Below are 72,089 nucleotides of genomic sequence, written 5' to 3'. Positions count from 1 at the left end.
CGATCCATGGAGGAATCGCGGAGCGGACGCCGGATGCTGCTATCACGGGGACGCGTTGAAATGAATGCCGACGGGAAGGAGGCGTTCACGGCTTGGATCCGGGCGTTGAGACGTGGTGCGGGATCGCCGGATCACGGAATGGAATCTTGGGCTGCTTCACAGGCTGGGATCATGGCGGATTGCGGAGGAGGGGGTCGATGATCGTTGGAGCTCGGACGCGGCGTCGGAGGCTGGGAGATCGCTCGGGATCATTTGGAGGCTGCCGCGGGATCGACGGGGCTTGACGCTGATCACGGGATGCTAGAGACGCGGGCGTTGTGATGCGGACGAAGCAGGGACTCGGGAAGGCTGATCCGGCTGGAAGCTGGGATTTGGGACGATGGCCGCTGGGATTCCGGAGGAGCTTGGATCACGGTAGAGGAGCTGGCCAAGGAATGCTTGCAGACGCGGATGAGGCGGACGGGATTCCGGGAGGACATGAATCCGTGGCTGCAGAGGCGGAGGAGGAGCGATCGTGGGATGAACTGGATCACGGGAACGTTGGAGGCCGCCGCGGGATTGACTGGGATGTGCTTGATTGCGTTGATGGCATGGAGGATTCGGATGAAGAGCGGACTCGTGAATCTGGACAGCTGGCTGCATCGCGGGCTGAGCTCCATCACGTGAAGATGCTGGCTTGACTTGAGCTCGGGTTGCCGGATATTGGCTCAAACCCAATGTTAATTGATTTCTTGGATTAGTTGCACTCAAACATAAATACAATGTTAATTAGTTAATTTTATTATTAATGATTAGTTATAATACTAATTAAGATGGTATTACGATTGCACTTTTGTGCTCTCATCACACCCCCTAACTAGCTTATTGCTAGTCTCTAGCAATTTAGTGCGAAATGATAAAATAAGAGTGCAAAAGTGTTATTTATTATATAAATATACTAAGATAAATACTCACTTTCGTAGAGCATTACGATTGCACTTAGCACGTGCAACAAGCCTTTAAACCCCTAAGTTATCCTAGTGGACGAGTGTTGTCTCGTGAGGGTTTGCAGTGAAGTTACCCACAAACTTCATTAGTCAGGGATTTTCAAATTTTAACTCGAAATTTGAAACAAGTATTACTGTATGCAACTAGAATTGCAAGGACAATAGAGATTTGTTGTTATCATATTTAAACAGACTTTAACTCAAGTTTCATTACACCCCATCTATCTGCTAACAAGTCAAGAATGTAGTGAGGTGCAAGATAGTATCATATAAATGAGTGGCTTTTACTTACTTCCAATATGATCACTCCAATTTTCAAGACTTTCTAGAGTTAAATGGTAATGAACACCCCGGATTTATTTATTCTCTTTTTTTTTTCAGACTAAATGCTAAGAAGAATGACTTGTGCAATATCTAGCCTTATTAAGCTTTCTAGCAACCCATATAGCGAGTGTTAGGCCAATGACTCCCGATCCAGATGGCTCAGGGCACTAGGTGTAGAGACACCCTAACAGGCTTAATAACTCAAATTAACTAGGCTTCAAGGCCAAATTAGTCATTCAGAGTTTAATCTCAATCATCCTCACCTTTTTACGCGAACACTCGCTGCTTGCCAGGCAAGAGGCCCGGTTACTCAGTGAGAAGACTTAAAATAAACTCATTATTTTTATTTTATCTTTGTTCTTTTTTTTTTTTTTAGGATGTTCATCACACATATAACTTTAAATTATCCCGAAGATTAAAAGTATTCATATTAGTTGCAAGTATACATACCCCACTATTCATGTGCTTACGTGTTGGTGCTAAATCATCTTGTATCATGTTAGCAGAAGATAGGTGGGACGAAAACTCAAGCTAGAACTGCTATCATATTCCTTAACTCAAAGCTATTGTCAAAGCAATTCCTAGTTTGTACAGCCAAAAAGATTAGAGTTTGAGTTAAAAATTTGAACTCCCTTTTTTTTTAAAATTATTATTTTTATTTATTTATTTATTTATTTTTTTTTTGGCACAAAGAATCAAAAATATTCTCACCCCCATACCTAAATCTAACATTGTCCTCAATGTTAAAGAAAATTTAAAGCAGTAATAGGATAGAGGAGAAGTTACCTGATATGGATGGGTAAAGTGACAATAGGGACAAACCTGCTTTTTTTTTTTTTTTTTTGAGCACAAAGAATCAAAAATATTTACATGTTGGGTTGCCTCCCAAGAGCGCTAAGTTTTATGTCTTCAGCCAGACAAAATGTGGATTCAATTTTTTTTCAACCATTATCTAAGAATGGTTTTGGAAGAGTCCGAGGAAGAACAGTTGGCTGATGACGATCTATGCTCATGAGGGGAACAGAATTAGGGAGCGCATGCTCGACCCCTTCCTCGGAATGGGCAAGGTAAGCTTCTAAAGGGTCCTTATTATAAGTTTGTAAGAAAGTCTCCTGAACCAGACTTTCAATCATGTCAACTTCATTGATTTCTTTGTCGTCTGGTGGTTGTTTACTTATATTAAAGACATTAAGTTCGACTTTCATATTGCCAAAAGATAACTTCAGCATCCCATCCCGACAATTGATCACAGCATTTGCTGTGGCTAAGAAGGGTCTACCTAAAATTATAGGTGTGTGATTGTCTGGATGTATTACAGGTTCGGTCTCAAGGATAACGAAGTCCACAGGATAGTAAAACTCATTTACTTTCACTATTACATCCTTTACAATCCCCTTGGGGTACTTCACTGTCCTATCTGCTAAGGAAAGGGTAATATTTGTAGGCTTTAATTTTTCCAAACCTAACTTTTGGTACACATAGTAGGGAAGTAGGTTTACACTGGCTCCTAAATCTAATAGGGCTCTCTGAATGATCGTCTCTCCTATTTTTATTTCAATAGTGGGGCAACCAGGGTCTTTGAATTTCGGGGCAATCTGTTGTTGAATGAGAGATGAGGCTTGTGCAGCCATAACAGCTTGCCTGGGAATACTGGTTTTTCTTTTGACCGTGGTGAGGTCTTTTAAGAATTTTGTATAGGAGGGGATTTGTCTGATGGCATCTAGGAAGGGTAAATTTATTTGGACATTTTTAAAGACTTCCATGATTTCATCAAAGTTAGATTGTTTCTTGGAGTCCTGAAGTCTACTGGGAAAGGGAACCTTAGGTTTGTATGTTTCTATGGGTTCTTCCCTTTTGTCTGATTTATCCTGTTCTTGACCCCTCTTCTGAATAGGATTTTTATCGGATTCAGTTTTATTTTCTTTTTCATTTTCAGGAAGTTGGACTTTATTGTCCACTTGCTTGCCAGACCTTAAAGTGGTAATTGCTTGGACTTCATAGGTCGGATTTCCATTAGAATTGATTTGATACTGACCTATCTGACCTTGATTTTGTTGTCTACTAGGGTTAGGCACTGGTTGACTAGGTAGTTCACCTTTCTTCCTATCCCCTAGAGAGTTAGCTATTTGGCTCAGACTAACCTCAAGTTTTGCAATTGCTTGCGCATGGAATTGGTTAGTCTGGGCTTGGGCTGTATTGGTCTGTTGTTGTTGCTTGATAAAATCTTGTTGTTGTTTCATCATATTAGCCATCATGGTTTCTAATGGTGAAGATTGCTGTGGGATAGGAGCATTATAGGGAGGTATAGATGGAACCAAAGATTGGTTCATTTGTGGTGGCCCTATCCTGGAAAAGTTGTTCTGAAAACCTGGTGGACCACCTTGATGCTGAATAGGTTCATTTTGCTTGTATGAGAAATTTGGGTGGAACCTATTATCAGGGTGGTAAACTGGGCTGAACGAGTTGGGAGTGGGCTTCTTAAAGGCACTATATGAATTTAGAGCATTTGCTTGCTCGGCCTTTATGTTAGGCAGACTAGGGCAGCACTCTACTAGATGCTCAGGACTGTTACACAAAACACACAAACTATATGACTCGTGATCCACTTTCATGACGGGATTTGACTCTTTGTATGAACTCGAACTAGTGGAAACAGTGAAAGCATCAAACTTTTTACTCAAGTTGTTCATTCCAGCCACCAGATTGGACATGACATTTTTGAGTTCTGGGTCTGCTTTCATTTTATCATTACCTGGTTTTCTAGACCCAAACTCATCTCTAATTACTTCCTCACCATAGCTACTCCAATTTTGGGCATTTTCAGCTAAGTCAACAAGAAATTCATAGGCTTGATCCGGGGTTTGGTTCATGAACCTACCCTTGTGCATGGACTCAATCATGTTTCTATGTGCTGGAGGTAGTCCTTTATAAAAGAAGTGGACCAGATCAGCCTTATCAAGCCCATGGTGTGGGCATTTGACCAACAAGTCATGGAATCTTTCCCAAAGTTGGGAAAATTCCTCCTCAGATTTGCCTCTAAAAGTTCTTATGGCATCCTTAAATTTTTCAGTCTTTACCATAGGATAGAACTTAGCCATGAACTTCTTAGATAGTTGTTCCCATGATGTGATGGAATTTGAAGCAAGGGAATACAGCCATGCAGCAGCACGATCCTCTAAAGTCATGGGAAACAACCTTAATTTAATACCCTCTTCATCTAAGTTTTGGTTTCTAAACGTTTGACAGATTGTCAAAAATTTGTTCAGATGAATGTAGGGTTGTTCACTCTCGAACCCATGAAACTTGGGTAACATGTTTATTGTTGCAGCCCGAATCTCGAATTGGGCTGCATTATTGATTGGTAATACTATGCAAGTAGGGGGACTAGCAGATGCGGGTGCGAATAATTCATTCAGGGTTCTAATATGTTCACCCATTGTAGAGATCGACGGTTGGTTTACAGTTCGCAGGTTATGATAAAAAGTTCTGTCAATCTCAGGATCAAATAGGGTTAACTTATCCCTTAATGACCTTCTACCATGCATACATTTTCCACAACTTAATTAGACTCAATTTTTTTTTAAACGAAATCCTAAAAGATAAGAAGAAGGGCTAGACCAAGATGACCACAATCAACACCACACAACAATTTGACCCTATTAGTCTTAGAGCTAAGTGAGATTTAGTAGGTTCTTAAATCTAGTTGCACAGAGACTTATCAGGTTAAAAAAAGTTCCTGAAATTCTCTCTAGATTAGACAGCTCCTAATCTCCCTTTCAGATTAAGCTTGAGCTTACCAGTTAAGCGATCCAGTAACCAGTGACCAGGAAAGTCCCGGGGTGTGCAGTGGTGCCAGAAGGGATACACCGATACCACAATACCTGTAACAGTTCTCACTGTTGTAAAACTTTCCTAGACATCACCAATTACTAAATCCTCACTGGAGTGGCTTTCAGCCGCTTCTTTCCAAGAGCCTAATTGAGCTCGAAAACCCTAAGGCCAACGTCTAATTTGATTTTAATTTAATTTGGCTTAGGATAAGTATGCAAGGTGGTGATTTTTGGGCTAAGGACAGGTAATGACTTCCCGACCTTATCTTTTTAGTGGGTTTTGCCCTTAATTACTTTATGCAAATGCTTAATACTAAATGCAGCAAATAATCAATATATTTTTTAAAGTTTATGCAATGTCATTAGGTTGTATTGATTAAATGAGCAATCAATAAAATTTTTTTTTTATTTTTTTATATAATTTTTTATTTTTATTTATTATTTTTTTTATTATTTTTTTTATATATAGCAATAACTTGAATGTAAACTAAACACAATTCTTATGCGTCAGCCAATCTCCGAATGCCCGTTGAATAAGCTCTGGAGATTACTCCGTGAAGAGTCCCAATAGAGGTATGATCACCTCGGAAAATTTCGCCTTATCAATTACTAGCAAAAATAATATAGATTTTTTTAAAATTTTTTTTCTTTTTTTAATTTTAATTTTTTTTGAAATTTTTTTATGTATTTTTTTTTAAAATTTAAATTTAAATTTCAATTTTCGAATTTCAGAATTCAAATTTTGAATTTAAATTTTTGAATTTTTGAATTTTGAAATATTTTTTATATTTTATTTTTTTTTGAAATTTTTTTTCGAATTTCAAATTTCAGAATTTAATAACTATGAAATTATTAACTGAAAATAATCAAAATAATAAAAATAAAAACTTACTACCGGAGTGCGTTCATTCCGGGCATCCAAAATTCAATTTGATCTTCGTGATCGTTCTTGCTTCTCGATTTGCCTCCCCGGCAACGGCGCCAAAATTTTGTTCGTCCGATTTCTGTCTAACTAAAATATGCTAAACAGATCATTGTTAGAACCGACGAACAAAGTTTAATTTTAATTCTACTCTTACCTTTTCTACTCGAAGAATAGTGGTTGTAAGAGGTCGATCCACAGGGAGGCGATTGGAGTTGCTTAAAAATAAAAACGTTCACTCGGATTCAAAATCGAGTTTTTGAATGATCAAAGGAAAACATTACGTCGGGGATGTTTGAATTCTCTAGTCTACCGGAGAATATTTTTTAATTGAAATTAACTAAAAGACAGGTATTTAAATTCGAAAAGCATTTATATATTTAACTAATCAAAGAAAAGCTTTCGCATGAATTAAAATGGATGGAAACAAGAAGATTGAAGTGAACACAAATTGCATAAAAGAAGAATTAAAAGTTGCATAAAAAAAGTAGAAATTAACTTGAACCTAGAACAAGGATTGCATGAAAATAAATGTACTGATTGCATAAAAAGGATAATTACAAAAGAAATAAAATAAAGTTTGGAAGCCTAGTGCTTCCTCCTTCTACAAAATAAAACATAAAAACCAAGAAAGAAAAATAAGAAAACTCTCCTTTCTTCCTTCCCTAATTTTTTTATTCTTTCTTTTCAACCCGAAACAGAGCCATGCTCTGTTTCTTTTTTGTTTTCTTTTTCTCACAAACAGGGCATTTCTTTCTCTCTTCTTCCCCGAACCGAACCTCCCTCCTCCCCTGTTTCTTTCTTGGACCAGCCGGCCACCACCCGCCTCCCTTGTTCCGCCGGCCACCCTCCTATTTATAGGCGAGGATGCTTGGGATTCCGGAAGGGCGGACTTGGAGGCACGATCCATGGAGGAATCGCGGAGCGGACGCCGGATGCTGCTATCACGGGGACGCGTTGAAATGAATGCCGACGAGAAGGAGGCGTTCACGGCTTGGATCCGGGCGCTGAGACGTGGTGCGGGATCGCCGGATCACGGAATGGAATCTTGGGCTGCTTCACAGGCTGGGATCATGGCGGATTGCGGAGGAGGGGGTCGATGATCGTTGGAGCTCGGACGCGGCGTCGGAGGCTGGGAGATCGCTCGGGATCATTTGGAGGCTGCCGCGGGATCGACGGGGCTTGACGCTGATCACGGGATGCTAGAGACGCGGGCGTTGTGATGCGGACGAAGCAGGGACTCGGGAAGGCTGATCCGGCTGGAAGCTGGGATTTGGGACGATGGCCGCTGGGATTCCGGAGGAGCTTGGATCACGGTAGAGGAGCTGGCCAAGGAATGCTTGCAGACGCGGATGAGGCGGACGGGATTCCGGGAGGACATGGATCCGTGGCTGCAGAGGCGGAGGAGGAGCGATCGTGGGATGAACTGGATCACGGGAACGTTGGAGGCCGCCGCGGGATTGACTGGGATGTGCTTGATTGCGTTGATGGCATGGAGGATTCGGATGAAGAGCGGACTCGTGAATCTGGACAGCTGGCTGCATCGCGGGCTGAGCTCCATCACGTGAAGATGCTGGCTTGACTTGAGCTCGGGTTGCCGGATATTGGCTCAAACCCAATGTTAATTGATTTCTTGGATTAGTTGCACTCAAACATAAATACAATGTTAATTAGTTAATTTTATTATTAATGATTAGTTATAATACTAATTAAGATGGTATTACGATTGCACTTTTGTGCTCTCATCACACATCATCCCTCTCCTTCAGCCAAAACCATGTCCTCAAGGTTTGCTTTTGGGTATTCTTGCTTCAGCTAGTTGTACTCTTTTCAAGTAGCGTTTTCCTTAGGTAACGAATGCCACTGCACAAGAATCTCTTCGACGATCTTCCTTCCTCGTTTAACCCAAGGGTAACCCTTGACGGCTGTCGGTTCCATCACAGGATTTCCGTCTTCTCAAATGGGGGGAGGACCTTGATAGGGTACTTACCCTTCGCCTAGCTTTCATTTTAGAAGCAACACGTAAAACATCGGGTACACCCTTGCATATGCCGGTAATGCCAGTCAATAAGCCCTATGCACTCAATGATTTGATAAGGCCCAAAATATTTTTGGACGAGCTTTTGGTGAGCTCGCCGGAAGATAGTCTGCTGCTGATAAGGTGAAAGCTTTAAAAACACCCAGTCCCCTTCAGCGAACATCACTTCCCTCCTCTTCCTGTCTGCCTGCTGCTTCATGCTAGCTTGTGCTCTCTCCAAGTTACATTTTAGCTCCCTTATCAATTGGTCACATTGGTTAATGCTCTATCAACTTTATCTATCGCTGAAACTTCCTCCATGTATCGGGTGACTGTAGGCAGTGTTAGAAGTATGCCCTAGAAGCCAATTTGGCTGACACATTATTTAGTTCTAGGACATAAATTTGTACTTAACCTAATTATGAATTTATTAAGTTGGACATTCTTTTCATTCATATTCTTATGTGTCCATGAATCGTCCAAGAAATTAATAAGATGATGACGCATATTCTCAAGAGTTAAGAATTTGAGGCATGTGTCATTGGTGATTAATTCTTGAATTGCTCATGATCGATGGATCATCACGAGGACGGTGATCGATCCGCTGAGATTAGTGCACAGATCACTTTCTTTGATGGACAAGTCTTGAGTCCATAGTGTGGGGACACTGAAATGATTGTGCAAGTGCTTGTTAGAGAACAAGGGTATTGAGCGTGACCAAAGCAAGAAGTCACTTGGATGTCTATCCATTCGTCAGTGACTTACTTGATGCTGCAGTTGTATGACTAGTACTTAGACCTGCGATGCCTTAACTAGTCACGGTGAGGTTGCTGTAGTTTGACGAGCACATAAACATGAGCCCTAAGGGTTCTTGTAGTGCAGATTGGCTGCAGTAGGTTCGTTGTCGGATTAAGGTTACATCTAGATGGGATCTATCGATCTTGATAGATTAGGAGTGATCCTATGTGATTTATAAGATTAAGTTCGAAAGACCTTGGTCAGGGCAGTTCTGAAAAAAGAGTTTTCCAATCTCGAACTTGAGTCAAATAAATATGACATAAGACAGACGATGGGGTTTGACGAGTTATCCATAACCTCCGTCATGTCGGGATCTACGATAGAGGTACTGTATCAAATGCTAACTGCACCTAGAGGTTCATCCCTTCCATTCTGCTGGGTTGTCACTATATGCCGCTAGGTGTCACTAGTGGATTATGAGACTCAAAGGCATTCACTTGGTGATCAGTGAACCCTAAGAGTAGAGTTGAAATCGTTTCAACCCATTGAAAGGAGTTTCGATGATATTATGATGGAGATCATAATATATCTCACTATCAGTCAGAATAGAACCTACGGTGTCACACATATTAGAGGTTTTGATCGTTCCGACGGTTGGATTGCGGTTTAGATTCACAATTAAAATTGATTGTCAATTTGATTGACAATTGGTTTAACCCGCTAAAAGTTAGTAAGTTAAAGAAGAATTTGCAATTGGATTGCAATTTAATTGATTTAATTGGACCTAATTAAATTAGGCTTAACCTTATTGGATAAGGATGGGAAGGCCTAATTAATTAGAACTCCTTATTAGATAAGGAACTTGATTCATGAAGTCCAATTCAAGTCCTAATTGGATTAAGATTCATATAAATCAATTTGGAGGAAACATTGGGTTCTAATTAGATTAGAATTCAATTGGCCAAGTGGGACCATGTAATTCCTAATTAGATTAGAAAATAAATGCATGAAAAACCAGAAAGGGATCTTCCTTCATGCCGTGTGGAACAAAGAAGGAAGGAAGGAGGGGCGTCTGCCCCTCCTCCTTCTCACACGCATGAAGAAAGGAGGGGCGTCCGCCCCTCCTTTCCTAGTTTGATCCCATGCCACATGGAGGGCTAGATGCTCCTCCTCCTCTTTCACGCGGATTGCTACATGGCACGAGCACATCTCTTGGATTCTCTCCAATCACTTTTAAGTAAGGGTTGTGATAGAATTAAGTAAGGGGTGTTGCTGATTTTGGAGGGATGAATCAAGGATTGATTGATTGATGAAATTATTCCTTGTTTGTGTAGGCATAAGATGCCTATTTAAAGGGACCAGGCGTGATGCATAAGCGAATTGGAGCCTTCAATCAGCCGCCACCCTCTCCCTCCTTCCTTTTGGTGTGAGCAAGAGAGAAAGAAGAAGAGCCGTCGTCTTCTTCTTCCTCCCCTTCGACATTCGTCGTCTTCCTTCTTCTTCCTCTCAAAGTAATTAAGGAGTTGATTAAAGAGAGAGGAATTCAACCATCAAAGGTGATCTCTGCAAGGGAGCTAACACCCCGGTGAGATCTTGGAGCGATCTGTACCTCGTGTGGATACCTGTAGAGGCCGGACGCTTGTGCGGCTTCAAAAGAACCAGAAATCCTACGATCATCAGATAGCGGTGAAGTTCTACCTGCTCAAAGGTAAAGATTAGATCTTTATAAATTCTATACAATTAGAAATTGTAGTAGATCTGAAATTAATCATGTCTTTTAATTTTAATCTTCCCTTTAGATTTCATAAAACTGAGTTAGAGAACTCTAGAAAATTTTTGAAATCTACGTTCCCTAGAACGTTCATGAGATGAACGCCCCCGCACGTGTCTTTCCGCTGTGATCGTCGCAACGCGTGTGGGGGTAACCCAACAGGCAGAGCTCGTCCATATAGTGTTTGGAAGGGAATCATCCCTGCAGTGGCGTGATAGGTAGTGTTGTACCAGTACTCCATCCAAGCCAAGTTGTGCTTCCATGTCTTCGAAAACTGGTTGCACAAACACTGGAGATACTGTTCGACACTTTGATTGACAATTTCAGTCTGGTCGTCGGATTGAGGATGGTAAACTGAACTCATGTTCAGTGATATCCCCTGAAGCTTGAAGAATTTGTGCCAGAAGTTGCTCATAAATATAGGGTCTCTATAACTGATGATCAACCTTGGTATCCCATGTAATTGTACAACTTGGTTGGCGAAGAGCTCAGCCACTTCCCTTGCAGTATATGGGTGGGATAGCACTAGAAAATTGCGTACTTAGTGAGCCGATCGACGATGACCAATATCACATTCTTTCCTCTGGACCAAGGCAAACCCTCGATGAAATCCATAGAAATATCCTCCCACACCTGAACGGGTATCGGCAAGGGTTGTAGGAGTCCGGCCAGAGATTGAGCCTCGTACTTGTGCTGTTGGCAGATTACACACTCCGCTACAAATCTTTGTATGTCTTTCTTCATCAAGTCTCAGTGGAAGGCTTGGAAAACCCGTTTGTAGGTTCTTAGTGCTCCCGAATATCCACCGATTTTTGTGTTGTGGAATTCTTCCATCAGCCTTGCTTTTAACGACGAATTGGGAGGAATCAGAACCCGACCCTTGTAGTATAGAATCCCTCCTTTGAGTTGATAATTCTTCATGCGGTCAGGCTCGGCTCTAAGCTATTGAATCTTGTGTTGCTGGTAAGGTTCTTCATGGTTGGCAACCTGTATCTCCTCCTAGATGTCGAAGATGGGGCAACTGAGGGCATGAAGTGCAGCCCCTTCGAGTAGGCATGATAAAGCATCTGCAGCAGAGTTGTCCTTCCCGAGTTTGTAGGTGATTTTATAGTCATACCCCAGCAGTTTGGCTACCCATTTCTGCTGCTCTGGCGTGCTCACGCGCTGCTCCAAAAAATACTGTAGGCTCTTTTGGTCGGTGCGTATTTGAAACTTTCTTTTCAGCAAGTATGGCCGCCACATCCGCACTGCCTCCATGATCGCCAACATTTCCTTAGCATAAGTAAACCACCCCTTCTTTGTTATACCCAACGCCTTACTCATGTAAGCGATTGGCTTCCCTTCTTAAGTCAGCACATCGCCTAGCCCTTTGTCTGAAGCATCGGTTTTGATCACAAAGGTTTCTGAAAAATTGGGGTTGGCGAGCACTGGGATGGTCGTCATCGCTTGCTTAAGGAGGTGGAATGCTTGATCAGCCTATGCATTCCATTGAAACTGCACTTTTTTTAACAATGTCGTCAAGGGGGCGGCTATGACTCCGTAGTTCTTAACAAATTTTCGGTAGTATCCTTAATTCTGTCACAGTTGTGTGTCACGGTCATTCCTTCATTGCTTGTATCTTGGTGGCATCGATCTGCACTCTAGCAGTGAAGACGATGTGGCCAAGATACTCAACTTATTGTTGTCCAAACAAGCATTTAGAGGGTTGCAAATGGAAGCGATGGTCAGACATAATCTTTAGTGCAGTGTTGAGGTGAGTCATGTGAAGCTCCAAAGTGGTACTGTACACCAGGATATCATCAAAAAAGGCCAGGATGAACTTACGCAAGTACCTTCTGAAAATGGAGTTCATAGCAGCCTGAAAAGTCGATGGGGCATTACACAATCCAAAGGGCATCACCGGGTACTCAAAGTGCTCGTTGTGTGTGCAAAAAACCGTCTTGTGGACATCCTCGGGGTGGACTCTAATATGGTGGTATCCTGCTCTGAGATCTAACTTGGTGATAGCATTAAGAGCTCTATAGTCTGTGCAGAACCTTCATATGTCGTCTTTTTTCTTTACTAATAGGACTAGAGAGGAGAAAGGACTCTAACTCTCTCGGATATTCCCAGCTTCCAACATCTCAGCTACCTGCTGCTCGATCTCATTCTTCTGGTAAGAAGCATATCGATACGACCGGACGTTAATCGCTGAAGTTCCGTCTTGTAGAGGAATTCGATGGACAAACGCTCATTTCAACGGTAGTCCTTGTGGTTTCTCAAAGAGTGAGGAGTACCTCTTTAGCAATCTTTGGAGGTCTATAGGCAGCTCTCTCTTCTTTGCCTCAGATGGATGTTCTTCTGTGCCTCTAACCATGATCGCAAAGAGTTGAGTATTCCCTTTGATCTCCTTCTATCTTTTCTGAGAATATAAGGCTCGGGCAGGTCTGGCTGGTTGCTTGGAAAGCCCACACTCTTGGTCGTTCCATTAGAACTTCATTATCAGGTGTTTTCAGTTGCAGAGCACGGGGACGAGTTGCTCTAGCCTTGTATACATAGGACGACATCCAACCCTACAAGCGGCAACATATAGAACTAGGAACTTCTTCCCTTATAGCTCCACCTCCACCGACCGGAATATTTCTTGGCATTGAAGGACCTCTCTGCTTGCCACTCGGAGTCCAAACTTGACTGTGGCATCAATGGAAAGTTGGAGTAATTTGGCGACACGATTACTAACAAAGTTGTAGGTTGAGCCACTGTTAATAAGGACCGTAAATGGTTGTCCTTGGATATGTGCCACCATTCGCATCGTTCGCAGCCCATCCCATCCGAAAGAGTATGTAGAGAGATCACCGGTAGTGCCTCGTTTTCGATTTTGTCTTTGTTGTAATGCTCGATTTCGCCACCGTTAGACCCTTTGGCCTCCTCCAAGCGATCGACTTCGATTAAATAAACCTGAGGGGTCTTGCACCGCTGCCTTGGAGTGAACTTCTCATTACATTTGAAGCAAAGGCCACATTCCCACCGCTGTTGCATCTCCTCCTAGGTGATACGTCGGATCGGGGTCGGTGCAGGTAGTCGTGGTGTGGTAGTAAGCAAGCTCTAGATTCTCAGGACGCCAGCAACTCGTGGTGCAACACTGTGGAGTGTTTTTCGCTTCTGCTCCAGCCTCTCCTCCGCATACAGACGATTGTAACTGCTTTCCGCAGAGAGTGGGGTCGCCTCATGCACACCTCTTTCACGATCTCCTCCTTGAGTCCTCCGATAAAGGTGCCGATGAGTGCATCCAGTGGCCAACCCCTAACTCGATTGGCCAACTTTTCAAACTCCTATTGATGCTCCCGCATGGTCCCGCATTGCTGAATACGTGATAGCTTCTCGTTGAAGTTCACATACTCATTGGGCCCAAATCGAGCCAGCAGTTCACGCTTAAACACCCTCTAGGTAATTACGGCTCCTTCGTCTTGGTATGTCTGTCGTATCCACTGCCACCAGTGGTTAGCTTCCTTGTCAAGTAGAACGAAGTGGTGGATACCCGCCGGTTGGCTAGAATTTCTTGGCCATCGAAATATTGCTCAGCTCGATCAAGCTAGACGATCGGGTCATCCCTGGTGAACCGTGGGAAGTCCATTCTTAGATAACGTTGGATCACAATACCATCCTCCGTTCGTCCGAGGGCTCCTTCCCGTGGTGACGGAGGTAATGATGCCGTTGGCTCAAGTAGTGGTGGTGACTGAACTGAGATTTGGAGGTGTCAGATAGCCTCTAGGACATCAATAAGGCGCCCATCCATCCGTGTTGCCAAGTCGTACTGCACAGTACTCATCTCAACTTCCAAATGCTCTATCCTATCCTTATTCGACATAATCTCGCTCTAATACCAGATGATAGGTCCCAGTCAGAGGAGGTGGGTGGTCGAAGAAAATAGGTGAGCTTTATTCAAGGTCTCTACTTTGGGTGAGAGAAACCCATATATCACAGAGGATAGATGAATAAAAACCAAACTCTTACTTCACGTCCCCAAACCCAAGACATTCCACAGAATTAAATACTTCTTCCCCTCCCATCGTGAGATCCGGGCCATCACTTATCAACTCCTCACCATCACTCATCAACTCTCACGTCCACGCCCCTTGCTTCGGAATCCTTCTCTTCTCCTCGTTCCACATCCACGAGGGACCCGGGCCATGCACACGGCTTCAGCTCCCATTTCGAACATGCTTCGGAATCCTTCTATTCTTCTTATCCCACATCCACGAGAGACCCAGGCTATGCACACGGTTGCTTCAGCTCCCATTTCAAACATGCTCCGCTTCCTCCATCCATGCAATGGAACCACTAGCAGAGCGAGTCTTCCTCTCGCTCCCAGCTCCATCGTGGTCGACTCTGCTCCTCGCTCCCGATGGTTCCGACATGGTGGTTGCTGTGCATGGGACGTGGTCCAAAGACACCAAGTAGCGTGGATTCGGCTTCTAGACTCATTGGGGTCGGGTGTACCCATTAATATCGTGGCAAGTGATTTTTCAAAAGTGCATACTTTATAATGATTCAATTTCCAAAACATTGACAACATAGCTTATAAGGGTGGGTTAAGGATCAAGAAGCTTCAGCAAAAGCCAAAGCAAAGACACAAGATCACGCAACTCACTGATTTTAAATATGATTAATTAAGAAAATTGATATATCCAAATCCAAATTTGATGAATTTGAAAGATGAAGTTCTTTCTTTTCTATTTTTCACCATACAAATTTATTTTATCATGGCTTGTTTGCATTATGGAATTTCTTTCCTTTATTTGTTTTTGTTGGAAGAAGTCCTATTGCAATTGTGAGCAGCAAGTCCTATGTTCATGTAGGAATTGGAATGTATTTTATGAACTATTCACATTTATCACAAATTTTATTTCTCAATGAGAAATCTAAAAACATTAATTGCGATTCATAATTTAAATTTTAAATTTAGGATTCTCCAAAAGTGCTTTTCTATTTTTAAAGCATGTCATAAATTATTGCTTAAGATGGAGAAAACTTCTAAGTTTTATTCCTTATTAATTTTGTTCAATTGTTCAAGTCAATGAATTCTAGTATACTCTGCATGAGTTGTCAATAGGACATGGCATCTTGTTGTATCAAAGCTGGCAGTCCCATAGGATATGATCCTTACAGTATATGTATATATATATATATATGTATATATATGTATATATATATATGTATATATGTATATATATGTATATATGTATATATATGTATATATATATATATGTATATATATGTATATATATGTACATATATATATATATATATGTACATATATATATATATGTATATATATGTATATATATATATGTATATATATATATATATATATATGTATATATATGTATATATGTATATATATGTATATATATGTATATATATATATATATATGTATATATATGTATGTATATATATGTATATATATGTATGTATATATATGTATATATATGTATGTATATATATGTATTATGTATATATATGTATATATATGTATATATATGTATATATATGTATATATATGTATATATATGTATATATATATATATATATATATGTGTATATATACCGTCTACCATGCAAACATTACACATTTACACTTGCAGAGTCCACAAACATAGAACTCTTATCAGTCCTAACAAGGTCCAAGGTTGTCCTTAGTCCATTCTGTAACTCCAGTGGACCTAGCTCCAACATTAGCAAAAGCTCCAGCAACTGGGTGCACTTTGCATTGTAAATGCTAGTTATTATTATTTTGTAAAAGAACTAGTATTGCCGCTCATCCTTGCTCCACAGCCTCCAGTACTTGCTACACTCTCTTCCTACGTGGCAGTTGGAGCTTGGTGAATGCTATGTACCCCCACGGGCCATCACAGCAAGATCTACTGGCTTGTAAGGAGAAATTATCGGATGGATCAGGTCTATAGACCGGTTGCTTTGATCTTAAATAGTTTAAGCCCCGTTTGGCAGAGCCTTTGGTGGGTCCCATAGACTAGTATCGGTCCATCAAAAGTATTTTTGCATGGAATAGAGATGTTCGGTAAAAAAATCAGAAAACTATTTTAGCTTTCTTGGGAGAAACTTCAAAATGGAGCTTATTCGGAAAATAAATTTTAGCATGCATCGAAAAACTATTTTGATTTATAATTTTTTTTAGACCAAAATATCCATGATAAAATATTATAATTACGGAAAATGTCCTTTTATATCGTAGAAATATATAGAAGTCCCAACAAAGAAAACAAGAAACCCAAAAATTAGTTCCTAAAAATATTATATTTAATAAAGTATTAATAAATAATGATAATAATTATAATATTTTATATCTTTATTATTGTATTATACTATAAATATAATATAATATAATATTATATTATAATTTCAAATTATGTTATATTATTATGCTATAGTATATATATTATATTACTATATTATAATAATATTATATTACATTACAATAATATTATACTATATCATATATTTATGTATTATTATATATTATATTTTATTATGCTCTATTGTATAATACTATGCAATATTTTTTATGGTCATTTTGTTATATTTTTTTTAATTTGTTTACCAAACATATATTAAAATTTTACAGTATTTTAGAAATATGGTTGCCAAACAGCAAACAACTTTTTATAAAATTTTCACTTGTAAAAACTCTACTGCGAAGCCTAAATATAAGGATGGCTAATGTGGAGTGGGTATTAGAATGGTCCATTAGATGTGGTTTGCCCTACCTGGGAAAGCAACCCATGCCATCGTTATCTCAATGAAGCCAAATCATCAACCATCCATCCCCTCAATCAACATCTGTCCCCTAATGACCTCAACCGTTTGATCCATCAATTATAGAACCGCTGCATCGAACTGTTCCATCCAAACCATCTCAGGTTCCAAGAAGTCTCCGGCTTGATTAAATAATTGGGTAGGTAATTGGATGGCTCCCGTGGGAACGGATTCCCATTACGACCGCGGCAGAGAGGGCTATGTTTATATCCGACCCCGAACCGAAACGGTGGTCTCATCCTCCGTTGTGCGACTCTCGTCGCCACGAAAACCATAAATTTGTGGCAAGAAAATCATCGAAGGATATTCGAAGTCGAGCGAGCCCCAGCGTTCGGACGAGTCGAAGAGGAGGGCGGCGATGGCGGCGAGGGATCTCGTCACCGGTGGGGCGGCCTGCGCCGTCCCCGGCACTGCCTCCTCTTCCAATCCCTTCGGCGCCCTCGCCAACACCATTCTTGGGTCGTCGTCCAAGGCCCAGGTACCTTCTTGTGGCTCGAATCTTGAATCGTAGTTCAAGAATTCGTTTGGTCGGTTCTTTTTTTAGATCAAATCGATCAAAACCACCGGATATTCAAAATTTCTTGCATATTTTTCGAGAATTCAACTCGTGGATGGTGTTTGATGTGCAGTTTGTTAGAAGTGTTGGATTTCTTGTGAGAAGTTTTCACTTCACAACTTGTTTACTCTCTATTAAACAAAGTCCAGCTGTTGAGTTGTTTTGATGATTTAACTTCTTTTGGACTTTCACGTGCAAACTAACGGCGGAACTGATAAATTATTCATCTTTTAATCTTTCTCTTCGAAGAATTCTACTCAAAACCTCATCTTTTGTCGAGAAACCATTAATATCCGTGTAGATAGTTGATAATACGGGTCTATCTCTCCACACCTCTTTGATTGACCTGGAGACGTGTTTTTATGCACTGGTTCCACTGAATTTTGTCCACCTTTCAGAGAAATCTACTCTGCTTCTTGTTTTCGACATATTCTAATAAAATTGTCGTTACTTGTGTGAGCATTTATTTTTCCCTTTCCATAGGAGTTTTGTGTTGCTAAGCGAGGAATATTGATAACTGGGGTCATCTGTCATGTATAGCTTTTTAAACGTGTAAAAGTACAAGGCGCATTTATCTTTTGCTTCATTCAGCTGAATCTTGGTGCAAAGTCTCAAAAATTTAATTCTTTGAGGCTCTCTTAGAACTTTTCTGAAGGAATACTGCCCCAGACAAGAAAATCTTTTGGATTTTTATTAGGGTTTGAGAATTAATTATCTTTCTATATTCTTGCTGGAACAACACAACCACATAGGGATCCTTAGCTTATTTTCAAGTACGTGCTCCTTTGGATTTTGCATCCATTTCATAATGTTTTCAGAAACTTGCTCTTGCACATGCTTTCTAAGTGCTCGCTTGCTATTTATATCTTTTTGACATAACTGCTTCCACCCACACCTACACCTTAATCCACTCTGCAATTCAGGTGACTAGGATCTTAGTAGCATCTTAGTTAAGGCTTGCTTGATGGTGAACTTGTATCCTTTTATAATTTTTCATAGCAGGGAGAGCCATAACGGTTATAGCCTATGTGTAAGACATGAAGCCAAGACACCCATAATTTTCTGCCAACACGTGCATTTTCTATAGCTTAAACATCTAGATGGTATTAGATTTATGTGTTTGCATTCAGTATCAACATTAGCATCCCTGATTTTGTTTGTTCTTCGGGATGGTGTTGGAGGAAAGAAGAGATTTTTGAATCTCTATATGGTGGATGATCGTGGTCCTATCAATGCCTATTGCCTACTTGATTAGCTGCTGGGCTTTCAGAATCTTAAAAATGACTCGATTAATCCAAAGTTTGAAAGTCCAAGAGGAGGCTTTCAACTTCACTGGGGATATACCTCTCAGCTCTTTTACAGAAGAGTATAACTTTGGGTCATTTGAGGAAATGTCTGTTTCTTGAGCTGACTTGCATGCATGAGTTTTTTTTTTTTAGCCATTTGGATACACCATATTAGACGGAGTCATGATACAAAGAGGGCAAACAAGAGACCCTCTTTAAATGTTTTGATTTGGTTGACTCATGCCATGTGATGTATGATTGACATTAGGTGAAATTTAATTACTAAATGGTTATAAACTTGTTTAGTTATTTGTTGGAACAAAGTTCCTGTTACTTGATTGTTTAAATTTCGAGCAAATAAAATGTGTTCTTGCCTTTTTAGAGAAGAGATAAGCAGTTGAATGTAGTTAAATAAGCTTAACATGGTAAATGCTCAACCTTCTCGACCTTAGTCTTGTTGGAAATCTTGTATAAATCATTTCCAACTTTAGAATACAGGTGCTGGTCAAGTAAACATAGTCGATAGCAGTTGATGGAGCTTTTGTAACTCGTGCACATCTGTGAATACATGAATGTCCCTATTTAGTGCTTTGATTTTCCCTCCTTGTTTCTCCTTCCCCTGTTCAATCAGTTGATCCATTACCTATTGTTTTTTAACAGGAGTTGAAGGGGCTTCCTGGAACCTCAGTTAATGTCCCTGGTTCATCTTCTGACTTTGGGCCTGAAGCTCCTTTGACAACCATTCCGGGGTCAGAATATGAGGGTCAGCAGCATCAGCAACTGGATGCCCGGGTATAATTTTACCCTTTGAAAGGAAAAATCTTACTCTGTAGAACCTCTCTAACTGTAATTGACCTTCCACAGAATTCTGAGTTTCTACATGGCTTCCGAACTGCTGATCATGGTTTTGAAGATGCTTGGGATGAAATTCATCGACCTCCGGTTCTTTCCCATGCTCAGGGTAGAGAAGGTCAGCCTCACTTTGCTGAGTTTGAGCAAATTTATGACCATAGTGGCAGTTCTGTCCTTCAACCCACTTGGGATGGTATGCTCTCAGATATTTTTTTTTTATTATTTTATTGTTATTAATAATCCTGTAAACCAGCCATATGTCAGCAATTTTAGCTGGTTTTTTGTAATTAGAAGCAAGTTCAATTGGCTAAGAAATGCACAAAATTGCTCCTCAGTATGCTTTAAGGTGCATATGTCATTTTTCTTTCACCTGATGTTTTCATCTGCTATTTCCTTAAATTACATGCTTGTTTGGACAGAAATTTACCTCTTTAAAGCTTGCTTATAAAAAAAGCTACCTTGTGGTAGTTTTAGCAAGTTTCTCTACTATGTTGCTGCATTTTTAATGCACCAACCTCAGGATCTTGTGAGGACAATTTGCTTTTAGCATGATATATATTCTTTTATCTTCATGCTTGGCTTCTTTATTTTCATTATGGTATCTACCTACCAGCCTGCTTTTTCTTATAATTTGCCTGGTTTAGATGCCTTGGTTGTTTCAGTAAAGCATACTTTATCAAAGAAGAGGCATAGTATGGTCATTTGTTTCAGTAGTGGAAGTGCATAATGTAACGCAAAAAAAATGTTACTAGAAATCTAGAATGAAGATAAATTGGTTTAATCATTTTGGATGGAGGCGTTTAATAGAACATAATTTACTGAAGGGATAAAAAAGTCATATTTGATACTTGGAAAGCCTTTGCAATTTAATTAGTTTTGGCTTAGGTCATGATTATCATGCTACTCTTTTTTTTTTCTCTTTTAATAGGGGAAGGCACTTAAACTAGCTGGCAAGAATTTGATAAATATTTCTGAATGCTCATTTTGATTTGGACTTTAACCACTCAAGGATTTGAAATTTCACTAGGCAATGATGTAGGATTGATACGAAGTTCCTTCTTCTAATACCAGAATACGGTTATACTATTTTTTCTAATCCATTCATATGCTCCTAAATCAGTAACAGTCATTTGGAGGTTTAAGGATCTTATTTAGGAGCACATGCAAAATAGCAATTCGGATGTGGTACTTTTCTTTCCTTTATACATTTTAGTTGGAGACATTGATAAGCCAAATAACCTTTTTTATAATTGGAAGATGGTTTGATACAGATGAATTTGCTTTCTTGATTATAGGTTGGTGTATCTTTTCTTATTATTGGCTGGATTAGTTATCTCAGGCAAGGAAGTTTGAAAGAATAGTGCAAGAACCAAGGGCAGTATGTTGGGATAAATGAACAGGAGGGAAAAACTTGCCACCTCAATTAAGAGTAAAATTGTCATCAGTGAAATGTTTGAAGATACTTATGGCGATTTATATTAGTGGTTTCTTCATAGATCCTGGCGACATCTCTTGGTGTTAATTGGAGAGAATTGGAAGTTTATTACTAAGCTGGGTAACTCCTACTTGGAATATAATTGAGTTATAGCTTAATGGCAGCTCATTAGTATTTTCATTGTTCGGGTGGAGAAATTGTTGTATTATTCGCTTATGTTGGTAATCTAGATGAAGTGGCAGAAGACCTCTTATTTAGGGAAGGCTTTCATGTAAACTAAAGAATCTGGGGAAGTTTTAGTTAATGAAAATATCGTGGAGGGTGACTCAAGTTATAATATTGCTTAGCTAATAAAGGGAAACATTTGGTAGGATTAAGAATAATAAAAGTCGGGCATCATCTAGCTGTCAATTTATTTGTAGACTTTCTTGCTAATAAGGGTATTCTAGATCATAAAAACCTTCTGTTAATAATATATTGCCACTTTTTCCTTTGGATTCTTTTGGGTCTCTTTTTGTGACTTGTCATTTTTCCTTTAAATAATTTCCTGTATTATTAAAAAAAAAGGACTATCACTAATCTTTAAAAGGAATATACTTAGAATAAGATGGATACAACAACATCTATATGAGTGCAACTTGATGGAAGATCTCTCGGAAATCCCAGTCATTTCAGTGTCATGGGTGTGGCTGAAGATTCATTTCCTTTTAGCATCATAGCCTCTCACATAACAGATATAAGTGATATGTGGTAATCCTATGCTTCAGAATATCTTTCTTAAGGACATAAGGAGTAGCAATATAGAAAGTACTTATTAATACTCTCATATGATTTGCAGAATATTTTCCTACGTTAACTTGTCGCAAGATTGGATCTTCTCTAAAATGATAATCTAAATGAACATGTGGAGCCTTAATGGCGTTCGATGTGTTGGGCCAAACTTTCCAATGTCAAAAACTGTCCTCTAAATTTAAAGAAAGAAGCAGGTTGTCAAAATCTTGTAGAAACTCGAGGATACAAGATCACGTTATCAATTTTAACCCCTACTTGTGAAAACAACCATGTACTTGAAAAGTTCCAGCTTTGCAATTCTAAAGGAGTAAGGCCATGCGACATTTAGATAAAGCCACATTATTGTTAAAAACACACTATTGCTTCTGATCCACTTTGAACTAGACTATCACCCTAATGACCTTTAAGCTCTTTGGCAAGGATTAAGGTACCTTGCACTATCTATTGTACAATACATATTGTGTTGGAGAACTATATGCATGGTGTAGGGGAGTGTATGCTTGCATCATGAGCCTATGACCTGTGTTGGTGTGTGCTGGATTGGTAGAGATCAACATGGGCTAATAGAAATCAAAATGGGTCTATTTCCTTCGCCATTAGTTGTGGCATGCGACTGACATGGCATGACATGATAGTAAGGTTCACCATACTGGTCAATACCATACTGTATCAGTACCGTACCAACACTCAGCACACTTTGCTGTCTCGGTATTGCATACGGACATTGTAATAGAATGGTATCGGTACAGGGTCCGGCATCGAGATGGTGAACCTTGCATGATGTAGTATGGTATCTTGTCAATTTGTAATTTGCATGGGTTTGGCACCATGATACTTTAATCCTTGATCTCCAGGACCCTTTCTAGAGGAAAGAATTGTTTGAATCAGCTCACTTCATCTCCTTTCTAGAAAGCTGAAATTTCATCACCTTTCCTGAAAGAGACCTACTTTTCCATTGGGGCCATAACAATACAAAAGATTACTTGACATTCAAGGAATCTAACTAGATTGCTCCTTTCTCCAAAGAGACATGCTACTAGGGTCATTAAAGCACAGCAGCTGCCCGCCTAACAATTCAAAGTAAATGGACCTCCCCTTGAAGATGATTTGTCACAATTGCAATAAAAGTTGAAGAAAAAAATATTGAGACCAGGAAAGATTAAATAATATAGTAATATTGGTAATCCTATTCCCCATCTAATGAATTGTGCCTCTAGACTTTGCTAAATTGCTAACTGAGTGCTCAAAATTGCATTCAGATAATTTTCTCATTAACTCATGATACCAAGTGTACTACCAATGATATCAGAAATTTGTTTACCTTGTAGCCCTAGAAAATTCTAGGTTAAAGGCATAATTAGAGGCATTTAAGCAAATTATAACAACATACTTGGCTATGCCATTCTAAGGTGCTGCTAAATGGAAGGATCTTATCAATGTCCATGAATGATAAATCATATATCGAACTGCCGAATTGGAAAAATTGGGTGCAATCTGGAATTTTCTTACCATGTACCCCAAGTGAACTTTCAAGGTGAAGGATATAACAGATATTGTCAAATTATAACAGTCCATTTGTGTTATCATAAAGCTGAGAAACCTATTCAATGCATCATGATAGAAACTTAACATTTTGTATCTAGACTAAATATCACTTGTATGCTAGTGTGTCAACACGAAAGCTGGTAGTTCATGGCAAATAAAAAAAGAGAAACTTCTCTGTAGCCTTGAATAACTGCACTGTTTTCGTTGGAATTTGACCTGTATGTTTCTTTATGTATAGAGCTAGTGTACAACTAATAGATGTTTTAAAACCCTTGTTTTAGGCTGATATCTTCACAATCTATTGCTCTTGTTGGCTAAATTCTTGTGAATAGGAGTCATAGTAGTTGCAGGAAGACAGTGCAAAACAAACATTATTGTCAAGAAAGGACTATAACACCTCCTTAATGTACCCTTTGATGACTTCCCATAGGTTGCGAAGCATGACAGAGAATCTGTTTAGCTTCATCAAGTATTATTTTGTTATCTGAAAAAAATCCCTGGTCATTCTCCTTTGAAGATTTAGGTCGTCAATCTCACGAAGATAGTCTAGTCAAGACCTTGCACTCTAGGCCGCCAAAATCCATATCCTATGCGATATCAAGGTTTTTATTTTGTTCTCAAAGAAAATACTTTTTTTTTATAAACTTGTTAAAGCATGACTAACATTGTCCACTTTCCAATGAATCTTTGCAGAATGTTTCCTAATTTTATGATCTTTTGGCTTATTACAGGAACACGTTTTGATCATAGAGATGGAGTAGCCTTGGTTTTTTATCAGTTGTTGTATCATGTTGGAATTATAGAATGCAATGAACATGTTCTTATTAGAAACCTATAAGATCACATATATGGAAGGGAGATTTTTTTTGTGGAAGTGAGAATGTTGTGTCCTTACATGATCTAGATAAAAATTTGTCTCATGGATATGTTTTCAATTAGGCGAGAGAAGCAAGGTAAAAAATAGTGGAGTATGAGAAATGAGTCGCAAGAGTTTTAGTGAATGATGTGCAAAGTATATTTTTGAAATATTTGACAAGCCGATTTCGAAGAAACTGGGGTTCTTTGGTGAGAGCTTTCATCCAAAGTGATCACCAACAAATGACCCAAGGATTGTTATAGGCTTATAGCACTCCAATTTTGTCAGATGAAAATTGTCAAGCATGATAATCATTATTGGATAAGATGTTAAGTGCCCTACAGAGTGCTATGATCTTAACATCTAGTGAGATTAAATATAGATTCGCGAATGCATATGCTGCAGTCCGGGATTTGTAAAGTAGCACCACAGGACAACATTATGCACCAACTGGAATGTTTCAGTGATCTCCTATTAGATTTAAAGGTTCCTTTAATTGAAATAGCAGAAATTCAATCTGAATGTTGGGAGAGGAAGGGGTGGGGTTAGCTTGATGGTGTAGTTGTATCATCATCTGGGTGGAATGTTAATCCTTTAATTTACATTCCAATTGAGTTTTTCTTAGGTGATATTTGTCAGGCAATATATTTATTAGACTAAATTGTTTTATTGGCATCTGCTTAGTATCCACCGTAGGCTTGAGCTGGTTCAAAGCTTATTGGATTTGAGCCTTCTAAATTTGGACTTCTGGCTGGAGCTCTGGGCTGGGCTTGTGTTGAATAGAAAAAATAATATTTTGTGCTAGGTATGAGCGACCTTTGGATTGATCTGAAAACAGTTTGAAACCCAACACCAACCCACCCAAACTCAACACCACCACCTTTTCCCTTAACCCTCCCACCTTATATGCTTATCACCTGCCACCTGCCACCAGCCACGTGCCACTTTTTTCTTTTCTCTCTAAACAACCCTGCATGCTAATCCATTTCCTTATTCTTCTGTAACCAATGTATCCACTGGATCCTTCTTTCCTCTATTTCTAAACACCCTGCCAAACTGCTCCCCTTCCCTAATAAGCTCATATATGGTTTTTTTAGTTTTGTTCACATCATTTTTTAATTTGACATTGTTAAAAAAGCTTTTGATGTTTATAAAGCAAATTTCAAGGATAACCATAAATGATTTAAAAGTTTTAATCACACTCTTTTTAAATAATTTCTCAATATTTCTGGATTAAATTGTACACGAGAAACAAATTCTTATTTGTTACTAACTACTCATTTTACTATCTTTATTTTTCATCTCTTTTGATGGCTACATGTATTAGAGAGAGTGTGTAACCAATTCAATCAAATTCATTACGAAACTGATTCAAGAGCAGTACGCAAGAGCTTATTGGCTGCATTGTTATACGTCTGTTACTATGTGTTATTTGAACTTTTCTTGATGTATATATTTTTTGTGATTGGATGCACATTCTTCTTTTGACTAGAGATATTTTAATCATTCATGGATGATATTGATATATCCATATACATTTCAAGAGATATGAATTTAAATATGTAAATCTGCTAAAGTATGTCTATTTTTATTTTACACATTTGGTACAGATCGAAATCAGTAATATCCATATGTGCATAAAATACATCCAGAAACAAATTAAATACAAGTAATGCTACTATATTTTAAACAAATATTGGGTGGAAATTGGATATCACCGCACCTATGGTCCTATATCTGTTTCAAACATATATGAATGTGTCAAATATGACAAATATGATAAGTAAATAGATCTATTGAATATATTGTTCTTTATAGGAAGTATTATATATAACTAATCATATAACTTAATTAAATTCTAAATATGTTATTAAGATAAGGAAAAAGCTATTTTGTGAAATGTTGATTTCTATATCCGTATATGTGTTCTAGTATCCAGATATTCATATTTCATATGTTGCTTGAATTATGCATCAATATCCGTATCGTCATGCAGATCTGAAAAAAAAATCCTAATGAATCCCTATATGGACTAGATGTACAGATACATCTCTATATTCCACAATTGTTAGATATTGGGGTTATTATTAGATTATGTCTGATCCAAGGTTGGCGGAACCATCCTGAATTGTCCGGTTTGGGGCGTTCCGAGTTATACCGGTGGCGGACCGGGACGGTTTCAACAAAAAAACCCAGACGCCGTCACCGAAGAAGGAAAAGGAGAAGGAAAGAGAAGAAAAGAGAGCGAGCAACGGAGGGAGGGAGGTTGCCAGAGGGCTTGTACCAGCACCAGTCTCCGCCGGCCCTCTGCCAGTCTCCCTCCCTCTCCCTCTCCCTCCCTCCCCTGCTCTCTCTCTCTCTCTTCTTCTTTCCCACAGTCTTCTGTGTTAGGCCCAACACGGCATGGTGCGGGTTCGTACTGACTTGTTTCGTCGGGCAACTGATATGGTGCCCGGTATCGGCACAGTAGACCCTGGTCTGATTTGTTTAAGCCATAATTTTTCTTCCTATCTTGATACAGAAAATATTGATGTAAAGCTTCTAAACCTATGATCAAACCTTATCGATTACATATTGGAAGAGAAGTGCAAAAGCATATTAGTTCTTTAAACGTCGACACAATTTATATCACTTTTTCTCTTTGCAGGACCACCACAGAGAGTGTTGTCTAGTTTCCTGCATTCCTTTGTGGACAGTGGTCGTGCTGGTGTTCCATTCCGTCCGGCAGCACTACCAGTTCTTGGGTTGTCTGAAGTTGACAAACAATGCATACGTGATCGTAGCTGCATAATGGCTAGGCATATTTTTGCAGATAAAAGCGAAGAGTTCATTAGTGCCCAGGTTGGCCAAAGTCTCCTATTTGTTACACATGATATTTAGTTATAAGTCATTGCTATTGTTTTGTGGGCTGCATTGAAAGTTTTCAGGTTTGTTGGGTTGATCAATCTGGAGTCTGCCCAGATTTAATGCTCAGTCAATATCTACTTCTGTATATTACTTGATGTTCATATTCTTAGCTGAAAGAGGCCTTTGAATGTGATTAGTGGGAACAATGAAAGAAACTTCTTTTTCTCTTACCAAAGAAAACCTTGTTATCCCTCGGTGTGCTAGCTTGAATTGTTTAGATGAAGTCACAGATATCATGTGCCTTTTTTCTTAGATTCATCTATTTCCTTTTGTACACCATTTTGCTATGTTAGTAGCTACAATCATTCGAGTTCTGTGCCTTTTCTTTTTAAATTTTGCTGGTCTTATATATAACTAATGCCTGTCTCAGGTAAATGCATTGCTGCACTCTCTGGATATTGATAGTGATCATCGAATTAGAGGCCCTATGAATGGACCTTTTCGAGAGTTGGAAGAATATTGGAATGAGTCTCAAGGTGCCATGAAATCTGGGATGCCTAATTCTGCAGATAGGTGGGTTACTGAATTTAATCAACCGAGGGAGATTGCTGACCCTGAGGCATGGGCTCATTCTTTTGAACAACTACATGGTGCTAATGGTTGGGCATCTGAATTTGAGCAGGTAAAGAGTCCTGCAGATAATATAATCTGAATCGCATGATTGGATTGTTATGTACTGCCAAAGCCCCTTAAAAGAATAACTTCTCTAATGTTACTGAAAAATGCATGTGCTAGTATATCTGGATTACTTATGATTTATATAACGGTGTTGTGAGATCATTTAATGGCATGGACATAAGTTAACTGGCATATTCCAATCATAAATAGCATGGGATGATGCTCATCTGTTAGTAGATGCATCTATATAGACTTCTGAACAGTTTCAGGAGTCCGTTCTCTATCTTCTTTTGTTTCATGATGGTGATCTATAGAGTCAATTTATTATGCACTTTTATCTCCTATTGATACTGGTCACCCCTTCTGAAAAAAGAAGGGGAAAACAATCATAAGTATGGGTGTTTCTGCTGCTGGAATGAATTAATATTATTTTCCTTTTTTCTTTTTGAAATATTACTTTTCCCTTGAAAATTGTCAAAAAAATGCTGAGAAACTAAATATACCGTTTGTGGTAATCCTTGGTGTAAAGTCTGAGCATAAGAAGATGATACACCAAATTTAATTCAAGAAAAAGGCAATTTGCCTTGCCATGCACCTCGATTCAGTGAAGCTATTTTTATGACATGTACCTGGTTATAAATTCTGAGTTAGGAAGGCAAGTCTTCCTAGTTGAGTTGGTTCTTTTACATTCTCCTCTACCCTGCTAGATCTAGTGGATTTAGTGAGGGTTTGAGGATGGTGTTTTTATGTATATGTCAGACAATATGGATGCTATATTTCATGGATTTATTTGAAAATCAGGTCAAAATTCAACTCGGCGTTGTCATGAATCAACTCTACCTGGATTTGTCTGAATTATATAAATGCTAGATGTAGTACTCTGAGCTTGACTAAATTTAACTTCACTGCCAAATTTCTTTCTGATTATGTTTAAAGATATCTTATTTTTAGCTCATCTGAGTACAGGTGTTTTTTCTTATTAGGGAATCTCCAATCCCTTCTTGCTCCCACTTGTTTTCCCTTTCATGCTTTCATTTGCCCCTATCTCTGGTTTCTAAACTTGCTTCATTTTATTAACTGCCTGGCTCCACAAATTTCAGTGTAACTTTCCTTCTTATCTAGAATCTAGATACAAGAAAAATAAATCCTCCAAATAACAATCTTTTATAAACTCATGGAGTTTGAGATTACACTAAGCACAGTTTCTACCTTTTGTTTGTTTGCTGCCAGCAGCCCATTCTAAGCTGGATCTAAATTCCACCAACTACCAACCCATATAAAATTGCTCTTTTTGGACGATCGTTGGATGTTGGTTGGATGCCATCGAACTTAATCAAATAAATCCTTGTTTAGTGACATCTGTCACTTAAATTTTGAGGGTTGGTGCTTCTGCTGTGACATCCAAAAATTTTTACGAACATAGCTGCTGTTTAATTAGCAGATGATTGAAATTATAACCTGATTTACTGTTGTTTAGATAAGACATAGTCATTGAGTTCTACCCTTTAGAATGATTTATGTACTCTTGCAAATCTTAAAATGTTCTTCCCCCTTGGGCTTAGTAGCTGGCAATCACCTGCTTAATGATAAAGTGACTTAAGGGCTGTTTGGTTTGTCAGGTTTTACGTAAACCAATTCGAGGTAGCCTACAAAAAATGAGTTTTATAAATACCTCTTTGGCTGCTATGCATAATACTTGTTTTAGAAAAACTGATAGATCATCAAACCTGAAGATTGAGTTTTGTGAGAAACAAGTCTCCCTCTGTTCTTCATAAATCCTATTTTACATTAATCCAGGTTCCATAATTATCTATTTTGGTAACACTCACAGGCAACCAACAAGCCCTTGAGTTCATGTTACTCTGCACTTTTATATGTGGCAAATTATTATCCTTGACTGTCAGGAGAAAGCTTTTTACACAAAAAAAATTCAGCATGGATAAGGTCTTCTATTTTTAGTATTATAATTTATCAGATAATTTACAGTTCAATTTTAAATCAGTGCTAATGAGGCCTTGGCAATTTCTTCACTTTCAGGAACAATCACAAATGGCTTCAATTGGTCAGCTAAGTGGCGGAAACATGTCCAATGTAGCAGCTATGGAGCAGAGCCGTATGCTTGCACATACTTTAGCACAAAATACCAACCCAAAATTTCAGGTATAAAAATATCAGTTGTAATTTCTTTGTAGAAAAAAATTGCAGTCATCATTCTTTTGTTTCCAGTCACTCAATCTCAATGAATACTGAGAGCACTGGCCTACTTGACACATTTTTTTATGTAGCTAACGAAACATGGCCATTTTGTGCAAAATTTCAATTTCAATTATATTTAGTAGAAATTTGTTTGAAGAAGGTTAGGCTGTAGTGTTCCTATTGCTTTGTGTATATTGTGGTTTGTGCTTCATGCATCTCCTTGATTTCAGACAATTCAAATATATGGTTGGTGGGAGTTGTCTTGAGGATGCAGTGCAAACCAACAGCTTCATCTCTATGTAACTTATGACTGTTTTGAATTGTGACTAATATTGTGTTTGGGTTTAGTGCTGCTTTACCATAAATAGTGACTTAATTAGTTAATTTCTTAAAATTGTATGTCTCAATGCGGGTCGGAAGGTGGTTGTGTGTGCTTGTGCTTCTGTATCTGTGTTCATGTATGAATGGATGCATATATATGTACATACATGGAAAATATATAATGTGATATGCCCTAGTGTGTCAATCAATATGCTATGATATAGAATTATTGACCAAGACTAGGTTAGTTTATACCACCAATTATACAGAAGGGAGATGAAGCATCAATATGGAATTCATCATAGAATATTGGTCATCTTAACATTTTGACTTTTGCGCTTAATAAGAGTATCCGGTATTCCCAAGAGAAGAAACTTTGAACTTTAAATGTTACTAGCTAGCCTTAATAGGCCACACTGTCCTTAATCTCATTTAATGTTGTTTTCTTTAAATCTCTTGTACTGTAGACATCTGACCAAGGCTTGCTGTCTCGGTACCGGACCTCGTACCGGTGCCACACTAGCACAGTGTTGGTACGGTACAGAGTTTTTTTGGCTTACCGCATGTCGGTACGCCACCTGTACTAGATATCGGTACCGAACTGGTATGGTAAAGTATGCCTTGTACCGTCCGGTTCGGGCCAATACTGCGTACTTTACATCTGACATTATTTTTGTTTCATGTTCCACAAGAATTCAAAGTTTCTCCAGTTTGTTTCAAAGATGAGCCGTGGTGAGCTTATAGTTGATGAGAATCAAATCAAGCCGGCTACTGGATCTATCTCTGCTGATTGGGCTGATGAATACCAAGCACAATATAATGTCAGTCCTAACTCTTGGGCTGATCAGTTTGTACGTGGAGAGGTAAATTATATTCTGTATTCATCATGAAGGTAAATTATATTGTGTATTCATCATGAAGTGTATTATTGTATTCTATATTTGTCATGAAAAATACTATTTTATGCTGTACTAATTGCGAAGTATACTAGAGTATTTAATTTCTTTTTGAATTATTCATAGAAGTATGACAGCAAACTTTGTTGGTTTTTTATGTGCTCTGCTAGTCATGTTCATTATCTAAAACCAAATTTTTGTTTTCATTTGCACCATTTTCCTTTTTTTTTTTCCCCTATTATACTTCATTAAGTTGAAATTGGAAAATTTGTATAGGACCTCATGGTTTGAAATCACCAAAGTCTGCTTGTTAGCTGATGACTTATGTGCCACCAATTTTTGATGTCTTAGCTTTCACAAGGAACAGATAAGTGGGCGGATGAGTTTGCTAAGGAACATCCACAGCACAAAGCTGATGATCCATGGGTAAATGAGTTCTCCAAATTGCATGTCCAAGACTGGGCCGAGGAATTTGGACAGCAGGTCAGTGAAGGTCTTTTTGGGGAAAGTTCTGCAGATAATTGGGCAGATGCATATGATAAGTAAGTCTAATTGCACAGTTTCTTTTAAAATGGTCATGATTATGCTTCAAGTAAATCATTATGCATATGCTATCTTTACTAGCTTCTTTATTAAAATTTCTTTATCCCCTCCGGCCGTGTAAACTATAAACCTTTCAGAATCCTTTTGTCAAGTGATATGCTTAACTTCCTATGAAAGATCATTTATCTGGAAATCTCTTGAACAGTTAAGAGAATGCAAGTTGTTAATCTTCTATTGTAGCATACTTTCCCAATTGACTTGGATAAATTTTTGAAAATTTCTTTCCTTACACTAACCTTTTAGTCTTCTACTAATAGGTACCTCGATGAACAACTACTAGGATCCAAGCAACAGTCCAGTGCATCAAGAGGGGTTTATGTCTTTTCTGATATGAACCCTTATGTTGGTCATCCCAATCCTTTGAAGGAAGGGCAAGAGCTCTTTCGCAAGGGGCTTTTAAGTGAAGCTGTTCTTGCTTTAGAGGCTGAAGTTTTAAAGAATCCTGACAATGCTGAAGGTTGGAGGTTGCTGGGAATAACACATGCAGAAAACGATGACGATCAACAGGTAAATGAACTCCTACCTGTAAAAAGTTATTGTCCTTCTCGCTGTTAGTTTATGATTGCAGAATTCATGATGTGGTGTTATGAGATTCCACAAACATCCCCAAACATGCACTTTGGCATTGGTGATGATAGCAGGTGGATCTCCCAATTGTAGCAAATTTTCATGAAATGAAGTATGATTATTTATCATTTACTGGGTTTTCCAAAACTAGTGAATCAATTCTTTTATTGCGCTATATGGTTAGTTTTGTTTCCGTATCAATTTTTGGGATTTTTTTCCATTCTAACTTCAAACATGTTATCCTGTTATATGGTTTCAAGCAAGGTTTGCTGGAAGGTACCAAGGATCGTACTGGCTGGTGGCTAGTTCTATGTGGTAGGAGTCCATATTGTGCCAATCCGATGTGTACCGAATCAGTGAGAGGGAGAGGGAGTGGGGGAGGAGAAGGGGAGATAGAAAGGGGCTCATGTAGAGGGGAAGAGGGAAAAGGAGAGGGAGGAAGAGAGGGAAGGATGGAGGGGGAGAGGGAGAAAGTGAGAGGAGGGGTCGAAGGTGATGATTGCTGCCAAAGAGGGGCGGGGAGGGGGCGGGGGCGGGAGAGAGGGGGACTTACCTCGTCGGTGGCCGCAGCCATAATCCCTGAACAACTCGGTCGACATTGAAAGAAGCAAAGACTTCTAGCGAGCTAGGGCATGATTGAGAGAACCCATTGAGGAGAGAGGGAGAGCGAGAGTGAGAGAGAGAGAGAGAGAGAGGGGACTTGCCTTGTTTGCTGTGGCCAGCATCGAAAGAGAGCGCTTTGAGCGAGCTAGGGTACAATTGAGACTTCAAGAGAACCTATCGAGGAGGGGGGAGAGTTTTATAGGCTAAACCAACCTTTGTTTCAGCAATCCTTGGTTTCATGTTGGTTCGGTTTGATATAGGCAAATTGCCCGGTTTGGGTCGTTTTAGCAATTCTTGGTTTTAAGTTTTGATCTATGGTAGTTTGTGCCAATTGGCACATATTATACTGGAAAGTACTCACAATATGCATTATGCTGGTTACTAATATATGATGAGCCACTCAATATCAAGCGATGCCCGCATAAGTCTAGTAATTTTAGTTTGGCATAGGTTGATACTTGACATGCCTTGGCACCTGGCTAAAAGAGTTCGTAAGTCTATTATTTATTTGTTGATTTGTTTATTATTTTGTCATGACATGACATATCAGCATGGGATGGCATGCCATGGCAAGCAACGTGCCATGTCAGCCATCCTTGTGCAAATGACATCCATCCCTTTATCTAAGCCCCCATGTATATTCTATTCTGTTTGTCCTAAAAATCTCTCTCGTAAGCTAATGTAGAAAATCTTCTTCATGATGGTATTTGATAGGGGTTGTTATCCCTCTAAATGGGTCCTGTTGTAACTGAGAGAGAGATGATAGATTCCAAGAAGGAAACTTTTACGTGCAAGTAAAAATGATATAACTTATTAAGTGAATTGGGTAAAAATGATAGTGCAAACAGTATTGTATAAACTCATGTTCTCATAACACCTTGTTATAGAATGAAGTTCTCCAGAGCCAGGTACAGAATGTTAACAGTAATAAAGATGCTAAACTGCTAATTAATAGGACAAATATTTGGCACTTGATTACTTATAAGTCACATATAAAGAGGGTTAGATAAATATTTGTAGCATATGAATAATGTAGGGGGGAAAAGTAGAGATGGATTGCATTATATGCACATAGATGGGAATGTTTGTGAAAGACACTCAGTTCGTGAAGGAAAGGATAGTCGTTGTAACTGTTGAATGATGATAATGCACTTGGAGTATGAAGGTAGAGCAAGATCACAATGCATGGGGTTGAGTAGTGGAGATTCTACTAGAAAGGATGGTGACTTAAGCAATGATGTGTAGAGTTAAGACTTGAAGGCCGAATATAATACCATTTAAAGTTTGAAAATTTTTGGAATTAACCTAGAGGAATTTGTTGAATAAGATCTTCAAATTTAGGCTAGAGGAAAATAATACTATTTTACATGTATGGGAACAAATATGAAGAATTACACAAATTGCCAAGGTGTCGGACTCATGGTCTGCTGAACCGACCTGTACCGACCCAAACTGGGTCGGAATCGATTGGTTCTGTACCTAGACCGGCGCGAACCGGCCCGGTTCGCGCCGGTACAAGCCGGTACCGGTGCGAACCGGGCGCGTGGGTGCGCGGGGAAGAGTGCCCGCGCGCGGGGCAGCGCGCCCCACGCACGGGGAAGAGCGCCCGCGCGCGGCTGGAGCCCGCGTGGGCCTCTTAATGCCACAGAGTGGCATTTAAAGCCACTCTGTGGCATTTTTTTTTTGAAAAACGCGCGCGGACGCGCGAGCAGAGAACGCGCGCCCGCGCGCGATTCCCCGCAGGGAATCGCGCCCGAGCGCGGTTCCCCACGCGGGGCACCGTGCCCACGCGGGTTGGCAGCCCGTGTGGGGGCATTAAATGCCACTCTGTGGCATTTGACATGTCCGCGTACGCGTTTTTTTTTAATTGGGAAACGCGCGCGGACGCGCGAGCGGAGCGCACGACCGCGCGCGATTCCCAGCAGGGAATCGCGCCCGAGCGCGGTTCCCCGCGCGGGGCACTGTGCCCACGCGGGCTGGCAGCCCGCGTGGGAGCATTAAATGCCACAGAGTGGCATTAAATGCCACTCTGTGGCATTTGAAGCGTCCGCGCGCGTCTGGGACGCGCGCGGACGCGTTTTGTTTTTTTAATTTCCGCGCGCGCGTCTCCGGTTCGGTACCGGTTCCAAGCCGGTACCGAACCGGAACCGTACCGGAACCGTACCGGTGCCGGTGCTCACCGGTACAATCGAACCTTGGTCGGACTAGTGCAAGTGTTGTTTGAAATATAATGATTTGCTTCATGAATCTTTATGTAAAACATTACTTGTAAGTGTTTGGTGTTATTGCAAACTTTTCCATATTCTTTTTATAGCTTTCATCCATGCTATCTTAAATCTTCCATTTCTCAAGTGCGAGACTCATATTTGAGCCCCTTTACTCATTGGGGCATCCTCTGGACAGTTTTATACCATCTGAACTGGCTCTTCATCACTTTGTCTTTCATTAGCCTCTTTGTGTGATATTTCTCACTCTATCTTTTCTAGTTTTTCAAAGGGATCAGCGATGGTCACAAGTTCAAATGATGTAATAGGTGGACAGGTGATGTTGGATTAATTAGTAGTAAAAAAGAAGATCAAACTATGAAATGGATCCTAATTCATTGCGGGAGCAGATGCTATTCAAAATATAATGAATCTTAAAAAGTTATTATGTTTTTGATTTAGGAAGATTAGGTCTCAGTAACAACTACTGAGTTGTCCATATTTGACTTGTATGGAGGTTGGTTACTTGATGAACAAACTTGTACCAACTCCCTGGATTGGAGAACTTGTACTGGTTAATATGATGCCACTTGCTTTTACATGAACCTAAAGCTAGAGATGGTATCAGATATGTCATAAGTAACTTAAGAATTTACATGGGCGGCAGGCTTGGTTCAAGTGCCTTTAGAATAGCTCACATGCTGAATGTGGCAAGACAAGTATCAATAGTGATCCTCCACCCAAAGCTTGAACATCTATGAATGGAAGGTAGTTTAAGGAAGGAACTTTTTGGGTGTTTGCAGCCGTATGGTCAAGAATGGACTGTGAAGGCCATAAAGCACAATTAAATGCACCAAGGCGATGTAAATCAGATAGCGATAATCGAAGGAGAAGTCATAAAGTGCAAAGGAGATGAAATACCATGTTTTCTATGAAAGTTTCTCAAAGCATGAAAACTCGCATATTATTTAAAAAGAAATCTTCCCAGAGGCAAGAAAGAGATGAACATAGAGGCAAGAAGAACAAGAAAATAAGGGGTAATTGCAAAGCAGCATTTAGTCAAAAAGGTATATATCAGTTAAATAACAGAGGGAGAGGTTATGAAATCCAATTAAAACTAGAAAAAAACGTATTGAAGGTTTGGAGGGGTGGAAGTGGGTGTAGGATGGAGGGAAAAGAAGAAAAGAGAGACTTCATAGCAATTCTATGTGGCTCAAAGTGCAATAAAATTAAAATCGTAAAAGGAAATGTGATGCATGCACTATAATATCAAGTTGATATGCACTTGACCTGGAGTGTGTTAAAGGCTAACAAGAGGAGCAAAAGATGATGGCTGACATAGAATGTCATGATATCATGCTGTTGGCTGATTGAGACACCCTTTGATGGTTGATTGACTAGTGCAGTTGGCAAACAAATACTGAAGACTTGCTGACATATCCAGTATAACCACATTTGGATATTAAATGTCCGATGAAGAAGAATCTAGCATCAGAACCATTTGATATATTTTAAAGACATATACTAAGGAGATTCTTTTCTATCTTTTCCATTGTTAAATCTTGTTCCTATTTCAGGGCTAGGTTTAAGGGTATCCATGCTTGTAAGTTGGGTGGTTAACCATTGTAAAGCCATCTTTGAGTTGATTGACTTGCTTTTCCCCTTGTGTAGGTTTTCAAGTTAAAACCTTGACATTAGAACTGCAGCAATAATCGACTATTGACAAATATGTCAAAAAAGATGGAAGAGGCCAACTTAATGATGGGGCATCATTTGGATTGACTATTTACTATCTATTGCAAGTCTTAATTTTTTTAGTTATAGGGATATTACATTCCCTGCTTGTATGCAGTGGTGGTGCTCATGTAGTGAAAGGTAGCAAATCACATCTTGGGAGGTGACAGCATGCATGGCGAATGTCGTATCACACTCTTAGATGTGATGATATTAAAGAGTCATGAGTTTTTCGAAAGTCATTGTGTAATGCACTATAAAGAGTGGATATAATTTGCACTTGGTTGTCAAGATCAGTCCAAAAGGAATAAGGGAATTGATCTATAAAATGACATTTGAAACAAGGTTATGAATTCATGAAAAGTCATAGTGCGAAATGGGGAAAAAGAAGGATTAAGACCCCGTTTGGCAGAGCTTTTGGAGGGCCAAAAAATACTTTCTGGCCCTCTAAAAGCACTTTTAGATGAAATAGGGATGTTTGGTAAAAATTTCGAAAAGCTGTTTTAGCTTTTCTAGAAAGCTAAAAACAGCTTTTTGGGAGAAGCTTCATTTTGGAGCTTCTCCAAAAAAGCACTTTTAGGCTACATCGACAAGCTGTTTTTTTACCAAAATACCATAATAAAATATAATAATTACACGAAATAATATTTTACAATAATAATTATAATATTTTATACCTTTATTATTGTATTCTACTATAAATATAATATTATATTACACTATATCATAATACATTGATATGGTGTTAAATAATTTAATATTATATTAAATTATTTTGCTATAGTATACAATATTTTATTACTTTATTATGATAATATTATATTTCATTACAGTAATATTATACTATATCATGTATTTATGTATTAATAAGTATTATATTTTATTATGCTCTGTTGTATAATACTATGCAATGTCCTTTATGGTTATTTTGTCACACCAAAAGTAGTTTCTCAGTTTGTTTACCAAACACATGTTAAAGTGCCACAACACTTTAAAAATGCAGTTACCAAACAACAAACAACTTTTTATAAAAGCTCTACTAAAAGCTCTACTGCCAACAGCTCTTCCAAAAATGGCCTAAGCCATATGAGTCATTCTCCTTTATCGCTTCTCTTTCTCTCACACACACTCTGGCTTTATGTGTGCGTGCATGTGCATGTGTGCATGAAAGCGTGTGTATATGTCATCTCCTTTCTCATCTTCCCATCCTCATTTCTTTTTTCTTTACTTTCTCAGCTGTAATCCTAGTTTTGTTCTTTATCTTACATTGTGTTTCCAATTTTTTATCATCTGTCTCTTTTGTCTCCCTTCTTAGAAGGATCCGCAGCCTATCTCTTCTATTACTGAAAATTGGAAAAATCTTATTTTCATCTTTTTTCTCATCTTATCATGTTAAATGGACATGGAGTTCTTCAGAGGCTCTTAATAAGTTCATAGGATACCTTTTTCATCTCTTTTCTTAAGATGTGCATTCCTATGCCTTATTGCCTCTACCGTATCAGAGAGCTCTCTCTCTCTCTCTCTCTCTATATATATATATATATATATATATATATATTATATGTATTATATGTTTGATTTGCTTTTCTCTTGTATTCTCCTGCACCTCTAGAAGAGTTAGCCAGAGGACATAACCAATAAAGAAGGACAAGTTGGGATTTGCTTGCAGGTACTATTCATTAGGTGGAACTTACCAACTTTAAAATGCCTGAACCTGTAGGTAATTAAAAGAAAGAAAATCCTGCACCTAGGATTTTTAGGCAACTCTATGCAAGTTTTAAAGCGGCTGGCTGACTTTGTAGAAAAAAAGTCCTCCTGGCAATCATAGCAAGCAATATTACTGGCAGATCATGTACAATTGATGCCAAAGTCTAATGGTGTAATTGACCCTTGGAAAAGCCAATATCCAACTTCAATCTATCTTAAATTAATCCCTTGTTCCTGCCCATAGAAGAAGTAATATGTAGGATGAAAACATTTGAATCATGCGATTTGTACCCAAAACAAATGCCTTACCAAGCTGTGCTACATTGCTTTTTTGAAGTTCTTGCAGTGTCGTTGTACAAAATCCATCTTACTTGGCTGCTTAAATCATTGCAAAGTGTAAAGGTATTTATGTTACAAATCTCATTAGAACTACTTGTTTTTTATCAGAAGCCTGAGATTTAGTTTTTGATGCAACAAGTAGGGGAAAGACATCTTAGTTCTTGCTACAAAAATAAAGAATTGGATTCAGTAGCATCAGCTGCAATAACGGCTTGGTGTCATTAATTTAATAACAAATTGGTCCACTACAAAAACAAGACTTCATAAGTTCAGGGACTTTTAAGCAGAACAAAAGATGGGAAATCAATTGTCTTCCCAAAAGAAATGCAGCAATTTTGGCGAAATTGTATCATGCAACTAAAGTCCACTTGTTTGGATGAACAATGTGCAATCACAACAAGTTAATATCCCATAAATTGCTTTTGAAGGTCACATAGAGAAAAGCCACACATGAGATTTGATATCATGAAACATGAGTGTAGGGGTTGGTTAGGTTGCAAATTTGCAGCAATACAACTGAAATCCAGTGAATGGACAAATATTCCTTTATGTACAATTGCAATGGCCAATGTTCTTCTCACGTATATGCGACTAATGTGCATATCATGGTATGCTGAACCGGCCTGTACTGGCCGGTTCAGCCCATACCGGACCGGTTCGGTCTGGTTCCGATCCGGTCCAGTCCCTGACCGGTTCGGTATAGCCGTGGAAAACGGTTTTGGCCCTATTTGGGCTGGAACCGAATGGTACGAAACCCCTACCAGCCGGTACAAGAGCGAACTGGACGGAACCGGTCCGGTTCCATCTGGTTCGGCCGGTGGGAACAAGCACCCATAGATGCCACATAGTGGCATTAGCGCGCACAGGGGGGCGCTGTTGGCTGGCGGGGCTTTGCAGTCCCAAACCCCGTGCCAAGAATCCGCCGAGGGAGATGGGACGGTTGTCGTGGGACCGTCTTTAGGCGGGTAACGCGACTATCTCTTGTTGCCTTGGAATCCTTGCCTATGCTCGAAGATCCTATCTAAAGGCCCGACAAAAAGAATAACACGATATGGGGAAGAAAACAATGGATTCAATTCCAATAGACAACGTAAACAAGAACTCTAGTAAGGACGGGGAGGGCCATAATACCTTTTGGACAACTTGAAGCTGAACTTTTCTGCAGGGCTTTTTGCTATGTAGGTATTATCTTCAAGTAGACATATTGTCCAGGTTCGAAAGTTACCTCTCTATGCCCTTGATCATAATACCTTTTCATGCGTTGTTGAGCCTTCAAAAGCTCACTCTTGGCGTTGGCCAGAACTTCGTCACTTGAAATCAATTGTTGTCCACTTCATCTGTTTGGGCTGTGCCTCTTTCGTAGGATGTCAGGGTTGGAGGAGGCCTATCGTAGACGAGTTGAAAGGGACTTGTCTTGATAGATGAATGGTAGGAGATATTACACCAGTACTCGGCCCATACCAGATATTCTTGCTACTGTGCCTGTTGGCTGTGGCAATAGCGCCTGAGGTGTTGCTCCAAGGTTTGGTTGACAACTTCTGTTTGGCCATCAGTCTGAGGGTGATATGATGAACTGGCCTTTAGTTTGGTGCCTTGCAAAGTGAACAACTCTTTCCAAAAGTTACTCAAAAAGATTCGGTCACAGTCTAAAACAATGGTCGTTGGAATGCCATGCAATTTGACTACCACTTCTACAAAGGCCTTGGCTACGAACTTAGCTGTATAGGGATGCTTGATGCCTATAAAGTTGGCATACTTGCTAAGTCTATCTACTACCACTAGGATGACTTTATATCCTCTACTCATTGGTAGGCCTTTTATGAAATCCATGGATAGGTTTTTTCAAATCATCCCAGGTATAGGAATTGGTTGTAATAGCCCCATTGGTACCCTAGGGTCATATTTTATCTTTTGACATACATCACAATGGGCTACCATTCTTTTTACATCATTTCAACCCTTTCCAAAAAAAAAATGTTTCACACGAATGTATGTGCGAAGTCATCATGAATGTCCTCCCTCCTTACTATTATGGAAGTGGTCTAGTATGTCTTTCCTAAGGTGAAACATAGACATACCCTTTGTAGAGAATGAGTCAATATCTCAACTTGAAGTTGGTGACTCCATCGACTACGGCTTCAATCCTTTCGCTGATTTCTTAGGCTCGGGCGTCTAGCTTGACAGCTTCTCGAATCTGGTCCCAGATTCTCCAATCAGCGTCGCTGATGGCAATGCAACTGGACTCCTCTTCGGCCTCCTGAAATTCTGCATGTTGAATAGCATTGGTTTGCAAAGTTACCTCGGCTTGGAAGAGTGATGCAGAATCTGGAATTTCTGCTGCCGCAGAAATTTCTGGTGCAGAATCGGGTTCAACACCTGGTTCTTGGTCGCCAGTTGAATCCGAGTCACTACATTCACGAATCATGAAGGCGCAGTCGGATTCTTCATCAGATGCATCAGCCTCAGTTTGGCTTCCATTTGAAGTTGCAACATCTTCATTGGTGTCTTCTTCACTGCAAGGCTCTAGCACAGAAACTTGGCTGCGGTTGCATCGGTGGCCCTTCTCCCACTTGGTACCGCACTTGTAACATAAACCCTTGTTGAAGTAGTCTTGAAGTTCTTCATGTGTTAACTTTTTTACTTCTTGGGGCTGCGCTTTGGATGTGCTTGCAGCTGCATGTGGTGCTCTCGGATGCAAGGATTTGATGTCCTTGCAGTTGGATGTCTCTTTGGCCGGCCGTTGATCGAAGTAGCCGCGTTGGTCAAGGATCTCCGCCATTCTCATTGCATCTTGAAGGCGTGTGGGCTGCTTGAGTTTGAGTTTCTTGGCAAGCCAAGGATTGAGCCCGTCGATGAAGGTGCCAAGCAAAGCTTCTTCGGACCACCCGTCCACCATGGTTTGCAATAGGTGGAACTCATCGATATAGCTTTGCACCTTGCCTTCTTGCTTTAGCTTGGCCAACTGGCCATGATGATTTACAACAGGAGACGACCCCTATTGAGTCATGAACTCCTTCTCAAATACCGTCCACCCCAACCTATTTTTCTCTTTTTCATATAGGTTCCTTAGCCACCTCCATCATCTACTAGTTCTTCCTTCTAAGTGAAAGCTGGCTAGGGTTACTCTCTCTTCTCGTGAGATCTCATAAACATGAAAATATTGCTCAATTTTGTCGAACCACTCATAAGGATCACCACCTCCAAAAGTAGGAAAATCTATCTTGGGTTTTCTAATCCCTTTCTCCTGGAAACCCGAAACTCTTACATCTTTATCTACTTCTACCCGGTTTCTTCTCCTTCTATCCTCTTGTTCTCTTCGGCCTAGGGCCTCCGAGGGTGAGGATGCCTCTCGGGTTCACTCTCTTCTTCATACAAACTCTTGGACCGATCCTCTTCAGGGATACCATTGGCCCATCTATCAACTACTTTTTCTCCTCTTTCTACTCCTTTTTTTCGTCTCCCTCATATTTTTTCTTAACCCATTACTTGCATCACTTTTTTTTCAGCAAATCTTCTCTCTAATCTTTCAATATTGACATTACTTTCTCGCCTCATATCGGCCAAGGTATTCATTACACTTTCTAAGATTCGGCCGAATTGGGCATTACTATTTTCAAGGACTTCAACTATTCTTTGTTGGGTGTTGGAATCACCTCCCGACTTTATGATCTATCTATGTAAAATCAGCCCCCAACAAACACAAACACTCCTCCTGTGGCTGTCACCCAAGAGATGATCCGGCCCTCCTCTTTGAAAGATGTTACACCACTCAATTAATCACCAATATCCCACGTATGGGTTATACAAAAAGAGATTACAAGATTTAAAATCACTCAACCTAAAGAGGTTTTTGATGCACTACTTGTTCCCTAAAGCACTAAAGTTAGAAAAGGCGCACAAGGTACTACTAGTAGCCTCTCTTTATGCGGCCCCTAATATACCCTCCAACGAACAGTTGGGTCAAATAACACTGGGTATTACTAGTAGCCTTCCCGTTGTGTTATCCCTATATGAACAAGGTACAGACCAGTAAAACTCTTTTTTCCTTACAAAGAAAAGTTCTCTTAATACATCAATAGACCAAAAATCCTCAAAATATTCAGATCTCATCAAAGATATAAAAATCCAGATTTGAATCCAAACTTCAGATCTTTCAAAGATATACAAAATAAACTCAAATTTGAAAATAAATTTTCTAAGGAATAGATTAGTGCGTTACCTCTTTAGATCGCCCTTCCTTGGACCTCAATGAAGGTGAGTGCCTGACGATCTATCTCAATGAAATCTCGAAGTAGAGTCTTCGACGGAGCTTTTCTTGAAACTTTTTCCGACGAAGATCTCAAAGAAAGCACCAGTGTTGGCCCGCGGGACATTGTGGTCCCAAACCCCGCGCCAAGAATCCGCCGAGGAAGATGAGATAGTTGTCATGGGACCATCTTTAGGCGGGTAACGCGACTATCTCTTGCTGTCTTGGAATCCTTGTCTATGCTTGAAGATCCTATCTAAGGGCCCGGCAAGAAGAACCACACAGTATGGGGAAGAAAACAATGGATTCAATTCCAAAAGACAGCGCAAACAAGAACTCTAGTAAGGACGGGGAGGGTTCATACTAACCTAATACAATCTAGAGAGGATTGATTTATCCTACTCTAGCCCAAGTCTAAGGCTTAACCTCTAAACCGAAAATTGGCACAAGTGCCTCCCAAGCTTTGCGGCCGACTTCCTAAGGGACTTACAACTCAAATGAGCAAATACAATGATCAAAGATATTCCTCACAAGAGGCTTAAGACTCTCTTATATAGACCTGAGACTCATGTGCCACATATGGCTTATTGGCGGGATAATTTAAAATTCGAAAGACTTCCTAATCGACCACATAGGAAATTCAAATTCAAACTTCTCCCATGCAGGTCACATGCTGAAATTGCAAAGGTGGAAGGCTGGATCCTTTGGGTGCGCGCTTGGTTGGCCGAAGCGTGTGATCCGTTCATCCTTTGACAAGTGTCCAGCTGATGTCCTCTTTGGCCATGGATTGCTGACTTGTCACACGCATGGGGGATTCTTTTGGCAGCATGGAGATCTTTCTTATTTTGTGCTTGCCTTTGGTTGGCGCCTTGATGATCCTGCCTTGTTTGTATTTCCTCATGTCCACGGATTGGTGACTTGGCACGCACATGAGGTGCTGAAATTTGGCCCGCTGAATCTGGGCCCTTGCTCTCACAGATCGGATGGCAATGGAAGAGTCCTAGGACTCCTCCATGGATTACTGATGTTTGCATTCTCGGAATGGAGGGCTTTTTCCTTTATGCTCCCACACTTGTGGCCTTTGGATGAGTGCCACTTGGCTCGGCTTGCTGTTGACTTGGTCTTCTGTTGGGCATGGGCTGGCTGAGAGCTAGGTGGCGTGCTACTTGGGCGCGCATGGGTTCTTTGTGCTTGCTGGTGCACAGCCCTTTTGATTGGGTTTAGCTGGACGCGCGCTAATGCGGTCGAGCTTAGCTTGTTGTAGTTTGATGTGGATAGGCTTAGCCTGAGCGCTTTCTTCTGACTTGGTTGGCCGAGGGCTGGGCAAGCCTCTATGCAGTGGAGTTGGCCCGATTCTTGGCCTTGGCCGAGGTTGGCCTCAGTTGAGCCGGCATGCACTTGGCTTGGCGTGGCTGATTTGTGGTGGCGTTTTTTGGGGTCCGCAACAGGTGCGCTGGCTGCAACGTGGAAAAGCTTCCCCGTGCAGGAAGATGTGCAGGAAAACATGCCTAGCGTGCAGTTCTCCGAGCCTGTGCGCATTTTTCAGCGCCCGCACGGGCGTGCACTGGATGCCTACCGGTACGACGTACCTTGGTGCATATAAAGGAGTGTTTGAAGTTTGAACATCTTGGCATATGATACATGTATCTCTATCAAATTTTGTGCTTCACATTCTAAAATATCATCTGTATATTTCAATGATTCTGGTTTTTCAAATTACATAGTCGCATTCCTGTAGCAAGATGTGGCGATGCTTGGTTCACAAGCCCCTTTTGGATATTGGAATGGGTCATCTCGAAAATAAGTGAAGCTATGCTTTACATCCTGTTAAATATTATTATAGGTTGGATGAGTCTGGCTCTACGCTGATGAAGAATGCTTGTTAATATGGCCATTTTTTGTATAATGTCAAGTAGCAGCACTTGTGAAGATGGAATGTCAGTCTGTATTAAACCTCAAGCACACATAATTTCTCATTGATGAAATCATAAGATGCATTTATGCCGTCATACTTTTGCATTGGTCTGTATTTGTGTGTTACCTGTCAAATAGGTCTTTTAATAATTAAAACTTGGTCATTATATGTTTGCTTGTGTCAGAAAATTCTGAGGTAGCAGTCTTATTGGAGAATTTGGTTATCATCCAGTTTCTTTCGGTGCCTTACTGCTTTAACCAAGGAAATTTGTTTTCTGTTATATCTTACTGGACAGAAGCTGAGATTGATAGACATGAAAGATGAAAATCCTGTCATATACTTCATATATGTCGCTTCATTCCAGATGTGGCATTTTGGGTTCTGTTTATTTCAGTTTGTGGTAAATTAATTGTTTGCATTTCAGGCTATTGCATCCATGATGCGTGCCCAAGAAGTAGATCCAACAAACCTTGAAGTGCTTCTTGCTCTTGGAGTTAGTCATACCAATGGTAAGGATAACTCTTCATGAAATTACTATGTGCCGTGAACCGTGATCTTTGACTACTTTGGTGTAATTGTTGTGTGTCAGATAATTTATGTTAGACTGCCAATTTTCCCTGCTTTTATGTATTCTAAACCAATAAATCCTATTACTTAAACAGGTAATAATTTTGGGGCATGTTTCCCTGAGTTCTTTTACTAGCTTTTTATTCTAAATTACTAACACTTGCTTTGCGCAAATAATTGACATGCATGTTTTAATTGATGAGGAATCATTCGTATTATTACTGAAAATAAGTATGGGACATCTGGACTTGTACTTTGCCTTCACTGTTTCGTTAGAAGCACTGTTGTTTGTGACTACCTTTGTTCTTTGTTGCAGACTGATGACTACCAAAAGTGTTAATCGCTTTTCTTATGTCCACTTTTTGGAAACACTTCACGTCCAAAGTAAATACTTGCTTTAGCTGATAAAACTTTAAGAAATTTCATTCGCCATTTTTTTTCTCCCTCGCTGATTATTATCTTTTGTTTGAACCGACCATGCTCTGTTTCTTGGTGTTCTTTTCATTCTTAACACTTATGCTTGATTTTTCTGTCCACTTTTCTCTGAATTCTACTTATTTATGTTACCAATAATCTCGTATAGATACTTAAGATCATTAACCAATTTCTGGTCTGAGATACTTTTCTTCCCATGATATTTACAGAACTAGAGCAACCAGAGGCATTGAAGTATCTTTACAAATGGCTTCAAAATCATCCAAAGTATGGGGGGCTTACCCCCCCAGAGCAAGCTGATTCTCTATATTATGGTGATGTAAGTACTCCAGAGTCCAGACAATCACGTTCAAGTTCTTGTCACTGTTCTTAGTACATTAAGATGAGTGACGAGAGAAGCTCGTCAGTTTTTATCTGTTTTTTTCAACCCTCATGCACAATAGTTTGGATTTCGGTGCACCAGGTCTTCTGGTTTTAGGGCTTATCCTTGACAAATACCTTGTGAATAGTCTAATGATGTAAATAACCATCCCTTCTATTTCTTGGTTTTGGTGGCTTCGGAAAACTAAGCTTGATGTTGGTTTCTTATTACTGCAAGATGGCAATGGAAGCAAGTTGGTTGGGTCAATCAACTTGCTCTATCAACCCTTTTTTTTTCAAAAAATTTTAACTGATATAGTGGGGATTGCATCTAATGTTGTTGCTAAAAAAACTAAATGGTATATCAGGTAGCAAGGTTGTTCAATGAAGCTGCTCAAATGTCACCTGATGATGCTGATGTCCATATAGTACTTGGTGTGTTATACAACCTGTCAAGGGAATATGACAAAGCCATAAAATCCTTTCAGACAGCATTAAAACTCAAACCACGTGATTACTCTCTCTGGAACAAACTTGGTGCAACTCAAGCAAACAGCATTCAAAGTGCAGATGCAATATTGGCATACCAACAGGTAGATTTATTATCTTTTCCGTTGCATCTTTTCAGACTATTTCCTAAACAGGTCTTTACCTTCTTTAAAAGATCAAAAAGAGGCCATGATATCTCCATTGATTTGATTCCTTGGGCTATTTAGTTGACACATCACATTTTTATGTGCCTTTGTGATGTCAGGCAGACCATATTACTTGTCCAAATTCTAACATTGTAAAATCTGCAACTGGCATGCATCCTTGCAAGCTTCCTGTCGCCTTCACAGAGTTGTATCCATCAATTTTTTCTTTGGTTGCAGCTCTGTTACAAGAGTTGTAGCTCCATAGTTATTTTCTTCTAGATAGTAGAATATCACATCATTGTTTTTGGGGAATGCATTTTTCACACTTTAATGGGCCTGCATGTTGCATTCTTTCAAATGAATAGTGAATCCTTTTAACAGGGAGCATTTCGTAGTTTCCTGCTGCTTAATCTAGTGGATTATCAACTTTTGGCTTCTGTAGTTTTTTTACTTGTTTTCCTTGTTCTACCTCTCTTCCCAGGCCCTAGACTTGAAGCCCAATTATGTCCGTGCATGGGCCAATATGGGTATCAGCTATGCCAATCAGGTTCTTTTCCTTTAAAACCGATACAACCTTTACCAGATGGAAATTAATTTTAATTGTTTATTTTCTGCAGTTAGCTTGTGAAAAAAGTGATGGTTTTGTGATTCATGCTACACATTGTTTAGTAAATCTGACGATGGTAAAAAAACTGGCTTTGTTGTTTGTACTGTTTCTTTCTGGTTACTCGAGCAATTACTAGGGATTGCTTCTTGCCTTTTCCCATCTCACTGGAGATTTCTCTTTGATTCTTGGCCAAGATAAGCTGCCTTTGGCCAATTGTGATCACTGACCTGTGTATGTTGTTATAGGCTTCTTATCTGTCCTTTAAAATAAGGAGGAGAAACAGTGGGATATATTACCTCTTTTAATTGGAAATAGTGGGAAGACTCGAGGTGAATGCATAAGACAACTATGAGGAAGACAAATTTGCCCACTCTAGTTTTCCTGTGTGCTGTTTCATGGTATAGGAACTTGAGTGGCACAATTGGGAGTCTGGGACTTTTGGTAGTTGTTCACAGTCACACTCTCAAGTAGCTTATTGCATTAATGTTTCTAGTAAGGTAATGATCCATGCCTGCACCCAAGGGTTTAATCCTGGTCCCAGGGCCCGTACTAATCTGGGGCCAATTCGGGACATTATCAGGACACTCTCATCCTGACACTTGAGACGAGTTGGCATCCTGGTGATTCATTAGCATGCCCTTTTTTATTTTTTTAAATTATTTTGATGCTTTTAGGAGTAGTTTGTCAAAATTTGGGTTAGGGTTTGAGTCAATGGTTGGGTTTAAGGTGCTGATGCTGGTATTTGTACCAATAGATTGAAAAACTTGAAAAATGAATTTAAATGAAACACCATTTATCAATTATATCATGGAAAAAAGTCATGAATTTAAATAAAATAACAAGAGAGCCTTCAAATAACCATTAAAAACAAAGAATAAAAAAGGCATGAAATAATTGGCATCGCTGTGAATTATTGGGACACAAGGCCATCCCAAAATGTCAGTATCTTAGTTGTAGGAATCTTCCATTTAGGGTGTGCTTGGTTCTGAATCTTCTTGGAAACTTGTACCTACGCCTGCTTTCCGATTGTTTCTTATTAATTTTTTTTAAGATATGCATTTCTATGTACCTGCATTGACCCGCTTCTGGTAACTAAGGTCATGATGTATTGATTCTAGTTTGTCTTTGCTAGGATATATTAGGGCAGACCGGAATGACCGTCTAGAGGGACTTGGGGTCCCACCCTTGTTTAAGGACCCCTATCTTCGATTGATCTGGGACCAATAGACTGACCGGATCAGATCGAGTCTGTGCAACACCTAATGACTAGTAATTTCTGTTTTGCCTTGATGTCTTCTTTCCTATTTGCTTCCTTGTGTTTTCCTTTTTGTGAAAAAGGTGAATCATGGAAGCAAGCTGGATTATTCCCATTGTTCTTTTCCACTTTTCCTTTAGGGGCTGTTTGGTTGCGTGTATTTATCATCTGCGGTTAACTAATGATCAGAAATTTTACCTATTGCAGAGAAATAAAGGATAAAAAAAGTATTTAATGGGTTTGAGAGGCATTACCGTGCCCTCACAATTCCTCAATTTTTGAGATAACAAAGTCCACCTGCAAGGTGGTTTTAGTTATCACTAAAATCTAGGGATTTGGAAGCTACAAGGTTCCCAAATCAGGAGAGAAAACCTCTCTTCACTCTCTGCTAAGCCCTTGCCTCCACCCCAAACCCCCCTTTCTTCTTTTGCTCTTACTTCAGGCAACACCATTATATTCCTAGCAAGTCCGAGCCAAACCCCCCTTCACCTCTCAATAATCAATGCATGGTGATTTCTCAACCTCTATAAATTGCAGTTTCTCTCTTGCCAAATTTATAAATTTTGGAGAATTCATATGCCAAATAATATTCATTATAATGATGATTGTAAATAAACCAAACACGATACATGAATGTAAGATTTCTTTTGTCTATAACCATATAAAACCTATCTTGGGCTTGCATAGAACAATTGTTCTCTATGTTCTTGGGGAGTACTACTTTTCATCTACTTTCAAATCAGATTCTTGCAAGTATTGTTTATAAACAATTATAAACTCTATTCTTATACAACCCCAAAAAAGGGAAAACAACCAAAGTAATTTTATGGTCTATCACAATCATACCTATTTTTGTGAATCCAGTTTTCATTGAAACAACATTTACAAAGACTTGCAACAGAAGAGCCCCTAAAAATAATTCAATAAAACCCGAACATCAACAAGAAACTGAAAAGTAAAGGGATTATAAACTTTTTTAAGAGATAGATATCTGGAAGAGAACAATATTATAGTACACATAATTGTTTTTGCTTGTATGAGCCAACTGTTTCTGTTTGTAGCTTGGTTACCTAACACTTCGCCCCTTTGCTTTTCTTCTTTCTTTGTTCAGGGTCTGTATGAAGAGTCTTTGCGATACTATGTGAGAGCACTTTCAATGAATCCTAAAGCAGACAATGTGTGGCAATATCTACGGATTTCTCTCAGGTATGCTGCTGATAAGTTTCTTTTCTTGCACATATGCATTCAAACTGGAAAATGCAGCAATTCATTGAAACAAACAGAAGTTTTTCTTTAGAGGAAAACATACCAAAAAGCATGTGATAATATGCTCTTTCCATTTGTACAGTTGTGTATCTCGGAATGACATGTTTGAAGCTTGTGATTCACGAAACCTTGATGTTCTTCAGAAAGAGTTTCCACTGTGATCTTGCATGTACCATAGACCAGAAGTCTTCAGTATTCCCATGTGGAAGGTAAGTCGCACATAGTAAAAGAGTAATGCTTGAAAATGCATAACCGGGAGTATGCTAATTTTCACTCAGATTTTGGCCTTGAATGTTGATTCTGATAAATTTGCAAGCCCCCCTGAGACAATAAACCAATGTACAATAAGAGCCTGAGACAATAAACCGATGTACAATAAGATTTAAGCTGGCCTGCCAATTCAGATTCAGAATTTTGGAGGCTAAGCTTCAAATTGAAGACCTGGAGGACTGGAATCAATGAAAAGTCAAAATGGGCACTAGGCCTACTAGACACAATCTATAGAGCCAAACAATAACATTTATTTTGCTGGTGTATAAATAAGAATATTGTCTTATTTTGCTGGTGTATCATGAAATCACATTATCGTTGTATGAAGTTGGGCAAGAAATCTCTTGGAAATGAATGCTCACATTTATGTTAATATATGTTGCAGTTCATCAGCATTATTTTGTTGAATAATACTTTTTCAGTGCTAGTCCTTCCTGTTAGGGTATGGGGTCAAAAAGCTTTATGTTACTGTGTGCCAGACTTCTTTGTGCTGTGGCTTTTTAGCAATTTCGCAATCAGTTTATGTTCAGCTTGCATGGATACAAGAAACATTCAAGGATTTATCTAGTCTATAGCTATTTCCTGAAAATCACAGATCCATTCATAGTGGGTTTCAGGTGTTACAGATTGATCAGGTGGATTAGATAGATATGGTCAATCAAGGAAAGCAGATTAGTTGCCTTTGTAAAAGTTTTTAAACTTTTTAATATGATGCGAATTTGCAAAGAAAGAAAACACTAATAGGAAGTAATAACATACAACTACCGAAACAACAGCAAAGAGATTGATTATATGGAAAAAAATATAATTGATTACATCAATAAGAGAACTGTTCTCTAAACCATGCTAAGAATGGGATAAATTGATGAGGGTCTAGGATGCAGAGTTTTTTTGACGGATCCATCTCCTCTACGATGGAAAGAGACTTCAAGTTAGAATTTTAGACAAAGTCAAGGTTGTAGAATCCTGTTGATGCTTATTGCGAGTACAGGAGTCTTATCCAATGTCAGGGTGGTCAAGCATTCATGTATGTAGAGTGGGAAAGTATTATTTCCCTTTTATGATGCAAATTGGTAGTTATTTTTTGCGATAATTACCCTCTTTTTGTTTTTTTGTTTTTGTTTTTTTATCTTGGCAACTTTCTTCTTGCTGGTTGCCCGTGCTTACCTTTATGAATAAATCCCTCGTCTTGATAACTTTCTTAGGAAAATAATTTCAGCAATTAACTACCTAAAGATGACCTTTATAAAAATGACAAGCGGCTAAACATGGTTTCTTTAAATGTTACGCACAAATGATTTACCAAATTCCAAATCTTAATCGTCTTATATTTTTGATCATTTACTCTAATGTATCAATGACCGATTAATTTTTGGAGAAACATTACCCCCCATGCCTCGATGAAAATCTAAATATTTTTGTTGAGTCAAATTGTCATGTATTATGTGTACTTTGAATTCTTTAATCTGCCCCACTCTATGATTCATTTCGCCAAATTCGGTAGAAAAGCTGCTTATGATTTTTCTTGTGAGGTCTGTGGTGGAAGTGGAATGCTTGGGCTGACAGGCCCAAGACGAAAGTCCATCACTAATCTTTTCCAAGGGTGCGGGGGAGGAGTCCTACAGTATGAACTCAACACGACTTTGATATACATCTTTTTTTTTTAATTTCTTTCTTGGACAACATGAGAGACAAAGTGTATTGGGGTTAAGATTTTGTTGAGAGGTGGCTTTATTTTTTGTACTCCATCTTTTTGATTGTCATAGAAACTCTACTCCATCCTCGCTTGTTGATGTAGGTCTGTGACCAAACCACGTAACTCTATTTGCAACATCTTTTCTCTCCATCTTCTTTAGTTTTTTTTTTTCTGCTTCTTCAGTTTCATCTAGATCTGTTCCATCATTATATGTTCGAAAATATAAAATGCTAGGTCAGCTAATAATCGGTCAATCATCTTGACCACAACATATTGTCATAATATCTAATCCATTGACCATGCATATTAAGTACGATGCATGATGCAATTTAAAGTCAGCTAGGCATGCTATTAGCCAGCCCATAAGTTCGAATGTGTCAATCGTATTTATCAATCATGATAATTGCTATAATTTTAATTAGGCTGATCATATTTATCAACCATAATAGTAGATATAGTTTCGAATAGACCGATCGTGCTAATTGGTCATGGCAATGGTAAATTACTCAATCATTCTTAACGACCGTAATAATAATTATATTGTTGATCATACTCATCGACCATCATAATGGCCATAGATTTGCATAGGTCGATCATATTCACCGGCGATGATAGTGGCTATGGTTTTGAATAGGCTAACCATGCTGATTGGTCATAATAGTGGCCATAGTTTTGAATTGATTGGTTGTTTTCTTATGGACCACGACAATGACTATATTGCTGGATAGGTTGATCATATTTATCAACCATCAAAGTGCCCATTGTTTGGAATAAGTTGATCATACTCGTGAGTCAAGCTTGAGACCCAGAGAGAGGAAGACTTGGAGACATGTTACCACCATCTACACCTTTCATCAAGCTTAAGCCAGTGACCCAACTGTTAGCCTTTGAAGTACTCCAACGGAATTTTTCGTATGCTTGTCATGCAGCTCCTTGTTCCCGAGTACTCCAGCAAGCTTCCTTTCTCTAGGCGGCTAGGCCTGCACTTCTTTGTCTACCATAAGCAACCTCATCGTCCAAGCTATATCCTCCCTAACAAAGGAGCCATACTCTTCCTTTCTCAGAACCACTACCCTGAACTTCTTATCCATTATGAGTCGAGCATTGAGGCCTTGGTCGTAGGCGAATGGTAGGAGCACGAGGGTGACCCTTAACTGGAGAGCCTCCACAAGCGAGCTCCCGTCCCATTAGGTCAAGAACCAAGTGGATGAGCGGAGGGAGGTCACAGTTGGATGCGAACGGGCTTTAGATGAAGGTTGAGATAGAGAGTTAAGTCTAGCTCGAGCCCCTTACTACCCGCTGAAGAAGGATGTCCTCTGGCCTCTGTATGGGATTCGTCATCCAGGAGGGCCTCTTGGTGGTGACGACGGCGGCGTCCTCCTCCTTCACCTCTGGTGTTTGTCCATGGGAGCTTCCACACGGCCTGGTGCTGGGCCAAGCATTGGCTTCCCTTCTTCTCTGCACCAGCTTGGACTTTGATGCCCTTAACCTCTTCGAGTCAGGTCTAACCCCTTTTGATCCCTTATTTTCATGCTTAATTTGTTTTTATTCATGCATATAATTTGGATATAAACGTATATGATGGCTCAAGCTTGATGGACGGGACCGGGATCTTATTATGTTGGAGGGCAGTTTGTTCATTTCATAAACATCATCGACAGTGTCATATGGGAGACAAGGATGAATGTGGCACTGCAACAAGGCTTAGGCCCTGTTTGGGGGAGCTGTTGGCAGTAGAGCTGTTGGAAGTAGAGCTGTTAGAAGTAGAGCTGTTATAAAAAGCTGTTTGCTGTTTGGTAACTACATTTCTAAAGTGCTGTGGCACTTTAACATTTGTTTGGTAAACAACTGAGAAAGTACTTTTGTATGACAAAATGACCATAAAGGACATTACTAGTATTATACAATAGTGCATAATAAAATATAATATATATTAATACATAAATATATGATATAGTATAATATTAATGTAATGTAACATAATATTATTATAATATAGTACTATAACATTGTATACTATAGGATAATAATTTAATATAATATTAAATTATTTAATATAACATAATATTATATTATATTATATTTATAGTATAATACAATAATAAATGTATAAAATATTATAATTATTAGTATAAATTAATTTTTTACTCTTTTGATGACCATTTATTTCTCTAACAAATTTTCTAACTAGGTGAAAAAATTGGTTAAATAATTACTAATATTTTTATTTATTTATTTATTATTTTATTTCATTGAAATATATTTATTTATTATTTTATTTATTTATTTATTCGTTCATTTATATACGTATTTATTTATTTATTTATTTTTCTTTTTTTTTTTCGGCGGTATTGAGGAGAAGGAGATAGAGAGGGAGAGAGAGAGGGGGGATGGTGAGAGAGAAAGAGGCGGTGCGATTGAGATTTTTGGGAGGAAAAAGAAACTTTTAAATGGGGGTATTTTGGTCAAAAATACAGCTTCCCGACAAAGCTGAAAACAGCGTTTTCGGAAAGCTCCAAAATTGAGCTTCTGCCAAAAAGCTGTTTTCAGCTTCCCGCAAAAGCTGAAACAGCTTCTTGGAATTTTTACCAAACACACTTTTTTACCTAAAAAGTGCTTTTGGAGGGCCAGAAAGTGCTTTTTGGCCCTCCAAAAGCTCCCCCAAACAGGGCCTTAGTCTTTAAGAAAATATGAGACCTATCAGTTTGTGCATTTATTTTTATCGTAAGTTGAGGGTGTTAGTTTGGAGAGAAGGACCTTTAATAATCCTTTTCTTTTCCTTTTTTTTTGTGTGGCTTGAGACCGTTTACGAACGACCATTTTGGCATGCACATTGCACTTGACAACTTTTTGAGGCTTTGATTTTTTTTTAATTTTTTGATTTACATTAACAAAATGTGGGACGTATCTCCTAGATGGTTGATCATATAAGTAAAATTTGACATACTGGTGTAACCTATAATCGGCTACTATAGGTGTAGACTGATTTTATAATAGTCAATTATGGTGCGATTGATTAGACACTTATGCAAATGCTCATCATCCCAAAAGATCATCATAAATGTATATGAACACAAAATAAAACATGATAGATATCTTATTAATAAAGCCTAATTAATAAAATATAACTAGTGCAGCAAATTAAAAATACCTACAACAGAATATTAAAAAAAATATTGCCAATAAACTTGGGTTCCAAGGTGTGATAGCTGGCAACGATGGTAATGATGATGGGTAGAGATAATGATTGGTGGATGAAGAAATGAGAGTTGGGTAAAAGATGGTGATAGAACTAGTCGAATAATTATCTCTGCGAGTTTGATCCCTCCAATCTAGTGAGAATATTCAGGCCATGCTCTACTAAGGTATCGAGACGAAGGATGACGGGGTCGAGAAGGTGGCTCCAAGAAGAAATAGGTCAAGAAGTAGGATGAAAATAGAAGAAAAAGGATTTCTCAGGGCTTTGCCGATGATGACACTCACCTTTCTAGGTTTTTCCCCCTCTTTTTTTTTAATGGCTATTGTCCCTTCTTTTTTATAGGCGCCAAAACAGCTGAACAATCTTCCTAAAATTCTCTAAAACGGTTCCTATAACTCCTTCAGTAATTCTTATCCAACAACTTTTCCAATATAGTCCTTATCTTTCTCCCACTCATCCTTATCTTCCGTCTATGACTATTCCATGAACAGTAACTCAGGTCGGGTTACTGTAGTACTGCCCACGCCTAGTGTCTACTCCTCACACGTTAAGAATATCCTCAATACCCTTATGAAAACTGGACTTTGAGCTGATGCTGGGTGGATCTGGAACTGCAACCGCCTTTGGTGGATCTTCATGTAACAGGTACAGGTCAGCGACGTTAAAAATTGGGAAAGTCTGGACATTGTCTATAAGCTCCAATAAATAGGTATTCTCCCCCAGCCTTTGACGCATGCGGAATGGACCATACTTTCGCGGGTTAAGCTTGTTGTAACTACCCAATGAAAATCTCTCTCTCCTGAAATAGGCCATCACCAGATCGCTCTTTGCAAAGTGAACGTTCATGCGATGACGGTCAGCATCATCCTTATACCTAGCACTGGAGTCAAGCAAGCACTGACGGACTTCCTATTGGATGTGATGGACCTTGTGGAGTGATTGATCATAACCCTATTTGATTTTGATGAGCTCAAAGCATCTGAGTATATCTCTTGTTTACTAATGAATTCAATTGAGTGTTTCAGTGAAAATCTTGTCTAAAGTGTTTCTAGACTTGGTTCATAATATTTTGGATAAGTTAAGAAGTCAGTTTGAACCAAAGTCTGAGACTCGAGTCGACTCCAGAGTATTACGAGTCGACTCCAAGCGTATCAGAATCACTGGCACGGGCTCGAGTCGACTCCGGATCATTATGAGTCGACTCCGACTGAGAACAGACAGACGAGCAGAAAGCATCAACTCAAAACCTGTCAGCGAGTCGACTCCTGAAGTGCGCGAGTCGACTCCGATGTTTACCGAGTCGACTCCGGAGTAGTATGAGTCGACTCCAAGGAGTTACAGACAGAAAAGTCAGAGAGCGAATTTCGACCCTGAGATTCGAGTCGACTCCTGTGGAACGCGAGTCGACTCCGATGGTTGGTAGGTCGACTCCAAAGAAAGCGAGAGTCGACTCTCAGTGGTTCACAAGGCAAAAGTCAGAGAGCAGTTTTCGGACTCTGAGATTCGAGTCGACTCCCGCAATGCGCGAGTCGACTCCGAGACAGCGCGACCCCAAAAAGACAGAAGACCGAATTATTGTCTCTGAGAGCCGAGTCGACTCCCAGACAGCTCGAGTCGACCCCAAGGCAGCGCTATACCAAAAAGGCAGAAGGCCATGTTTCGGAAACTGAGAGCCGAATCGACTCCAGAACAGTCCGAGTCGACTCCAAGACTGGACGAGCCAAAAGACAGAAGATCGGGAGTTCGGGCTCTGAGCGCCGAGTCGACTCCCAGGATTGTCGAGTCGACTCGAGTGGGCCAGGTTGAAAATTGGCTCCGTGGACTTCATGGGATGAGCCGACTCCAAAAATGCCAAGTCAGCTCCAGAAGCTGGCGAGTCGACTCCGGGTCAAGTCGAGTCGACTCCCAGTCGAAGAGGCCACTTTAATTCAAATCCGGAACAGTTGCCGAGTCGACTCCAGAAAAGCATGAGTCGACTCCCGCTACAGCCAAGTCGACTCCTGATCGCGCGAGTCGACTCCGACCCCCAACGGACATTTTGTCAGGTTGTGCAGAGTGTGCAGAACGGGCAGAAAAAGGTGTCTAACGGCTAGTTTCCGTGGGGGATGGCTTAAATAGCCACAGAGGACTGTAGCAAGGCAGGGAAGCACCATTCCATTCAAAAAAATCAAGCATTCATTCTCTGCATACTTGTCTTCAACGAAAAGAAGGAAGAGCGCCATTAACTCCATCCAACTTTCTCTTCCCAGCATTTTAAAGAAGCCTCCTCCTGCATTCAAGTCGACCAGACATTCCAGAGGAGACTCAAAGTTCAAGAAGCCCTACTCTACTCCAACTCAAAAGTGTTTGAGGGCTCTTAACTTCTCTCTAGTTTATATTGTAGCAAATTTGCTTTTTAAGAAGCTCAGTTTTTCTGTTTGTTTCTTATTCTTTCCATATTGTCTTTGCTTGATTCAATCGGGGGATTGAATCAAGGGTGTAGAGGTTGGTTGGTGAGCCGAGTGTAAAACCAACGTGTAAGGGTTCGATTGTGATCCCGGGAAAACAATCGGGGTGGTTCTAGTCGGTGAGCCAGGGAAAACCGACCGAGTTCGTTGTGAGCTCGTAAAACAACAAGTTTGGTTGTGAGCTTGTAAAACAACCGGCTGTAATCCGAGGGGTTATAGTGAATTCCCAAGTGAGACTTGGGGAGTGGACGTAGGAGCAAGGGTTAGCTCCGAACCACTATAAAAGCCTTGTGTTTGTGATTGTGTGTCTCTTTCTTTTACTCTCATTTCATTCACAGCACATAACAATTAATTAATCATCTTGGTAAAGCATTAATTAGTCATCCACAACGTTTTAATTGCAAAATTATTTTAAAACCCAATTCACCCCCCCTCCCCTCTTGGGTTGTCTATCTGGGCAACAGACCTGCTCATTATTGTCTTTTGCTTCGACACTTATCCGACCATGATAGAGAATGGAAGCACGTTTAAGTATGTGTGGAATAGGATAACCATAGATGGAGACTTAGTAATAGTATGATTTATAAAGTTATTGTATGCAAATTCAGCCTGTGCTAAAACCAAGTCTCACTAAGTAGGACGCTCACTAACCAAACATCTAAGGATGTTACCAAGTGTACGGTTTACTTTTCTTCCTCTTGAAAGTTCTCTCTCTTCATTGATTGATTTCGTTTCCAATGAAAAAACTGAAAGATAAAGAGAAGGTTCCCTCGGGGAATCGAAGAAGGCACTGAAAGAGATAGTGAATTTAATTTTGTTAAGGGAGTGATAAGCATTGCTGAAGTTTAATTTTGTTCCTAATTTGCTCCAAAGAGTTTTTAAAAAATAACTAGTGAATTTTGTGTCCCTATCAGATGTGAATGATCTTGGAAAACCATGCAGTGTAACAATTTCTTAAAAAAATAAATATGCTATATGAGATGCATCAGATGTTTTCCTACATGGAATGAAATGTGCCATTTTTTAAAATTGGTCCATCACAACAAAAATCGAATCAACCTTCCTAGCTGTCATGGGTAGTCCTACAATGAAGTCCATGGTGACATCCTCCTAAAGGCCACTAAGGATAGGCAACAGAGTGTACAAGTTTGTATTCTGGACCTTTTCCTTTTCTTGCTGATAATATTGACATTTTCGCATGTATCTAATGACGTCGTCTATCATCTTAGGCCAGAAATACCTCTCAATTAGGAATCCTAAAGTGCGGCTTTGTCCATCATGAGCAGCTAACCCTCCTTTATGAAATTCTCGAATTAAAGTCTCACGCAATTCATCTCCACATATGCACAAGCGTGATCCTCTAAACAGGAATCCGTCCTGAATGTGAAAGCTATCGGACGAAACTGACCCAGTCGTCTGATATGACTCTCAAATCTCACCAAAATATGGGTCAGTAGCATACTTATCCTTCATGGCATCAAAGTTTGTAACTCACGCCCTCAAAGTGGCTAACAAATAAACTCGACGACTCAAGGCATCTGCCACTTTGTTAGTGGTTCTAGACTTATATTTCAAGTGGAATGTATACTCTTGCAGGAAAGTGGACCACTTAGCATGTCTTCTATTCATTTGTAAATTCAAGTATTTCAAAGCCTCGTGGTCAGAGTTGAGTACAAACTCCCGTTGAATGAGATAATGCATCCAATAGCGCAAAGCCTAAACGACTGCATAAAATTCTATGTCATACGTAGAGTAACGTGAATGAGTGTTATTCAATTTTTCACTAAAGTAAGCCACAAGACGTCCTTCCTGACTCAGGACAGTTCTTATGCCTACATGTGAGGCATCACAATCCACCTCGAAGACCTTATCAAAGTTGGATTATGCAAGGACAGATGCACTGATCAGCTTGGTCTTAACGAGTTGGAAACTCTTTTCTGCTGCGGGTGTTCACTTGATGGGATTCTTCTTTAGACAATCAGTTATTGGGGCTACCAAGGTACTGAAATTACGAATGAACTATCGGTAAAATGAAGCTAACCCATGGAAACTCCTGGTTTTCGTGATCGTCTTAGATGCAGGCCACGACTCGATGGCCTTTACCTTATTAGGGTCAACCTTTATGCCCTCTGATGACACAATGTAACCCAGAAAAATCAGACTATCAGACAAAAAGACACATTTCTTTAGATTTGTATACAATTTATGGTCTCGAAGTGTCTACAACACTAGCCTCAAATGATCTAAGTGAGACTCAGGGCTAGGACTATATATCAAAATATCGTTAAAGTACACCACTATGAACTTTCTTATGAATGGTCTAAGTACCTTGTTTATGGTGCATATGAATGTACTTGGGGCATTGGATAGACCAAATGGCATGACCAACCACCCATATAATCCTTTGATTTTAAGGCAGTCTTCCAGTCATCTCTTGGGCATATCCTAATCTGATAGTACCCACTCTTGAGATCAACTTTGGAGAAAAGTAGGTACATCACATGGACTTATGCTCTTACGAATGAAACCCTTTCGTAAGAGTTCGGTCACCTGCTTGTTCAGCTCCTCGTACTCAATCGAACTCATCCTATAGTGAGGTAAGTGTGACAAACTTGCACCCAGGACTAGATTAATGTAATACTGAATGTCCCTCATGGATGTTAAGCCATCTGGAAGATCCTCATAAATTAGGTCCTTGAATTCAGACAATAAAGGTTGGACTGCCTTTGGAATCTCCACTTCCTCCTAGATCTCTTTTTCTACTACCGAGTCCTCTTTCAGTTTAGCCTTGAAAGATTTTAAATTTAAAATCAAGACCCTTTGAGTAGGTTTTTTGCCTCTTTCTTTCACAGAATTTTTCATGTTATACCCATACAATTCTTTTTATGGATAGAGTGTTATATTCATTTTATCTTTCACAAAATAATATGTATTCTTTCCTCCGTCATGTTGGGTCTTTCTATCATACTGCCAAGGCCTACCCAACAACACGTGGCACACTTTTATAGGTATAATGTCACACCATACCTGATCTTGGTAACGTTTCCCAATGGAAAACTCTACTAGACACATGTGGGTGACTGAAATCTTAACTCCCTCCTTAAACCAAGACACCTTATATAGTTTATGAATCTTTTGTGTAGGTATCTTTAGTTTATCAACCATGTGTTGAGACACAAAGTTTTCAGTACTGTCACTATCAATCAAGATAGAACATCTATATCCTCCTGCAGTATCTATAGTTAAGAAAATACTTCGCCTCAACCAATTATCCTAGACAAGTTGCTTAGGTGCGATCATGACACGGTGAATCACCATGAGTGGGCCCACCTCATCACTTGTAATGTGGACATTGTCGTTCTCCAACTCATCGTCCTGTTCAGATTCACCCTCATTTGCCTCTAGATTGGGTTCATCTAAATCATTCTGGCATCCTTGCTCAATCAGATGTGACTGAGGCCGAGATTTTCTCAGGGGACATTCAGAGGATTTGTGTCCGGATTATCGGCACTTATAGCAAATGATAGTGGAATCAGGTGCTGGTGCTAGTACGCCTTTGCCTTAGTCCCATAATTCTTTGTTAGAATTGGGCTTTAGGGCAGTTATGGTCTTAGTAGGGTTCTGAAAACTTATTGTCTTATTCACTGACTTTTTTCTTGGGTAGTGGAGTTTCTGTTTGAGTTCCACTTTCGACCACTGGTTCATTTTTGTTGTGCTTCTACTCTCAGTGCACGGCGATGGGCATCATCAATACTCAAGACATCGAACATCTCCACCTGGTCTAGGATGTCCCATCTCAAGCCATTGATATATCTATTGGCAACATGAATAGAGTCCTCACTAAGGTCGTTTCTTGCTTGGAGCTCATAGAACTCCTCGGTGTACTCATCCACGGTCCTAGTCCTTTGTCGGAGATTTTTGAATTTCAAATAGAAGTTTTGGCAATAATCCAACGGGACAAATCGCTGCATCAACTTCTCCTTTATCTTACTCCAGGTACGGATCTTATCATTACCTTGTTGAACTCTTCGTTCCTGGAGTTGCTTCGACCAAACCAGTGCATGTTCCTTTAATTTGAGGATCACAAATTTGACTTCTTTATCCTCAGAAATTTTCTTCAAATCAAAATATTAGTCGATGTTGTCGACCCAATCAATAAAAGCATCTGGCTAAAAATGCCCCTCAAAATTCTCAATATCTATCTTAATGCCATCATCCCAATATCTAGCACGAGGGGGTTTTACATATGGTGGTCTCTCTCTATTTCTACATAATGGACGGTCATCTAAGTCATTTTTTATCTCATCTAACTCACTATTCTCGCCTACCCTTTGATTGACTCTTTGTCTACCTTGAGGTCTGACTCTACGTCTTAGTTCATTCTGATGATATTTCTCTCTCCCAGATCTTACTATCTCAGGTATGTTCAATTCTAGTCTAGTCATGAAATTGAAGCGGTGTTCTACCTATCATTGGATTTGCTCTAAGGTTTGCTGTTGGGCTCTAAATACATCTTGCCAATTTTTAAACATGATTGTAGGCTAAGATTCGACCCAAAATTATTTTGAAGGTATTTCTAATGTTATGGAGGTGAAACAGATTTTTTTCAATTTTTTTATTTTTTGCCAAAAATTAATATTTTAATGTAAATATATATTTTTTATTTTTTAAATGTGGAAAATGAATGCATAATTTTTTTTTTGTTTTCAAAATGCAGAAACTATATTTTTTGTATTTTTAACTTCAAAAATTAAAATTTTTGTAGTTTTAAATGCAGAAAATATAATTTACATTTTTTTAATCTAGAAAATATACTTCTCTGTTTTGAAGTGCAGAAATTTAATTCTCAGAATTTAAAGTGCAAAAAAAAAGAATGTTATGATGCTTAATGAAGATCTCTAGATATGCAATACCTATTGGCTCTGATACCATTTTGGTGCAACCTATAATCGACTACTACAGGTGTAGAATGATTTCATAATAGTCAATTATGGTGCGATTGATTAGACACTTCAGCAAATGCTCATTATCCCAAAAGATCATCATAAAGGTATGTGAACACAAAATAGAACATGATAGATATCTTATTAATGAAGCCTAATTAATGAGTGCGGCAAACTAAAAATAACTACAACAGAACAATAAAAAACTACTGCCAGTAAACTCGGATTCCAAGAATGTAATAGATGACAATGATGGTAATGATGATGGGTAGAGATAATGATTGGTAGATGAAGAAATGAGGGCTGGATAAAAGATGGTGATAGAACTAGTCGGATAATTACCTCTGCAAGTTTGGTCCCTCCAATCCAATGAGAATATTCAGGCCGCACTCCATCAAGGCATTGAGATGAAGGATGACGGGGTCGAGAAGGTGGCTCCAAGAAGAAATAGGTCAACAAGTAGAATGAAAGTGGAAGAAAAAGGATTTCTCAAGGCTTCACCGACAATGGCACTCATCTTTCTAGGTTTTCTTCCTCTCTTTTTTTTAATGGTTGTTGTTCCTTTTTTTTTTTATAGGCGCCAAAATAGCTAAACAATCTTCTTAAAATTCTCCAAAACGGTTTCTATAACTTCTCTACTAATCCTCATCCAACAACTTCCCCAATAGCACTTATCTTTCTCCCACTTGTCCTTATCTTCCGTCCAACTGTCTATTAGTAATGTTCCATCCTCATTTCAGATTTTTCAAAAGCAAACTTAACGAAATTCTGAACTCCATTCAAATATTCGGCACTGGATCTCGACTTATTTATCCAACTTTTGTCCATTCTATTAAAATACTGATTGAATTGCAACTAATATAAAAAAAATAATAAACAAAATTAGGGTATGAATCACTATACAAACTCATGGATCTATAGGGTGGCTTTTCAAAATTAAACTCTAATTGATATATGACTGGTTAGTTTTGCTACGTGGGGCCCTAAAGCTAGTAGGCTCTTATGGATTGGAGTTGCGCAAGCATGTAGCCAATACTTCCTAGGCCCCTTTATAGCAGCCTTTGACAACATTCAGGAGTACTAAATTATAAAAAGTACCCTTCACTTTCCAAAATTCTTCTCAAACACTTTGAGGGAGGTAGATTTAGGGCACAAACAAACATGTGAAGAGGCCCTAGATCCACTAGTTCAGTCAACCAGATCACACAGACATGCAAGGAGTTCAAATGTCCATTTTTATTAGCTTTAAGCAAGAGAGAAACAAAAAGTTATGAAAAAAAATCTTCTCAAACACTTCAAGGGAGGTAGATTTAGGGCACAAACAAGCATGTGAAGAAGCCCTAGAACCATTAGTTCAGTCAATCAGATCACACAGACATGCAAGGAGTTCAAATGTCCATTTTTATTAGCTTTAAGTAAGAGAGACAAAGAAGTTATGAGAAAAGTTCTTCTCAAACACTTCGATTCCATGCCTTTACCATATATAGGAGTAGGACTAGGTCTCCACACGGATGGGAGTCCGTGTTGGATCCAGCATTTGAATGTTGGATCCAGAGAAATGCTTGAAATGGCTTTCGGTGCATCCAAAAGCCATCTTCTAATTGGTCTAAATCAGATCCACTTAGTACATTCTTTTTAAGCAAACATTGCTACCTCTAAGAAAAAATTATATGTGCCCTCTCCAACTAGAAGATGAGTACAGAACATAGTGTTCACGCACGAAATTCCACCAACTAATAATATCTAGAGAAGTACAAAAATCGGAAGGAGGAGATAAAAGATAATCAAAACTATATTTCACCAAGTTAATTAAAATATTTAGAGATTAAAACGCTATCACGAGATCAAAATTGCGAAATTAGAACGGAATAAGAGATTCTTCTTCCATACCTTCGGCCGGAGATTCATCGGGAGAAACAGTTGGAGGAGAGGGTGGGGAGCCGGTGTGTGGAGGACGCCGAATGCTGGAGCGCCGCCGCCGGAGAGGAAGGAGGAGGGTCAGCGCTGAAGAGGAGGGAGGAGGGTCGGCTAGGGCTTGATATCGATCGAGGATGGGGGAGAAGGGGGCGGCTGCTAGGTTTTGTTTAGAATTAGGTTTTCGACGACGTGAATAAGCATCGTCTTAGGTCACACACTACAACGACACTAATTAGCGTCGTATATTGCCAATGCTTTTTACAAGCATCGGCCATTTTAGGCGCTAGAGCAAAAAGTGTTGGCACAAACCAATTTTGCTGTAGTGAGTGTTCCGTAAACAGTAGCTCGAGTCAGGTTACTGTTCACATGAACAATGTTTTTTTTTTCTCTGTGCGTATTTTTGCAGATTTATGTTGTATTTTTTTTCTTTTCTAACTTCCTTCCCCCCTTCCCCCCTTCTTTCATACATTCAACATGCACAATTCTATTTTCAAGACTATCATCCATCCTCCTCCGTTTGTAGAGATGAGTGATGACCGTGGGTATTGAAGAAAGGCCAAGGCTCAAGCAATTAAGTGTAGTGGTTTGTAGTTGAGTTAGGCTTTCTATCACACCTAGGTGGACCCTTTTTGCTCGGTAGTCCTAGTACATGACTCGACTGAAAATTCAAGCCTAAACATGGCTTTGGATGGAAAACACAGAAACAACTAAAAATATAAACTATGTACAAGATGGAGTCTGAGACTACCTTACATACATATCTTACCACAAAAAAAATGATGCACATGAGAATGCTTAAAATTTGATATAATTGGCTATTATAACACTCCTCAAACTATGGCTAAAGCTTTGTACACTTGTTAAAAACAAACTAGAGAGAGAGGGAGAGGGGGAGGGGGAGAGAGAGAGAGAGAGAGAGAGAGAGAGAGAGAGATCTTGTACGGTTAAATTCACAAAATTGAAGAGTAAGTTAAAAAGAAAGTGGTTGAGGCACAGGTGGACTCCTTTTATGTGCTTATTTATTCTTATTTTTTTTCAAAATTATTAAAAAAATTATTACATGCCTTGCAAGGATATTTTGACTTCTTAACCTCTAAACATTTTTTCTATCAAACAATGAAAAATCAAAAGATAATTTTAACCTTCTATTTTTGTCAGCCAAATAGAGCCTAAGGAGGGTAAATTAAAACAGTTTCTCAAAAAAATGAGAGATGGATGAATTAATTAGTCTTTAGTATCGACGGTGTAAACTGGCTGAGTTGGTAAAATATTTAGTAAGTAAAAAGGGAAGTCTAGGCAACTAACTACTTACTTTTGATCCTGCCTTCATCTTAATTTTGGCTAGATTTCCTTCCATCCTATTTTTCAAAAATAATACTCTTTTATTGTTTAAAATCAAAATAAGAAAAAAAATGAAGTGCAAAGAATAAATATCAAAACAAAAGAATATATATATGAAGAGCCACATGGATGGCTATCTCATGTGAGAAATTACAATAAAGGTTTCTCACCATCACTTAAATTCCTTTTAGATGAACAGACGGGTAAGATCTCTTGTTAGAAAGCATAGATATATTTGTTTTAAATTTTTTTAATTTGTTAAGCTTTAGCTTCCAAACCAGTACTTGTGATTTGCTGTGAATTTTTAAATCTCTACAAATTTGAGTCTGGCTGCAAAAATCTTTTTAGCTGAATAGAGAAGAAATTTATATAATGCAAGTCTACCTGCCCATTTGTCAAATCTACTATTTAGAGAAAAACAAATTGACTAGATTTTGGGAAAATATAAAATAAATTTTTTTTCTGAAAAAGCTTCCAATAAAAGGGGAAAATCTTACATGGTGGTCTTGGACTCTCATTTCATCGGCATGAGTGGGAATGGCTCTATACGGTAAATTTTGTCATGGGGTCAAGTAGTCGAGATCTTTGAGAAAATTTTGTAAAAACTTTGAGGCCTATGTGAGTTCATATTCTCAAAGCTTTAGGGCACTGCAACTCAAAACGTGCTACAACATAAGTTGCACTATTGACTTAAAAGGAAGCACACTTCTTGTGTTTGGAAAAGAGTTTGTGAAAAAGAGGGATATCTTTGACAAATATTCTATTGAACACCTTGTGAGCAGATGTCAGATCAGAGCACTCGATGTACATGGAGAGAGAATGTTTTAGATGAAGAGATTGGTGATGAAGTTGTTAATAAATAGGGCCTGATTGTGGATCTGGACTCCCATTGGGAGAAAGTGGGTATTGGTGCAAGCCTTGAGGATGGCAGTGAAGGTGCAATAGAGGGGTGGAGGGAATGGGCGATGATGGAGAAGGAGGGCGGCATGATGAAGTTCGAGATAGAGGAGGTGGTTGTGAGCCTCCTGATGGTGACAAGGGCGGCAATAGCATTGATGGCGGCGATGAGGAGGGACTCAAGAGCAGAGCGGGAGAGGAGAGAAAGAGGGATGCATGAGGTAGAGAGGCCTTTTGAGGTGAAGTTCAAGATGGAGGAGGTGGTCATGGACCTCTCGGAGGTAGCAGGGCCGGTAGCAGCATCAAGAGTGGCGACAAAGAGGGACTTAAGACTTAAGAGTAGGGGTAGAAAAGAAAAGCGGAAGGGCAGGAGCAGAAGAGAATTTTTTAAATTAGTATGCTTACTCATGGTTGCAACTTAACTTGTGACTATTTTAACTGCAAGTAGACCTATGGCAAGATAGCTCTAAGTTATAGTCCAATGGGTAACTTAACTTATGTGCAACTTGAGTTGTAGGCATCCAAATAAGTAGGTTGGCCTGCACCCGCAGCTCTAGTCACAGGTCTCCTAATAACCCCTAAGAGAAGCATAGGTTTTGTCTAGCTTTTGTCTTAACAGGTTGCATGGTGGGGAGGGGAAGTAAAGGCTCAAAGTTTTTCTTGCCCTCTCTTTTCTTTTAAGCAAAATGGTGGTCGCTCCACCAGGCTTCATTTCACAAAATGTAAAACAAATCATGAGAGGCCATCACGGTTGACTGGAGTATCAAAAAGAATATAAAATGGATGGAAAATACAAGAAAGAATTTAAGAATGTTAGAGGATCCAACTCCGAATAGGAATTGATTAGAAAAAAAAAATTAGAAATCTTCTCCTTGAATTTAAGGGTTTCTAATTATTACCTTACTTGGGGCCTCAAATGCTATTGATATGTGCCCTTTTCCCAGTATCTTGAACAACCAAAGTCATGACTACTTGGAAAAGAAAAGGAATTGTTAACATGTTGGTAGAAGCTGATGGAAAAGAAAAATAATGACGGGATGCAGTCGAGCTTAGCCACCTATCTATATTATGTATGGTTAATTAGTAGCTTATCTTGTCTAGGGTACTGGAAAAATCATGACTAATTAAAATAGATGCTATATTTCCCATCAATTATGTAAATGTTTTTGGAATTACATATCATAGATATCCAGTCAATCTTGTGGGATCACATACCATATATGTTTTATCAATTATGGAATTTTGTGGGATCAAATGCCATGTAGAGTCCATCCATCTTATGGGGTGTCATACCATATATATTCCCATCAATCATGGGATCATATGGGACGGCATACCAAATACATTCCCATAAATCATGGAATTATGTTTCTTTATATATATCATATTTGTGATGTGAATAAATATTACATTCACATATTTTTATATGATATTACAGCTCAAGTTTGCTAGAAGTTATAAGTTCTAATTTTTCCAGTTTAATAATTTATTTAATTATCCCTAGTTTATTTATTGTTTGTATCCCACCATAGGCACGGTCTCGTCCGCACATAAGTGGGGGTATTAAGCTTTTAAAGAGCATAGTATATATTGTTTTTCTTGCTCTTACAGGAGCACTTATGGGCTAACGTATATGCATGCTTTAGTGATTATGGAACAAAAGTACTAGATTTCGGTAACATGTAGATAATGGTAAAGAAATGATAAAGAAGAAATTAAAATAAATTATGGTGCATGAGGGTGATGCATCTCTATCTATCCCCACCACGCGGGGGGGAATTCATCATATCTATCTAAAGTTATTATTTGCCACCATAATTTCCCCATATGAAAATACAAACTTCTCTTCGACGTGAAGCAAGAGCAAATCATATATTCTAATGGTGTAACTTAAATTTGAAGACTATAACTGCCATTTAGACCACATTCTACAAGAGGTATTAGAATGCTCGATACAATGACAATATAGTTTGCTAAGGTACATCCCGAAGCTTAAGGGGTCTGTTGATGATGTAATTCCCAAGGGGATTTCTTGAAAGGGGACAAGGTGACCGCCTAAATTTAGGTTTAGAAGTCCAATGGTTTTGTTTGAGGGGACAAGAGGCAGAATTTAAGGTGGTGGGAATGGAATGGTGCAGTGCCATGGATTATATCGAGGGAACGAATGGGTGCAGAAATCAAGAGCACCTCCCACATATCTTGGAATTAAGCACCAGAAAAAAGAATATATTAGAAATACAGGTTATTCATCTGCAGAGAAGAAGGGCCTATATATGTGTTGATTAATCTCATAAATCCCATTTGCTGTACTGTTATATTGTAGGGCTTGAAGTAGTGGCTAGCGGAGACCCGGCATAATCAGTAAAATAAGGAAATATAGCACAAACCACCAAGAAGCAGGACAGTGATATAGCAAAAAACCATGCAAACATGAGGACCCATAAAGAAAAAGAATACAGGTGAGGCAAAGCACTAGCACAAGCAACATTATAGCCCAAAAGCCTAAGCAAAGGCCATACGAACAACCACAATACTGTGACTTCGTCGATGGCATCTAAGAATTTGACATCTGAAACACTGCAATATATCGCAGGATTACAGGGATAGCTAAATTGCAGGGAGCTGGCTAGCAAATGGACTAGCCAAACAAAGAGAGCAAGTAAATTGCTGAGACTTAAGATTCTCTTTTCTTCACTACTTTCTTATAAGTGAAGCTGGTCACTCTACATCTTTTTCTTCACTACTACAAAAATTTCGCCATTGCATTGTGCACCATCATACTCATGAAACATCAAGCAGAGTCGAACAATCATGGTTAGGGTTTTTCAGCAAAGACCTCACCATTTAATGCTATATCAACCTATCGATGTATCTATATTTTGGTCCCTCTTTTCAAGTTGTTTTTTTTTTGTCATCTGAGAACCCCACTGGTTTTAAAGAAGCAAAACTCGCCACCAAGGAAAATGGAAATTGGATCAAAGAGGCATATGCAAAGCTAACAAATTGAGGAGATCAACTAGGGTTCTTTCTGGCTTTGCTGCATGATGTGCCAAGAAGAGACTGAGAAGAGGGGCTTGTGCTGCCAAGCTAGAAACAAGCAGTTCTTCGACATCTGAATAAGCTGGTAACCTTCCGAAGGGTAGTGCAGCCGGAGCAGCAGTTTTGCCTGCGTCAGTGCAAAGGGGCTCAGCTGGAGGCTGGAGAAACCCCTACCCCTCATCAGAGCCTCCCACCATTCGAACCGCTCGTGCCGCTCCCTCCTCTCCTCCCCTTCCTTGCCGACTATGTCTTCGATCTCCCTCCCAAGCCACATCTCCTCCACCTCTTGCCGCTCCCGGCTCTTGGGCGGCAGTGTAGCCTCCAAAGACTCGAAAACCGCCGCGTAGTGATCCAATGCCTCCATGAACCTTTGCAAGAATACCGGTGAGTTGTGGTTAGCTTCCCTCTCAGCAACTGTCACCACTGCTGGGTTCATCTCCTTGACCGCACGAAGGAAACCCATAAGTTTGCACGCAGGATCGTCGCTGCCTCTATCCCTCAGAAGCTTGTGCAAGAACAGCGTGCAATTCACAGCCAGGGTCTCGCCCGGGTGCGGTTGGAAAGAGCTGAAACTAGCACTAGTATCAGGATTGGTGGTAGGGAGGTGAAGGGGGTGGAATTGGAACCTGAGGCCTAAAGAGCTGGCGAATGCTTTGAGGCGGTCGCCAGTTCGGTGGAGGACATCAAGGTCGGTGCCGGTGCCGGTGATGCGGACGGACGGCCGGTTGGAGGGCTCAGAACGTTCGGCGATGGCTTGCAAGAGAGGAGGCCATTGCACACCATGCGAGGTGTCGAAGTCGAGGATGTGGATGGATTGGCGGCCATCGACGGCCTCGAGAATGGCTTGGTTGGCGGTTAGGTGAGCAAAGCGGAGGAAGGGTGTGACTTTGTTTAGGGAGAGGTAGGAGGACTGGAGGGTGTCACCATTGGACGAGAAGAATGAGGGGGGGAGGAGATGAGTGAGGCTGTCGATGTGGAGCGAGAGGGCACGGGTGAATTGGTGGACGAGGCGGTCGGTGGAGTCGCCATGGGGAGAGGAGATGGTGGAGAGGAGGGAGATGATGCGGCGGGCGGCGGAGTAGTCGGCGCGGTGGATGAGCTCGGCGCAGCCGATCAGCAACTGGCAGGAACGGGTTGATGGGGCGATATGTCCATGTGGTAAGCTTTGATGGCTGGGGTGGCGGTGGTCATGGTGTTGTGCGCCGCCTCCTCCTCCGTGTGAATTCAATGAGGTGAGCATCTCAAGTAGCAGGCGGAGGTTGTGAAGCCGAGGAATGGAGTGGAGTTATGGGTCCAGCGAGAAGGCAAACATAGCATGGGAGGTTTGCGGTCCCTTGCGTTGATGAACATCTAAGAATGCATGCAGTTGCTTTGAGAGGGCATGTTCAACAAGAGACAGAGAGGAGAGCATTCAAAAGGCCCCTTTCTCTCTCCATAGTATTCTAGAGAGGGAGAGAGAGAGAGAGAGAGAAAAGAGAGCTTTATACCTTCTTTTGTCCTTTTCTAGATCCTTTGCTTTTGGACTTTGATAGCCTCTATGTAAACTGATTTAATATTAGCTTAGGAGCAGGTAAATGAAAGGGAGGAATCTAAAACATTCAATAAACTTGAGTGGCGATGCAGCAGAAGCAGTGA

The 72,089-nt window shown here is 39.5% G+C and overlaps 2 protein-coding genes across 3 annotated transcripts; one reads left to right on the top strand and one right to left on the bottom strand.

Moving 5' to 3' along the window:
• The first annotated feature begins 17,627 nt into the window (after positions 1-17,627).
• LOC103718940 (peroxisome biogenesis protein 5-like) lies at positions 17,628-51,370 on the top strand. 2 transcript variants are annotated; one of them, XM_008807956.4, is made up of 15 exons: positions 17,628-17,880; positions 19,905-20,036; positions 20,109-20,289; positions 27,372-27,565; positions 28,002-28,253; positions 30,287-30,409; positions 31,459-31,629; positions 32,014-32,204; positions 32,523-32,772; positions 46,005-46,089; positions 46,792-46,901; positions 47,311-47,535; positions 48,059-48,124; positions 50,551-50,645; positions 50,788-51,370. In XM_008807956.4, the coding sequence occupies exons 1-15, from the start codon at positions 17,761-17,763 to the stop codon at positions 50,864-50,866; spliced, it is 2,274 nt and encodes a 757-aa protein (XP_008806178.1). In that variant the 5' UTR covers positions 17,628-17,760; the 3' UTR covers positions 50,867-51,370. The 2 variants fall into 2 exon arrangements, with proteins under 2 accessions (XP_008806178.1, XP_038974252.1); XM_039118324.1 differs by having other exon boundaries at positions 17,630-17,880; positions 20,109-20,214.
• An 18,517-nt stretch (positions 51,371-69,887) lies between these two features.
• Positions 69,888-71,877, bottom strand: LOC103718946 (scarecrow-like protein 18). Its single transcript, XM_008807962.3, has one exon. It carries the CDS (start codon positions 71,692-71,694, stop codon positions 70,432-70,434), a length of 1,263 nt encoding a protein of 420 aa, XP_008806184.1. The 5' UTR covers positions 71,695-71,877; the 3' UTR covers positions 69,888-70,431.
• Between the last annotated feature and the right edge of the window lie 212 nt (positions 71,878-72,089).

This window comes from Phoenix dactylifera, unplaced genomic scaffold, assembly GCF_009389715.1.
Source record: "Phoenix dactylifera cultivar Barhee BC4 unplaced genomic scaffold, palm_55x_up_171113_PBpolish2nd_filt_p 000334F, whole genome shotgun sequence".
In the NCBI taxonomy this organism is placed as follows: Eukaryota; Viridiplantae; Streptophyta; class Magnoliopsida; order Arecales; family Arecaceae; genus Phoenix; species Phoenix dactylifera.
Note: the sequence above shows the minus strand (reverse complement) of the source record. Positions and strands in the feature narration are given on the sequence as shown.

Excerpts from the sequence above, each read along its gene's own strand:
- LOC103718946 (XM_008807962.3), bottom strand. The coding sequence starts at position 71,694 with ATGCTCACCTCATTGAATTCACACGGAGGAGGAGGCGGCGCACAACAC.
- LOC103718940 (XM_008807956.4), top strand. The coding sequence starts at position 17,761 with ATGGCGGCGAGGGATCTCGTCACCGGTGGGGCGGCCTGCGCCGTCCCC. Across the intron at positions 17,881-19,904 it reads GGTCGTCGTCCAAGGCCCAG|GAGTTGAAGGGGCTTCCTGG; the intron begins GTACCTTCTTGT and ends GTTTTTTAACAG. Across the intron at positions 48,125-50,550 it reads GTATCAGCTATGCCAATCAG|GGTCTGTATGAAGAGTCTTT; the intron begins GTTCTTTTCCTT and ends TTCTTTGTTCAG.